We start from the raw sequence: 72,089 nt of genomic DNA, 5'->3' as shown, positions 1-72,089 counted from the left end.
ATATAAAACGTCAATATGATTCAACTTATGTTTAATGGATCATACTGACATGACACCAATCATATTAACCCTTCTAATTGCAGCAAAAGGCTGATTTAAGTTTAATTTATTTCATTTACTTATTAGACATTGCTTAATATAAAATATGTAAGGGTTTTTTAACCATATAAATGAATAAAATAAATTCGTGTGGTTGGAAAGATATTATCGACCGGCAACGTAATGCTAATGCAAAGAAATTTTGGTTTGGTTGGTTTGATCTAGGGGACCGCATTGAAAAACAGAAAGATACATTCTTGAGTCTAAATTTTATCTTTTTTCAAAAAAAAAAAAAATAATAAAATAAAATAAAATATATATATATATATAACACAGAATAAATAGGTAGATTTAGGAAGAAAATTCCAAAATAGATATTATGTAAAGTCAAGTCACCATCTTGGCATCAGGTATTTAATTAGTCACCATCTTGGCATCAGGTATTTAATTATTTAATTAAATACCTGATGCCAAGATGGTGATTTGACTTTACATAATATCTATTTTGGAATTTTCTTCCTAAATCTACCTATTTATTCTGTGTAAAAATTTAGTTTCCTGTCTTGACTTATATTGAATACAATACAACCGCCTCTATGAATCCCTTTCATATTATATCATAAATCTTTCTCTTAAATTTTATGATAATTTATAAAAGGATGACAACAAGTGTATAATAATTTATAAAAAGAAAAAAAAAAGTGATTTATAAACAACATCAAAGCGAAAAAGAATATTGCTTAGTAAATATCTCTTATTATAAAATTTATTATAATTTTGTCCTTTAAACGGGACAACTAATAGAATGGTGGGGTTAAAAAATCACTTCCCAATTAATTAACTTAAAACAAGAGACTAAAATCTTAGCTTTAAAGCTGGAAATTTTCGACCTCTTATTTTGTGCCTCTCTTCTCTCTTCCCCAACTACAATTTCCAACTTGTTATTTAAGGCTTATTTGGAAAGATATGGCATATATGTTCGGTGCATAGAATAAAGTCAATATTTTTTCCAAACAAGGCACCTCAAATTAATTTTTCACCATAGAAATCACAATATATTTGGAACAATAACTACTGCCTCCTAGCTATTAATTTAATATTTAGAGGAAGATTAATTAAGATATGAAAGGAAAATAGCTGTTGAAATAATGTTAATGAACAGAAGTAAAGTCTATCTTTGGCTCTTACTTATGGAATATTTCACAATGCATGTTACATAATTATTATGTATCTTCAGAAGATTACAAAGTCAGTTTTGATAAAATAAAAATTCAGATTTGCTTCACATTTAAACAACAGAAGGGAGAGGGAGAGAAGAAATGGTGGCGGAGGAGGAGCATAAGGCAGGGGTGGAAGAGGAAATGGTGGTGGGTTCGGTGGAGGTGCAGGTGGTGAGATTTTGGTTGAATCGAACTTGGCCGGGTGTGATTCAGCCAGAATCGCACCGATCGGGTGAGATTTGGCCAGAAGGGAACATGAAGAAAATGAAGATGGGAAGAGAAGGGATGAAGAAGAAGAAGAAGAAGAACATGGGAGGAGAGAGAGAGAGAGAGAGGAAGTAGAGAGAAAGAGAAAGGGAGAAGAAAGGGAGAGAAGAAGAAGAAAGAGAAGAGAGAGGAGGTGGAGTCGTGGAGAAGATGAAGAGATGAGATGGAAAGAAAAACAAAATGAAATAAAAGATAATAAATAAATAGGAGAAAAAAATTAGGGATTTTATAAAACATAAAAAGTCAAAATTGCCCTTTAACGATGAAAGAACATCACTAATATCATTTCTTCAAATGGATTTTACTAACAGATTCTGACAGAAAGTGGGTAATTGTTGTTTTTAAACTTTTTGGGTAGTAAATTGTCATTAGGGCAAAGTTCAAGTGGGAGGATGTTATTCGGCCTAAATAAAATGATATTGTATTGAACAAGAAGGTGAATAATGTTTTATTAGAGGAAATTATTTTATTTTTAAAGAAGGAAAATGATAGTATATTAACAAGGAATGGACATTTATTTCCCTTGGTGACAATTCATCTAAGATTGATTTATTTATATTTCATTAAAAACTTAATAACAATTTCATCAATAGCAAAGAAACAATAATATAATCATATTTATATGCCCTAAAATGCATAAACATAAATCCCAAAATCAAACTAATGAATTTTCACTATTTAAAAAAAGAGTAATACATACATGAATCCATGAGTAATCTCTTTATGGAATTGTGAAAGAAGGTATTGTATCTCTTCCTTTATTCCCTTATTATCAATTTCTTCTTTTGATGGATAATAAAAAATATACGTTATGAATAATTAGGAATAAAGAGAGAAGACCCCTTTTATATAGCAGTTTTAATAACTACCAAACTGCAGTTATTTTATTAATTGTTGTAACCTCTCCATCAAAGGTAAATGACCATCATGCGTCTTAGCCAATTTAATTATTTCAAAAACAACCTTAATACATGGACCAACTTATTTAAAATATAAAATATTGCTAACATTCTCCCACGTGGTCCATGTAATACTAAATAACTTTATATTTAAGAAATTGTACACAATATATCTTAAAATGGTCAAGCGTATAAACATTATTGAGCAAGAACTCATAAGGATCATGGCAGTTGTATGTCATTGAATCAACATAGTCTCTTTCCATGTATCATGTTACAAATTCTATACTCAAAACAGTCTATAATGATTCTTAATGGTCCAAAAATAATGTCCAAATTCCGTCATCTTTATCATTCATGTATACCAAACAACATAACATAAAGAAACATACAACAGAATAATTTATATGAATAAAAAAACAACACATCAAGAGCTCAGAGTGTTTAAAACATGAGGAGCGTAATGTAAATCAAGAAACATATACAACACATCATAAATCAGTCATGACAGGCAATAATACCCATCCTCTCAACGTGCTCACTATAGGTCTTAGGTGACAACCCTTTAGTCAGCAGATTCGCTATCATAAAATTTGTGCTGATATGCTCAATAGTCACTCACTTTCTAAACTTCTTTTTTAACGACAAAATATTTCAATTCCATATGTTTAGCACTTTTTGAATATTTGTCATTCTTAGAGAAGAAAACTGTTGCGGCATTATTACAATAAATTTTCAGTGGCCTAGCAATACTATCGACAATCCCAAGCCCTAAAATAAAATTCCGCAACCATAATCCCTGAACTATGGCCTCAAAACATGCCACAAACTCAACCTCCATAGTGGAAGCAACAATGACAAACTACTTCACACTTTTCCATGAAACTGTTCCTCCAACTAACAAAAATACAAACCTAAATGTGGATTTCCTAGTGTCTACACAACCAGCAAAATTTGAATCTAAATATCTAATTACCTCAAGATAATAAGATCTCCTATAGGTAAGCATATGATCCTTTGTCCCTTGTAAATATCTCAACACTTTCTTTATAGCTCGCCAATGATCCATTCCAAGATTACGCTGATATCTACCCAGCAAGCTGACTGCAAAACTAATGTTTAGTCTGGTACATGTATGAGCATACATTAAACTTCCGACAACATATGCATAAGGAATATGCTCCATTTGCTTGCGTTCCAATTCAATATGTGGGCATTGCTTAAGGCTCAACTTATCACCTTTTTGAATTGGAACTAGACTCACAGAGCACTTATCCATGTTGTATATCTCCAGAACTTTGTTAATATAAGCTTTCTAAGACAATCCTAATTATCCTTGTGATCTATCACGAATAATTTCAATTCCAATCACATAGGATGCCTCACCCATATCCTTCATCTCAAAGTTCTTAGAGAGAAACTTCTTGGTTTCATACATCATGTCAAGATTATTAGTAGCAAGCAAGATGCCATCAACATACAGAACTAGAATTACAAATGCGCTCCCACTGACCTTTAGATATATACACTGATCAACAGTGTTTTCCATAAATCTGAAAATGGTAATGGTATTATAAAACCTGAGGTACCACTGCCCAAAAGCTTGTTTCAGTCCATATATTGATCTCTTTAATTTACACATTGTGTTCCTTCCCTTCAAGTGGAAAACCATCAGGTTGTTCCATGTACACTTCTTCTTCTAAATTCCCATTCAAAAAGGTAGTTTTCGCATTCATTTAATGAAGCTTCAGATCATAATGGGCTACCATTGCCATAATAATTCTAAACAAGTTCTTTGAGGAAACTAGCGAAAAAGTCTCATTATAATCAACACCATCTTTATGAGTAAAACCTTTGGCAACTAGTCTAGCTTTATACCGATCAATATTGTCATTAGAGTCGCGCTTGGTCTTAAAGACCCATTTACACCCGACTGTTCTACAACCTTCAGGCAATATTACTAGATCCCGGCCTTCATTGTATTCCACTGATCTTAACTCTTCTTTCATGGCGTCTACCTACTTTGCAGAATTATCACTTTGAAGGGCTTGTGAAAATGAAATTGGATCTTCTTCCATACCCAAGTCAAATTCTGACTCTTAAAGATAAACCACATAATCATTAGTAATGGCAGATCTCCTTTGTCTTTGAGATCTTCTTATTGTCACTTCTTGTTGTTCATTTACTACTTCATGTGGCTCATCTATTACAGGTTCATTGACTGCTACATTATTATGAAGTGTTGACTCAATTATTTGTGTTCTTGATTGTTATCAAAACGTCTAACAACTATAGGAACCACAACCTCAGTGGAAGTCATAGGCACAGGGACCTACACCCTGACTTTTTGAATATCCATTTTACATGGTCTAAAACTCCCACTAGTTTCACCATTCTCAATGAACCTCACATTTCCAATTTCAACTATTCTCGTACTATGGCCTAGGACAGTAAAAATAATACCCTTTAGATTTTTCTGGATAACCAATAAAAAAATCCATTGATTGTTCTTAAATCCAGTTTCTTTTCATGTGGATTATAGATCTTGACTTCTGCCGGGCAACCCCAAACATGCAGGTACCTCAAACTAGGTTTCCTTCTTGTCCACAGTACAAAAGGAGTCTTTGGAACTACCTTACTAGGAACCCTGTTTAATAAATATGCAACAGTCTTTAATGCATATATGCATAATGATGAGGGTAATAAGGAGTTACTCAACATACTCCTAACTATATCCATTAACGTACGGTTACACCTTTCTGCAACACGATTTTATTACAGTGTCCCCAGCATTGTGTATTGAGCACATATGCTTCAACTTTCCAGGAATTTAGCAAATGGACCTAGGCATTGCCCAGATTCATTGTATCTACCACAATATTCACCACCTCTATCTGATCGTACTACTTTCACCTTTCTATCTAATTGTCTCTCAACTTCAGTAATGAATACCTCTAGGATATTAACAGACTGAAATTTCTCACGCAATAAATAGACATATCCATAACATGAAAAGTCATCTATAAAAGTGATGAAATATCTTTCCCCACTAAAAGAAGGTATGTCGAAAGGATCACATATATCCGTGTGTATTAAATCAAAAGAGTCTTGTGCTTCTAGTGTCTGCTTTCTTAACTGTGGATATGGTTTGTTTTCCCTTAATGCAATCCACACAAATGCCAAGATCAGTTTAATCCAAATCAGGTAAAACTTCATTCTTTACTAATATTTGAATTCTTTCTTTTGCTATATGGCCTAAACGTTTATGCCATAAATAAGCAAATTTCTCATCCACAAAAGCATGTTTTGTTCCTATACTATGATACAGGGTCAACAATGTCTTAGCAAATAAACTATCAAGATGTAATTTATACAATCCATCACAAAGCACACCAGAACCAATTAAACAATTATTTTTAATTAAAATGAAACATCCATTCCTGAATTTAAAAGAATATCCTTCGAAATCAAGTTTAGATAAAGATATTAAATTACAAGATAACTTAGATACATAAAGAGTATTAAACAAATCTAAATAATGTCCAGTACTTAAAATTAAACAGTAGGTTCCAATAGCTTCAACTCGTGCTTTGACCTGATTTCCCATGTATACAAATCTTTCATTATCGTTTATGGTTTGGGTCATAAGGAATCCCTCCATAGTATTAGAAATATGAGTGGTACATCCAGAATCAATCCACCAAGTATTATAAGGAACTTCTGATAAATATGATTCGAAACATACAAAAACACTAGGCTTGCCTTTCTTTTCAAACCATGCCTTACATTTCATGTAGTCCCTCATATAGTGTCCAACTTTCTTACAAAAATGACAATTTTCTTTAGTCTTATCTTTCTTATGGATTTGGGCAGAAGACTCATTAATCTTCTGTGGCCTTTTGCCCTTTCCATACTTCTTGTTGGATTTCTTCTTAACTCCAGACGAGCCCACGAGATTAACTAAATAAACTCCTTGTTTCTTCAATCTTTCCTCCTCTTGTAGTAACTTAGTTTGAAGCTCAATCATATTCCATTTATCTTTACTTGTATTATAATTAATTTGAAATAGACTAAATTGAGAAGGTAAAGAGTTAATAACGAACTGAACTAGGAAATTTTTGTCCACAGACATTCACATGTTTCTAATTCTTGCTGCTATATTTGACATCTCAGTCACATGCTCATACATCCTCTGAGAACCATCATATTTCATGGTGGTCAGCCGACTCATTAATGCCCCAGTACGAGACTTGTCAGCGGCCTCAGACTGAGAAGTCTCTTTGGCTAATCTCATAAATGCCTTAGCATTTTCTGTGGTAGGAAATGAAGTCTTAATTTCACTCACCATTATCATCCGTAAAAACTTCAGGCTCAATCTATTCGATCTCTCCCATGCTTTATGGGAAGACCTCTCCTCATCAATACTGTTCTCAGTGAGATCAGTTGGATTCTCTATCATGAGTGCTAGGTCGAGATTTTGAACACCCAAGTAATACTCAACCTGCCACTCCACTCATTGTAATTAATCCCATTAAACTTAACAATAGATGAGGCATGAAGAGCAGATGTTGCAAAAACAAAATTATGCTTACACATTAATGCTTTGAGTTTTATACCTAATACATAATTTTAGATTCAGATATTACAATTTATTATATTAAACATAAATGTATATTGAAAATCTCATTTGGGAGATATAACAATATACAATAATTAACTTAATTGTGCAATTTTCTTAATTGGTAATCAAATGTACTTCATTAGACATGTTCGTTATCTTGGATATACTAAACACACCTAATCAAGTACATTAATTAACTACAATTATATTCACAATTATAGGATTAACTAATCTACCTTTGGGCGATCCTTACTATCATATCATTTATATGACTTCTCAATTACTCATGTCAATACATCATGTCATCTATTTAAAGCATCTAACGATCATGAGTGATTGAATCAACTTAGTTTGATATCTATGGAATAACCATTCTAATTTGGCCACTTTGGTGACTAACAAATTATATCATAATATAGTATCAACTTAAATAATAACTATAATATATCAAAGGTCAAAATTGGGTCAATTCGACCCTTGACCGTTAACTTTGACGGTCTACTGTTAATTTTGACGGTGACAATTAACCATTAACTTTGATGGTTTACAATATTTTAACGGTTGACGTTAACTTGTCTATTGATCGGTTTGCCACCGGTCTGAACCATGACCATCCAATCGCTGATGGACTGGTTCACTATATCGGATCCTAACCAGGTTTGTTGACCTATTGACCAATTGATTGACCCTTTTTTTTTCTAAATGGGTTGGGCTTTTATGGGTTATTCTAATGGGTTTGGGTTTGAATTACGCTCACTTATAAATAGGCTTGGGCTTCTTTTTTGGGTTTTAAACTAAACAAATAGGCTTTAAAGGGTTGGGTCAACTAAAAGAAATCATTATATGGGTCAATATTTGACCTAAATTTTAGAAATTTTAGGATTTTTTTATTAAAAAACGCTTCTAGAATCTGGAAATTTGTGTTCTAGCATAAGAAAAATTCGACCACAACCTTCCTATTTGTTATTTCTAAACCCAATCCAATTTCTTGAATCTATTTTAACCAAAGTCTTCATTTTTCTCAATTTCCAAATCCAATTCAATTTCTCTATCCCATAAGACTCTAATATTAAAAAACAGCTTAATGGAAATACACGGTTTCTAAACCTTGCTCTGATAACCAATGTAAAAACTTATAGCAATTTCATCAATGGCAAAGAAACAATAATTAATCATATTTATATGCCTTAAATGCCTAAACATAAATCCCAATCTGACAACTAGAAAAAAGTAATACATACATGAATCCATGAGTAATCGCTTTATGAAATTGTGAAAGAAGGTATTGTATCTCTCCATTTTCCCTTACTGTCATTTCTTCTTTGATGGATAAGAAAAACATACTAATGATAATTAGAAATAGAGAGAAGACCCTTTTATACAATAGTTTAATAACTCCCAAACTAATGTTATTTTATTAACTCAATAACCTCTCTATCAAAGTAAATGACCATCATGCCCTTAGCCAATTTAATTATTTCAAAAACAACCTTAATACATGGACCAACTTATTTAAAATATAAAATATTGCTAACAATTCACCTTAGATTTATCGAACAATAATGCTATATATTCCAACTTTATACTTTATAATAGTGAATAACTTGCTTGTAATCAAGGTGGTGTGCCCATAAGTTTCCATATAATTTAGGAATAATTAGGATCCCAATTTGTACAGCGTTACTGTTAAAAGGTTGTTTTGTACAGCCCATAAGTTCTCATGTATGTAGGTTAGCCACTGCTTGTTTATGACAATATTTCTTTTCATCTTGGTTTGTTTGTTTTATGGTTTTTTTTCATTAGTGTTCTAAATTATAAGTATTTAGAAAGATAGGATTTAAAAAGATTAGGAAATTCAAGAATTTAAAAAATATAGGAAAGTGAAGAAGTTAAAAAGGATAGGAAAAGTGTAATTTTAGGATAAATTAAAATGTATTTATAATGTATTTTTTTTTTTTTTATTTGGGGCATTTGAAAGAATTTGGATGGGGATTAAAATAAAATAACTCTTAGATTGGAAGAGAACATGATTTTTAGCCCCACCAATTAATCTTCAGCCTCTCTACACTCTTAATTTATTTTTGTTTTTGACACATTTGACCTTAATTTAAATTACTAGAAAACATTATAATTTCCATACACTCATACTCAATTTTATTTTTTTTTACTTTTAACATTAATCTTACTAAATCCTAACCCTTAATTTCATAACCTAATCTAAATTTTCATATTATTGAAACTTTTTGTTTTATTTTTAATATATGTTTATTGATGAAAATATAATACTTAAATATAGAACTACACTTACACTTTTTTACTTTTTTATACAACCCTAACGTGGCAGTTCGCTTTTGGGCAGACATGACCTATTGTGAATTGACCAATCATGAGCTGTTACATTAGGGTGTTGTATGAAATAGTTGTAATGTAGTACTGCTCATACTAAAACTATGGAAAATATAACGGATGAATTTGAATATGAAGATCAGAAATAAGTTGAAATTAGGAAATCAAAGAAAATGTGTAAAGAAAAACCTAACTAAGTTTGATATGGAATAAGGGTGAACAAAAAAAACCTAATTAAGTTTGAAATTGAGGAAACTAACCTAGTTAAGCTTAGAGGTTATTTTCGGTATAAAAGAGGTTTAGAAAAGATTTTTTTTTTAATTATAGAAGAGATATATTTAATCATAGGATAAAGATCAATTAGATGAGAGTTAAAAATCACTTCAATTAGAATACGATTGAGCCAATCTCAACCCAAATCTAATTGGGTTGGGTATAAGGTAAAAGCCGCAAAACCCAATCCATACTGTACATAGCCATCCCTATATTTCATGGACAACCCATTTTTCAATCTCCCCCAACATCCTATACTTCAACATATCACAATTCTCAACTTGAATTCCATGAACACTATCTTTTTTTATATAACATCTAGAATCAACTTATACAGTTTTATGGTTTTGGATAGATATATTATCTATCTATCTATCTATCTATCTATATAATCTTTAGACACTATATTTATTGACATATACTTTAAAGCCTTAGAATTACTTCATTTTGACATGTTAGATGATTCGTCGACATATGGCTGCATGTGATTGATAATGATGGGAGATATGTACTTTGGTTGCATGTGATTGGTAATGATGTAGATATGTGAGATAGGATTTTTGATTACATGTGACTTAGTGTATTTGTGTTTGATATTTATAGTATTAATGACACATATTAATAACAATATTGATTGATGTTTGGTAGATGTGTTTAATCACATATATACAAACCTTCACATACACATTAAATATTTATATATATATAGAGAAGTAAGTGTTGTAGTATTAAGTATTGATGTTTTTGTGGAATTAATGTGAGGGGTTTAGAAAACTCTAAGGGCATTCAACTCACTTCACCGCCCAATAAACATAATTTAGTCTAATCAGTCACAGTCTTCACCAATCAGGTATGCGATCATCATCTGTTATGCACACCTTCTTGACCCAATCAACTCCTCCTCCCAGTCTTCAACAGAACCAATAATCACCTATTCAGCAATCTGACTTAACCCAAGTAACTTTCTAAGACTTCATTAGGCTCGGTACTTCTATGTGCTATCAACAGGCAATATTTTACTCAGTCAACACTTAAATGTCAACCTCGATTTCCCACTCGTCTTACTCATTCCCATTCGGCCTTAACTTAACTCACCTTTAACTTACTCCATGTGGTTTATTCTTTCTCCATTCGGTTATCACTTAAACACATGCACCCCATAGCATTTTACTTTTCATTTAGCTTATTCTGCATTTGGTCCATAACACATGCACACCATGGATATCACTTCTCCATTGGCTTATTCAACTTGTTGACACACGCATCCATGCATAACACCGTGTGATCTTTGGTTTGTTCTAGATAGTACACATGGGATTATCTTAAGCTGGATGACAGTGATCATTCTAATAGGACTGCATCTACTCCCTTGAGGAAATAGAAGGATAAACTAGATGTCCCTATGGTTGAGAATAAGTCTACGACTGATGAAACAATTAAAATGGAGAAGTCTCCAGCTCTTCTGAAGATGAGACCCCAAATTCTTTTGAACAGAACGTCTGATATCAGAACTATGATGAACCTGGAGTGGCTATTTACCTTCCCAACTCGACCAGCTCCACCAGTGGCCTTACTAAAAATGTCTTGGTTCCAGTTGGCAAGCCTTAAGACTCCCACATCTGCTTCAACGTTCAATTCATCATCTCCTTCAACTGGGTTTCAGTTTGAAAGACCAGCTTCGTTTGCTGCTACTAGCAGCGCTTCTTTGTTTGGGTCACCTACGAAGATTACTTCAAGTTCTGTTTTCCGTTCTTCAGCTGCGGCAACCACCTCACACAACCTACCTTGGTAGTACGATGTTCTATGTTAAGCAAATTATGTCTCGACCTTACAGCCACTCACTCGGCTCACTCCACAAAAAAGTCAAGTCGATTCAATCCTTGGTAAACAAGTTCACTCGCGCCTCAGCTGCTTGGTTCAACCCTTATTCAATAATAACAAACTCTCCACCTAAATACACTCAGCTCCACTCAGCATCATTAGACACCACAACATACCATGACCTCTCGTCTATAGTTGGTACTTTTGTTATCACTTTCTTGAATGTTAAGAAGTCACATACTCCACTTGGCCAGCAAACACGGGTGGGCAGCACATAAAGGGTAAGATATGTCTCATTTCAACTCAATATGTGCTAGGCGCCATAGCATGACATGTTCCAAACACTCATTATTCGACAAGTGTCCACTTCGAAACTAGGAGATAAATCATGAACATTCCCACTTGGTGCACTTCTCCGCTTCAACGTAAGAGCTAGCCGAGTGGGCCTCGAGCTATCTCTTATGTCATATCGCAGTTAAGGCAAATGTCTCTAAACATGACACCATAATTGACTAAGCATTCTATCCAGTAAGAAGACTCGAGCTAAGTGGACTTGTACGCTTTCGACATAAAAGAAGTTTGTTCTCAACCCCATCCCACTCAGCCAACATTCGTCACTTGGGACAAATGGAGCAAAATGGCCCATACACTCTTGCAAAGAGCTTGATGTAGTTCAACTTCTAGCTTCATTCGACTCGGCTAAGTTAAGAGTATTTGTAGTATGGAATCGGCTCATTTCTCTATCAAGGCAGCTCCATCAAAGGCCTCATCAAATTCTAGGAAGATCGGCTCTACCGACAAGTAAGATGAACACCTTCATGGTAAACTTCCAAGAAGGTCATATATCACATACTTGAAGTGACTCTATAAAACTTCATCCAAATCACACATGAAGGGACTAAGTCGAACCGACTCGACTCGTCTAGGCAATGATTCACACAATTCACACTACGAAAAGCGAATACTCCAGATACTCGCTCACCTCCTAAACTCAGGTTGGTCAAACAACTCCTCCCAACTCAGGTTGGCGAGCGAACCTTCACATTTTCTTCCCAAATCCTGTTGTCGAGTATTCACCTCAAGTTGGTCGACAAACTCCTCCAACTCAGGTTAGGCACAAACTTTCACATTCCTCCCAACGTAGTCTGATTGAGTGAAATTTTAGTCAACTTTCGACTCCGGTTGGTCGAGCACGCTCCCATACTTCCCCCACTCCGGTGCCAGTAGCTTCATCCCCACTAAGTTTCTTGCATACCAAGTCGACCCTACACCTCAAATGACTAGATGAACTGCTAACGTTTCAAAACAATGATTCATCCACCTAACGAGTACTAAGACTGACCCACCTCATCCCACACTTCATTCCGACTAAATCTATCCTAATGTAAATACCATTTAACTTAGAGAGTGGGGGCTTAACTAATGGGCCAAATTCAGTTTGGGCCTAACGAGGGCTAATAACAAGTAAACATGCTACGGCCTAAGGCCTTTTAGCTCGATTCTAGTTGGCTTACACTTAAATTCACCTTATGAACTGCCCACCGATATGATTGGGTCATCCACAAGTTAAACTCAACTAAGTCCACCACATTAGCCCATAGCAGTCCTAAATAGGAATCAGAATCCTTTTTTCCGTTTCCCCTTCGGTCAAGATCCAAGTCTTATCAAAGTGGTAAGCTTTATCCGATAGAGCAAGAGATCATATTTCTTCCCTAATTATGAGTATCTCCCAAGTAGACTCAAGTCCTACTAGGATTTCACCCCCTTGGGTTCACTATATAGCTAGACAAACTCTCTTAATAAAGGGGAATCCAAGACCCTACTTGCTCTCAAAGTTCTTGCTCCTAAGACCGTCGTCACCTTCATTGTAGTTCTAGTCTCCAACTAACTTCTGGTATTCCTTCTTCCCTTACCCTCACTAAATCCTCTTTCCAAAACCTTACTGACTTGAGCATGGAGTGCCTGGCAAACACCACCCTAGTGTTCCCGTAGCTTCACGCTTTCTTCTTGGAGTGTGTCACGCCAGCTATTGTCCAATGGCATCAAAACCACAAGATCCATCCTTTTCATAACCGTAGCTTTTTAGCATGTACATCTTCAAATTAATGGAAATTAATGTGAATGATAGATATTTTATATGAATGACTGTGACAGGACTGCTATATAATATTTTTAACATAAGATCATATACCTAAATTTCTTAAATATTTGTAATCATTCCAAAGTAGCTGTTGTTGTTACCAACGCATTCTTGCAACAACATTCTCTAGATGAAAATTTGAGGCAAAAATTTCAATGAAAATGCCATTCCCTAGACCTTGAAATTGTGACATCTTCTTGAAAGCATATAGATTTAAATGTATATTTTAATTTTTTTTAATTGTCCAATGAACGGTATGCCCACGGATTGCTTTATGTTACTGGTCAAAAGTCGAATACTCTTAAGGATTGATCCATATTGTTAAAGAGAATAACAGACATGCAAAAGAGAAATTTGGGGAATTAGTATTTTCATTTAGGTAGTCAAAATGCATTTTTACACTACTTTTATACTACAGCAATAACTCAAAGCAACTAACTCTAGTTAACAACTAACGCAGCTTTAACCCAAACAGTAAAATAACTCTAACTAATCATATGTAACTCCAACTAATCTTACATTATATACATTCATTTACATAACATAGCTACTATTATAACACCCCTCTCAAGTTGAGGGTGATAGAGGTCAAGGAACCCCCACTTACGTAACAGCTTGGATGAAGTGGACTAAGAAGTACTTTAGTCAGTAAATCATGGCTATTCTAAAGATGGAACATAAGTAGCTTGATAGGCCCGGCTTGAGTTGTTCCCTTCCAATATGATAGTCAATGTCAATGTTTTAGTCATTTCATGAAAGATGGGATTAGATGCACCATGTGATTTGCAGCCGTTGTCACATGACGAGGTACAAGAAGTAGATCAAGCCAAGTTCTAAAAAGCTTAATTAGCCAAAGAATTTCCACTAATGGGGCCATGGCCCTATATTCTACCATAAAGAGATTGAAATAGGGCTTGACTCTTAGATTTCCATGATATTAGAGACTTACCAAGAAAGATACAATATCCGTAAGCCATTTCTTTGTCATGGACAGGATGCCCAATTATAGTCACAAAAAGGCTAATAACCCATATGATTATCTGAAAACAAGAGCTAATCCTGGAGGACTTAATTATTTAACCACCTAGCGCATTCATGTGTATTGTGTTGGCCATGCCATGACTAACTTAAGAGACTGATCAAAAAATTAAGTCTAGTCTGTTCATGCATAAGTAAACAGCTTTCCCACCAATCTCTAAATAATGCTTGGATCAGCAAGAAGGGACTGGCCAATAAGGAAAAGTTCATCACAAGCATGGATGTAAGTTTTAAAGTAGAAACCATAGGATACATAAAGTTTAGAACTGACAACCCAATTCAGATTTAAGCTCCAAAGCATATTTCTTTAACATAAGTGAGACCTTGAAGATCTAGCCACCTTAAACCCAAAAAATATTTCAACACCCTATCCTTCAACTTAAAATTAGAATGCAGAAGTTGCTTAGTGTGATTGATCATGATCAATGTTGTCCCCTAAATCCCCCTATAGAAAAGCCTTATCTACATCCATTTGGTAAAGGGCCATCATGCATAGAAACTAGAGACAAAATGGTCCTGATGTGACCATTTTGACAACAATCAGAAAATGTTTCTGCTAATCTATGCTACCTTTGAGTGTACCCTTTGCCACTAAACTAGCCTTATACCTTTCCAAGGAACCATCATTCTTAACTTGAGCTTATAGACCCACTTACAACCTATTGGGGTCTTACCAGGGTACTAGGGGTAACAGGGACTAGGACCAGGTTTTACTTTGGTTCTAAAGGTTTTTGTACTCTCTTTTTGCATTGCAACACCCACTTTGAATCTTGAGAAGCTAAATGAAAAGAAGAAGGTTCTACTAATTGAGAGGGATAAGTACTCCTTGCGAGTGGTGAAATAGGATCACATGAAGAACCAAATTAAGATAGAATATGGAATGCAATTGGTTGAAGTAGAGTGGTGATAGACAACAAACAAAATCTGATGTCCAATATGTGGTCTTTTTTTTAAGTCTACTAGATTTCCTAATAGGTGTCTATGTGCTGTAGGAGAGAGGATTACTAGAGCTACAGAAGGTGAATCATTCAAGGAAGCAGGAAAAGTATTGTAGGTTCTGAATTTTGGACATCAGGCATATTCACAAAAAAGAGTATATTAGAAGAAGAAGTCAACTCATATCAGGAAAATTTGTATCAATGGGAAAAGGTGGCTAGGAGATTGAGGACCAAGTAAAGGAATACTGTTTCATGATAAAAATACATTTATAGTACCCCGAACACTATGAGATGAAAGGTTAGTAAGGCAAATAACCTTTCTGAGTTTAAAGAGTACCCAAAAAACACACAAGAGCAGATCTCGTGACACTTGTCCTTAGGGGTGAGAATGGTACATAAGCCAACAAAAACCAAAACCTTTATGTGATCCAATGATGAGATAGACCAAAAAAAATTTCAAAAGGAGATAAACCCTTGATTACAGAAGAAGAAACCTATTTAATAAGGTGACACTGCTTGCAACAATACAAAATTGACTTGGCATGTAGACTGAAACTTTAAAGCTCGTCGCTACTTCGGCAAGAATATGTCTATGCTTTCTCTCAAATAACCCTATCTGTTGAGGGAAATAAGCACATGAACTCTATACAATAAGCTTTGCTAAGGAACAAGTCATTGACATTCTTTATTAAAAAATTCAAGACCATTATCACTCCTAATCATTTTGGGGGTAATGGTATGAGTTTGCAAACCATTTGAAGAAATTTTTAATAGTAAGAAAACCTCATATTTATCTACCTAAGAAAACCAGAAAGTCACCCTCGAATGTTCATCAACTAAGGTAAAAAATACCTGCATTGCAATGTGTTGGTGTCCTAATGGACCTCAAACATCCAATGTAGTAGGTCAATGTCACACTAGAAACTGAATTACTGTGATGAAAGTACCCTGGTTTGTTTAGCTAATGGCAAACAGTATGTTGAGGGGTTATAGACACATTAATTTTTTATCATGTGTTGCAAAACTGTATAAGGAACACTGCCCACTAACCTTTTGTGCCACAATTCAATATCAGTAGGAAAACTGGCAGCCCAAAAGTACTAGGAGAATCATAATTTTTATTCAACTGAAAATTAAAAGGGACATTATTGCTTGAACAGAACTTTTGAAAATATTGCCCAACCACCTTATTTGAAATATTACTTTTGACAATAATTGGTTTGGGTGATTGGATAAAGGAAAAATAGGCCTTGGTTATGGCTTACCAATCCCCTTCAATTGGCCACTGTAAAGATTCTGATTAGAAAAATCAGGGTAAAAATTGGTAGCACAGTTTTAGAAATTGTAATTTTGAGAACTAAAAGTAACTTGTGTTTAAGGCTGGTATATGTAAAACTTTTGAAGATGTATGCTATTGTCCAAAACTACAGAACCTACAATGTGTAATGTGAGTTTTAAATGCCATCATTTAAACCTACAGTAGACTTTGAAGAAGGCTTATGGCAATGGGGGATTGCAAGATAGAGTATCATAGGTATGTGGTTAGAGCCCCCTGTATTTATGATCCAAGCTTTCTTATCTAAAAAAGAAAATGAAGCATTATGGCTACTTTAAAAATACCGCAAGGTTGCAATGAAGATTTGCGAGGGTAACATTTTCCTTTCCAGTAGCTGCAGAATTTGGTTATATTGCTCTGATGTAAAACGGACCATTGGGACATTATTATCTTTCCATCTGAACCTTCTGTGACTATATCCAGATCTTTGCCTTAATGACAAGAAATTTAGTTTTTGGAGTTTGTCTTCCCTTTTTAAATGATAATCAGCTGGATGCCATTAAATTTGTAACAATTTCGCATCTATGACCAGGCAAGTGACAATAGTCCCATTCATTATAAAGTTTCTTTCCCTTTCTTATACCTCTGCCCTTGACTTTGATCTTACTACTATTTTGTTGGGCAATAAAGTGCAGTAGAACTTCTAAATTAGTGTTCAGACCGCTAAATCTTCTGGATTTCAGCTTTGATTCACTCTTGAATAGTCCTATTTACACTTGGCAAAGGATTCATCAACAAACATATGCTCCTGACCATAGAGTATGAGTCCGATTTAAAGCCACCTGAAATCTATAGCAACTTTTGTTGATTATAATGCCTCGATATCTTTGCAGAAGTGCTATCTAGAGCAAGAAGTCTTAACCAAAGAATCCAAACTCATCCCACCAGCGTGACTTTAAGTTTTTTCAAATAATTGCCCACTGGTATTTAGACTATTAGGTCCCGTGTGTGTGCAGGTTTCGACAACTCTCGGTGAATCCAACAAACCCCTAGTTCCATGTGACTTCTATGATACCTGCTCCTATCAAGTCTTGCCACCTTGGGAGGCATTGGTCTGAATATACAATGCCATGAATATCTCCTCGAAAGAATTAAAATCCAAGGCTAGAACTAAAGAGTTACACCTTTCCCATTGTGACTAAACAAAGAGCACAAACGAGCTTCGTACAACCCCATTAACAAAACCTAAACTTGTTCTTTGGCACAGTAAAAAAAGATCTTGCTCTGCTTATGCCACAATTTAGTTGTTTTGGTTCCTACGAGCTGGTTCATCAAAAACGACCCTAGCATGTCGGATGAATGAACATAAGGAGGGGCGAATTTGAGTCTATCGAAGGACCAACCTGCATTCTTCTACCATAATCGCTAAAGCCTGAGCTTCCAAGATTTGAGCTCAAAATAGAATAATGAATCTTGAACTTCTTTTGCGCTAAACCAAACGAATGAGGGTTCAAAACTGATCCATTTAGAATCCATTCGCAAAAATCTCCAGCCTTATACTTATGGGCTTAAGAGAATAAAAAATTGCTAGAAAGTATTCGAAATGTTATATCTCATTCATAGTCAAATGCGAGTTTTTTACCTACTGACTTTATACTTCAGCAATTACAACAAAACCTACTCTAGTTAACAACTTAACGCAGCAGTAACTAACTCTAACTATCAGTAAACTAACTCCAAACTATCTTTACCTTATAACCACATTCTTACTGTTAACACTATAATTCAAATTGACCAAGGCTCGGAACTATCTATAAGAACTTAGCAGACTGTTTCATGTATAATTACAAATGCAAACAACAAACTGTAGAAAGTGAAGACTTGAAATCAACAACCTCTATTTCAAGATTCTCAATAAATCTGTGTTCAGTTTCACTTTAACCACCATGATAATATACAAGCTTCTCTAAAGACGAAGGAGGTTCTTCTACAAAAGCCTTTGAACCTCTCGTCATCCGTCCAAAGAATGGGCCCATCAGCTAACAAACCCCAGACGGTTCTCGTTTGTCTGTTTCAGAGCAAGAACGGATTCGTAATCGCGTTGCGCGGGTCCGGCGCGGCTCTGCAATCCAACTCCCCGACCTTGATTACTTAAAACTGCAAACTCAACTGCCGTAGCGCTTCTGCCTGTATTAATCTTGCAAACTGCATGATAAACCTTCTAAACTGTCTACGTTTTGGTGAAGAATGCCTCTTTTTCAAATGGTTGCTGAAGACACGGAAAGCCCTAATCTGTCCCCTCCACGTGCAAGAGTCTTAGTACACTTTCAATCTTGCCCTTTTCTCCCATTTTCTTTAAAAACTGAAATCTATTATGGGGAATCATTTTCCTTCCATTTCGAGTCTTTAATGGTTTCTTGATCAGGAAACACGGCGCTATAGATGTTTCCCACATGAAATTGAGCGAAGTTTACGAGGAGCATGCAGATATAGATGGAGAATTGGGGCAGTTTGAATATGAATGGTTATTTGGTATACATTCAGGCAGGTTCAGACTCATTTTATTTCGAAGCTGATCGCCCGTGAGTAAAAGGTCCCATTTTAAATAATCAGCGTGGTACTTTTGATGAAACTTCTTTTTTCACTGTTCACTTACTAATCGAATCATCTCCTTCTCACTTTTGTAGCTTGTCAGCGAAAGAGGTGGTGAGGTTTAATTGGATCGGGCCTGATGGTTTTTTTTTTTCCTGATAAAAGAGGTTAAATGTAATTACATGTATATGGTGTAAAAGATCAGATTGGAACATTATGGGTTAATTGATTTAGTGTTTTTGTTATGAATGGCGCATGTAGTTTGGTGAATGTATCGTGGAGGAGTTTGAAAGAAGTGATTCAGATGAGTTTCCGTCTGGTTTGAAGTAATTTCATACCAGGAAGCAGTCGGGCTCTTTTTCAAGCTTTGTGTGATTCTCCCTCCAAAGCATTGGACCTCCGGTGCTGAATGTCCCAGTTGCAGTGCAATTGGTAACTCAGTTCTATTTCCATGGATCCTTAAAAAGCAATTTTCAATATGTAAAAATTAATACTCATTTCGGCGCTCTGCCAATCTGAATTTTACATATGGAGGTCATTGGGATTTCTTGAAGTTGTATATATTGATGCAGAGTGATTATGACAATATTGGCCTTCCTGAGAAGCAAAAAACAGTGAAAAGAAACAGGGTTTTATGGGTAATGAACAGAAGTTTAAAAGTACGGATCGTATTCTGTGAGGTTAATTTCAGGGTCTAATTTGAGTTGTAAATCTTACAATAATTGATTGTTCTTCCATAAAAAGTAACACGTTGTAGAACACTCTAAAAAACTCTTTATAATGATCAAACTCTTTATTATAAACGAGTTAATTCTATAAAATCTAGGAATTTAAAACACAGACTCTTTATTCTTTAAATATCAATTAAAGAATGAGTTTAACTTCTAACACTCCAATGAGTCAAATTTTAACTATTTATCTTAATTTTTAATTATAAATTACAAAGTTTTTATATCTTTTATTTATTAATTCTCTCCTCCATATTAATCTTTTTCTTGAAATTTTAAAAATGTTCTTAGATTTGAATAAACTTTTATTCTTTATATTTAAAAATTATGAAGATGTTCTTCTCATTTAAGAGTCCATATCGTTTAAAAAACACTTAAAGCTAAAAAAACTTACTCCTAAAATACGGTAACTTTCAAACAGCATTAAAAAATGATGACTTTCTTAGAGACCCGATACGTTAAACCCTCATTTTAACGGGATACTTTTAATGAGCTTTTTAAAAATTGTCCATGAATCCAATATTATTTACATAACACCGTCAAAAATTTTAAACACAGGTGTTTTTACCAATTCTAAAGCTTTCATCTAACTTCCTTATAATTTTTGTTTTTTTAGTTTATTTACAGCATCCCAACTTTTATAAAAATTCTTTCTTATAGATTTTATAATTTTCCTTTATTAATTCTTTCCTATATTATTGATTTAATATACGAAGTTCTTCTTTAAACGATTTTCCCTATAGAACCATATTCAGATAAGCTTATACCAAATGCAGCTGAACTGAAACCGCTTCGAAATTAAGATATTATAGGAAAGCCTATAATGGCATCAGAATTTAACACGTGTGTGAAAGGACGTTTGACAGAAACAGTCCACAGTTTCAAATCAAATCTTCTTTATTATCACTTATTTGGAACGTTTAGTTGGCGGTAATGTTTGAAACGTTTGGTTGACAGTAATGTGAGATAACGGGGTTTATATCATCTTATATTACTTGATTATCACGTTTGATTGTCAAGTAATATAAGATTCTAGTAATCTTCAAATACCAATAGTAGTTACTATTAGTAATATTGGAAGTAATCTGATTACCTCCATTTTTTTTAGGTATTCTAAAATTATCAGGGTTATCTTTCTTTGTTATAATTTTATCTCTTATTAATAAAAGTTTTAGACAATAATGCCCTCATTTTAAAATAAATTTACATTAATATCCTATTTCAATTTTTCCCTTGTTTAATTAAAATTTTGGACAATAATATCCTTATATTTAAAACAATTTATAGACCACCACTGCCACCCAGCCACCACTGCCGACAGTGGGCCAACCACCACGGATTGCTGTCGAAAAGTCGCCAGAGTCCCTAAAAAAGAACGAGATTCGGTGGAAGGCTCCGGGAGGCTTCGATATGGCCGAAAATGGTCAGATCTGGGCAAGATCTAGCCGTTAACGACCACGAATATAGTCGTTAACAACCATATCTATTTTGGCCGGAATAGATCTGGCTGTTGAAGGCCAGGTCCATGGCCGTTAACGGCCAAATCTCGCCCAGATCTGGCCGTTTTCGGCCATCAATATGGCCAGAAACGGCCATATCAAAGCCTCTTGGTCACGGCGAGCGACTAACGGGGACTTTCGGAGACTTTTGACGGTGGTTTGCGGTGGCGGCAGCGACGGTAGGAGGTGGGGGTGATTTCATAACAAATTAAAGTTTTATATAAGCGGGGGTGTTTTAACTAAATCTGAAATATTGGAGGTTAAAAGAATTATTCAAAAATTAATAATAAAAATAATATTATATTAATATTTGAAAAGGGGACAATTTAATAATTTAAATAACAAACTCACAAATTTATTCCCCACAACCAAACATATTAATATAACATACCCACCAACTAACCAAACACATTTTCCTAAAGATTCTCAATAATCTTTCAAGGTAATCTATTTTTCTAATAATCCAACATTCCCAGTAATCTAACATTTCTGAACCAAAACGCCCCTTTTATGTTTTCCGTGGACTCAAACCCAAAACACTTCACAACTTCACTGTGTTCGTGCCCAAAAAATGGCGGACGGTATTAGAAATTGTAAATTTTGGAACTAAAAGTAGATTGTGTTTAAAGGCTGGTATATGTAAAACTTTTGAAAGATGTATGCTTTGTCAAAACTACAAACCTACATGTGTATGTGAGTTTTATGCCATCAGGTAAACCTACATAGACTTTGAAGAAGGCTTTATGGCAATGGGGGATTGCAAGATAGAGTCATAGTCATGTGGTTAGTAGCCCCTGTATCTATTATCCAAGCTTTCTTATCTAAAAAAGAAAATGAAGCATTATGGTACTATTAAAATACCTGAAGGTTTGCAACTGATGATTTGCGAGGGTAACATTTTCCTTCCCAGACTGCGAATTTGGTTATATGCTCTGATGTAAAAACAGGACCAATGGGACATTATTAGTCTTTACTCTGAAACTTCTGGACTATATCCATGCTTGCACTTAATTAGCAGAAATTTATTTTTGAGTTTGTCTTCCCTTTTGTAAATTGTAAATCAGCTGATAGCCATTAATTGTAACAATTATCGCTCTATGACCAGGCAAGTGACAATAGTCCCATTCAATATAAAGTTTCTTTCCCTTATACCTCGCCCTTGACTTTGATTTTACTACTATTTTGGGCATAAAGGGCAGTAGTAACTTCTAAATTAGTGTTCAGACCAGCAAAATCTTCTGGATTTCAGCTTGATCACTCTTGAATATGCCTATTTAACACTTGGCAAAGGATTCATCAAAAAATATGGCTCTTGCCATAGAGTATGAGTCATTTAAACCCATCAAAATTATAGCAACTTTTGTGATTAGATGTGCGAGATATGTCTTTGCAGAAGTGCATCTAGAGCAGGAAGTCTTACCAAAGAATCCAACTCATCCCACGGTGACTTGAGTTTTTAAAGTAAATTGCCACTGTATTAGACTAGTTCCCTGTGTAAGGTTCACAATCTCTCGGTGATACCAAAAACCCTAGTTCCATTGACTTTATGATACTGCTCTTCAGTCTTGCCACACTTGGGAGGCATGGTCGAATATACAATGCCATTGAAATCTCCTTCGAAACTAATAAAAATCCAGGCTAGAACTAAAGAGTTACACCTTTCCCATTGGGAACTAAACAAAGATGCAAACGACTTCTACAAGCACCATTAACAAAACCTAACTTGTTCTTGGCACATAAAAAAAAAAGTCATTGCTCTGCTCCAAATTTCATAGTTGTTTTTCCTACGAGCTGTTCAGATACAAAAACTGACCCTAGCATTCGGTGGATGAACATAGAGGGAATTGAGTCTATCGAAGGACCAACTGATTCTTCTCCATAATCACTAAGCTGAGCTTCCAGAGATTTGAGCTCAAAATGAAGAAATTAATGAATCTTGAACTTCTTTGACTAAACCAAAAGAAATTGAGGGTTCAATGATCCAATTTTAGATCAATTCGCAAAAAATCTCCAGCTTATACATGTTGAGGAGAATAAAAGACAATGCAGAAGAGAAATTGGGAAATTTTTTATTCTCATTCAGTAGTCAATGCGATTTTACACTGCTTTATACTTACAGCAATTAACTCAAAAACACTAACTCTAGTTAACAACTAACGAAGCAGTAAAATAACTCTAACTAATCAGTAAACTAACTCCAACTAATCTTTACATTTAAACACATTCATACTGTTAACACATATAATTCAAGATTGACCAACCTCGGAACTTATATAGAACTTAGCAGACTGTTTCATGTATAATTAGCAAATGCAACAACAAACTGTAGAAATTGAAGACTTGAAATCAAAACCTCTTAGTTCAAGAATTCTCAATAATCTTGTTCAGTTCACTTTACACCATGATAATAATACAGCTCTCTAAAGACGAAGGAGTTTTTCTACGAAAAGCCTTGAAGCCTCTCGTCATCGTCGAAAGAATGGGCACCATCAGCTACACCCAGACGGTTTCTCGTTGATCGTTTCAGAGCAAGACGGATTCGTAATCGCGGCGCTGCAAATCAAATCCTCGCCATTGAGTACTTCAACTGCAACTGGCCGAGCGCTTCTGCCGGTATTAATCTTGCAAACTTGTGATAAACTTCTACGTTTTGGTGAGAATGCCTCTTTCAATGGTTCTGAAGACGAAGCCATAATCTGTCTCCAGTGCAAGAGTCGTAGTACGTTCAATCTTGCCCATTTTCTTAAAAACTGAATCTTAATGGAATCTTTTCTTCATTTCGAGTCTTTAATGGTTTCTTGATCAGGAACTGGCGCTATTATATATTCAAAATGAAATGAGCGAAGTTACGGAGGAGCATGCGATATAGATGGGAGATTGCAGTTTGAATATGAAGCGGTTATTGGGATACATTCAGCAGAGTTCAGACGCATTTTATCGAAGCTGATCCCACCGTGATAAAAAAGGTACCATTTTTAAATAATTTGCGTGGTAATTTTTGATGAAAACTTCTTTTTTCACTGTTCAATTACTAATCGAATCATCTCATTCTCAGCTTTTGTACTTGTAACGAAAGAGGTGGTGATGGTTTATGGATCGGCTGATGGTTTTTTCCTGAGAAAAGAGGTAAATGTAATGTAATGTATATGTGTAAAAGATCAAGAATTGGAACATTTTGGGTTAATTGATTTAGGGTTTTTTGTTATGAATGCGCATGTAGTTTGGTGAATGTATCGTTGGAGGAGTTGGAGAAGAAGATTTCAGATGAGTTTCAGTCTGGTTGAAGTAATTTCATACCAGGAAGATCACGGCTCTTTCAAGCTTTGTGTGGATTCTCCACTCCAAAGATGGACCTCCGGTGCTGAATTGTCCAGTTGGTGCAATTGGTAACCTCGTTCTATTTCATGATCCCTTAAAAAGCAATTCCAATATGTAAAAATTACTCATCATTCGGCTCTGCCAATCTGAATTTTACATATGTAGTCATGGGAATTTCTTGAGTTTATATGATTGAGCAGACGTAGATTAGATGCAAAATTGGCTCCTGAGAAGCAAAAACAGTGAAAAGAAAAAGGGTTTATGGGTAATGAACAGAAGTTTAAAAGACTGATAGATTCTGTGAGGTTAATTTCAGGGTCTAATTGAGTTTGTAAATCTTACAAATAATTGATGATTCTCCAATAAAAGTAAACGTGTAGAACTCTCTAAAAGACTCTTTTATGATCAAACTCTTTATATTAAATGTTAATATAAAAAAAAATTTAACGACTCTTTATTCTTTAAATATAAATTAAAGAATGGTTTAACTCTACATCCAAGGAGTCAAATTTACTATCTCTATCTTAATTAATAATAAATTAAATTTTATATATTTTATTTATTATTTCTCTCTCTATTAAATCTTTTCTTGAAATTTAAAAATATTAGATTTGAATAAAAATTTTATTTATATTTTAAAATTAATGAATTTCTTTATCATTAAGAGTCATATCTTAACACTTGCTAACACTACTCCTAAAACGGTAAATTTCAAAAGCATAAAAAAATGTGACTTCTTAAAGACCGATAATTAACTCATTTAAAGGGTATACCTTTTTTAAAAATGATGAATCCTAAGATTATTTAAATAAAAACATTAAAAATTTTACAGGTGTTTACAACATTCTAAAAGCTTAAATTCTAAACTCCTTATAAGTTTTGTTTTTAGTTATTTAAAGATCAAACTTTTAAAAATATTCTTATATATTATAAATTTTACTTTATTCTTTCCTATATTTATTGATTTAATACTACGAATTTCTTTACGATTCCTTAGGAAAACCCGCATAAGTATAACAGCTTTCCCACCAATCTCTAATAAATGCTTGGATCAGCAAGAAGTGGATCATGGCCAATAAGGAAAAGTTCATCACAAGCAATGGATGTAAGTTTAAAAGTAGAATCCATAGGAACTGCAGAAAGTTTAGAATCGACAAACCAAATTCAGATTTAAGCTCCAAAGCATATTTTCTTTAACATAAGTGATCCCTTTAGAAGATCTAGCCACCTCAAAACCCCAAAAATATTTCAACATCCCTAATCCTTCAACTTAAAATTAGAATGCAGAAGTTGCTTAGTGTGATTGATCATATCAATGTTGTCCCCTGTGATGACAATGTCATCAACATATATTAACACTAGCACAATGTGGGGATCAACTTTCTTAATGAATAAAGAATAGTTAGCTTAGATTGACTAAATCCTCCAGCAACTAAAGCTTGTGTTAGCTTATAATTCCAAGCTCTAGAATCCTGTATAAGACCATAAAGTGATTTCTTCATCTTCTTCACCACATTCTGCGCCCCATCCCCAACACCACCCCCCCCCCCCCCCCCCCCCCCCCCCCTTTCTTTTTTTTCCCCCAACTTTGCACAACCTTGAGCCAAAGTCATATAAATCTCCTCTTGTAAATCCCCCTATAGAAAAGCATTATCTACATCTATTTGGTAAATGGACCAATCATGCATAGAAGCTAGAGACAAAATGGTCTTGATGGTGACCATTTTGACAATAGGAGAAAATGTTTCTGCATAATCTATGCCAGCCTTTTGAGTGTAGCCCTTTGCCACTAAACTAGCCTTATACCTTTCCAAGGAACCATCAGCTTTATACTTGAGCTTATAGACCCACTTACAACCTATTGGGGTCTTACCAGGGTACTAGGGGGTAAAGGGACTAAGGACCAGGTTTTATTTGGTTCTAAGGTTTGTATCTCTTTTTGCATTGCAACCACCCAATTTGAATCTTTAGAAGCTAAATGAAAAGAAGAAGGTTCTACTAAATTGAGATGGGATAAGTAAGCCTTGTGAGTGGGAGAAATATGATCATAAGAAATAAAATTAGAGATAGAATATGGAATGCAATTGGTTGAAGTAGAAGTGGTGATAGACAGACAAACAAAATCTGATGTCCAAATAGGTGGTCTTTTAAGTCTACTAGATTTCCTAATAGGTGTCATGTGCTGGTGAGGAGAGGGATTAACTAGAGCTACAGGAGGTGAATCATTCAAGGAAACAGGAAAAGGTATTGTAGGTTCTTAATTTTGGACATCAGGCAATATATCATCAAAAAGAGGTATATTAGAAGAAGAAGTCAACTTAATATCAAGAAAATTTGTATCAATGGGAAAAGGTGGCTAGGAGATTGAGACCAAGTAAAAGGGAATACTGTTTCATGAAAAATAACATTTATAGTAACCAGAACACTATGAGATGAAAGGTTATAAAGCAAATAACCTTTCTGAGTTAAAGAGTAGCCCAAAAACACACAAGGAGCAGATCTAGGTGACAACTTGTCCTTAGGGGTGAGAATGGTAGCATAAGCCAAACAACCAAAAACCTTTATGTGATCCAATGAGGGAGATAGACCAAAAAAAATTTCAAAAGGAGATAAACCCTTGATTACAGAAGAAGGAAACCTATTAATAAGGTAGACAACTGCTTGCAAACAATATCCCAAAATTGACTTGGCATGTTAGACTGAAACTTTAAAGCTTTCGCTACTGCAAGAATATGTCTATGCTTTCTCTCAATAACCCTATTCTGTTGAGGGGAATAAGCACATGAACTCTAATGGACAATAGCTTTGCTAAGGAACAAGTCATGACATTCTTTATTAAAAAATTCAAGACCATTATCACTCCTAATGCATTTTGGGGTGAAATGGTATTGAGTTTGCACCATTTGAAGAAAATTTTTAATAGTAATGAAAACCTCATATTTATACTACATAAGAAACAACCAGGTCACCCTCGAATGGTCATCAACTAAGGTAAGAAAATACCTAGCATTGCCATGTGTTGGTGTCCTATATGGACCTCAAACATCCACATGTAGTAGGTCAAATGTACAACTAGAAACTGAATTACTGTGATGGAAAGGTACCCTGGTTTGTTTAGCTAATGGGCAAACAGTATAGTGAGGAGGATTAGACACATTAAATTTTTTATTCATGTGTTGCAAAACTGTATAAGGAACATGCCCTAACCTTTTGTGCCACAATTCAATATCAGTAGGAAAACTGGCAGCCAGAAAAGTACTAGGAGAATCATAATTTTTATTCAACTGAAAATTAAAAGGTACATTATTGCTTGAACAAGAACTTTTTGAAATATTGCAAACAACCTTATTTGAAATATGTACTTTTGACAATATGGAATTTTGTGAAATTGGATAAAGGAAAAATAGGCCTTGGTTATGCTTACCAATCCCCTTCAATTTGCCACTGTAAAGATTCTGGATTAGAAAAAAATCAGGGTAAAAATTGGTAGCACAGTTATTAGAAATTGTAAATTTTGAGAACTAAAAGTAGATTGTGTTTAAAGGCTGGTATATGTAAAACTTTTGAAAGATGTATGCTATTGTCCAAAACTACAGAACCTACATGTGTAATGTGAGTTTTAATGCCATCAGGTAAACCTACAGTAGACTTTGAAGAAGGCTTTATGGCAATGGGGGATTGCAAGATAGAGTAGTCATAGGTCATGTGGTTAGTAGCCCCTGTATTTATGATCCAAGCTTTCTTATCTAAAAAAGAAAATGAAGCATTATGGCTACTATTAAAAATACTTGCAAGGTTTGCAACTGAATGATTTGCGAGGGTAACATTTTCCTTTCCCAGTAGCTGCAGAATTTGGTTATATTGCTCTGATGTAAAAACAGGACCAATTGGGACATTATTAGTCTTTACATCTGAAACTTCTGTGACTATATCCTATGCTTGCACTTAATTAGCAGAAAATTTAGTTTTTGAGTTTGTCTTCCCTTTTGTAAATTGATAATCAGCTAGATAGCCATTAAATTTGTAACAATTATCACATCTATGACCAGGCAAGTGACAATAGTCCCATTCAATATAAAGTTTCTTTCCCTTATACCTCTGCCCTTGACTTTGATTCTTACTACTATTTTGGGCATAAAGGGCAGTAGTAACTTCTAAATTAGTGTTCAGACAAGCTAAAATCTTCTGGATTTCAGCTTGAATCACTCTTGAATATGCCTATTTAACACTTGGCAAAGGATTCATCAACAAAATATGGCTCCTGACCATAGAGTATGAGTCATTTAAACCCATCAGAAATTATAGCAACTTTTGTTGATTAAGATGCTCGAGATATGTCTTTGCAGAAGTGCTATCTAGAGCAGGAAGTCTTACCAAAGAATCCAACTCATCCCACGGTGACTTGAGTTTTTAAAAGTAAATTGCCACTGTATTAGACTATTAGTTCCCTGTGTAAGGTTCACAATCTCTCGGTGAATACCAAAAACCCTAGTTCCATTGACTTTATGATAATGCTCTTCAAGTCTTGCCACACTTGGGAGGCATTGGTCGAATATACAATGCCATTGAAGATCTCCTTCGAAACTAAATTAAAAATCCAGGCTAGAACTAAAGAGTTACACCTTTCCCATTGTGGAACTAAACAAAGATGCACAAACGACTTCGTACAAGCACCATTAACAAAACCTAACTTGTTCTTGGCACATAAAAAAAAAGTCATTGCTCTGCTCCAAATTTCATAGTTGTTTGTTCCTACGAGCTGTTCAGATACAAAAACTGACCCTAGCATGTCGGATGGATGAACATAGAGGGGCGAATTTGAGTCTATCGAAGGACCAACTGATTCTTCTGCCATAATCAACTAAGCTGAGCTTCCAGAGATTTGAGCTCAAAATGAAGAAATTAATGAATCTTGAACTTCTTTGAACTAAACCAAAAGAAATTGAGGGTTCAACTGATCCAATTTTAGATCAATTCGCAAAAAATCTCCAGCTCTTATACATGTTGAGGAGAATAAAAGACAATGCAGAAGAGAAATTTTGGGAAATTTTTTATTCTCATTCAGTAGTCAAATGCGATTTTTACACTGCTTTTATACTTACAGCAATTAACTCAAAAACACTAACTCTAGTTAACAACTAACGCAAGCTTTAACCCAAGAAGTAAACTAACTCTAACTAATCAGTAAACTAACTCCAACTAATCTTTACATTATAAACACATTCATTACTGTTAACACATATAATTCAAGATTGACCAAACCTCGGAACTTATATGAGAACTTAAGCAGACTGTTTCATGTATAATTAGCAAATGCAAACAACAAACTGTAGAAATTGAAGACTTGAAATCAAAACCTCTTTAGTTCAAGAATTCTCAAATAATCTTTGTTCAGTTCACTTTACACCATGATAATAATACAGCTCTCTAAAGACGAAGGAGTTCTTCTACGAAAAGCCTTGAAGCCTCTCGTCATCGTCGAAAGAATGGGCACCATCAGCTACACCCCAGACGGTTTCTCGTTGATCGTTTCAGAGCAAGACGGATTCGTAATCGCGGCGCTGCAAATCAAATCCTCCGACATTGAGTACTTCAACTGCAACTGGCCGAGCGCTTCTGCCGGTATTAATCTTGCAAACTTGCATGATAAACTTCTACGTTTTGGTGAAGAATGCCTCTTTTCAATGGTTGCTGAAGACGAAGCCATAATCTGTCTCCAGTGCAAGAGTCGTAGTACGTTCAATCTTGCCCATTTTCCTTAAAAACTGAATCTTTAATGGAATCTTTTCTTCCATTTCGAGTCTTTAATGGTTTCTTGATCAGGAACTGGCGCTATTATATATTCAACAATGAAATTGAGCGAAGTTACGGAGGAGCATGCTGATATAGATGGGAGATTGCAGTTTGAATATGAAGCGGTTATTGGGATACATTCAGCAGAGTTCAGACGCATTTTATCGAAGCTGATCCACCGTGATAAAAAAGGTACCATTTTTAAATAATTGTGCGTGGTAATTTTTGATGAAAACTTCTTTTTTCACTGTTCAATTACTAATCGAATCATCTCATTCTCAGCTTTTGTACTTGTAACGAAAGAGGTGGTGATGGTTTATGGATCGGCTGATGGTTTTTTCCTGAGAAAAGAGGTAAATGTAATGTAATGTATATGTGTAAAAGATCAAGAATTGGAACATTATTGGGTTAATTGATTTAGGGTTTTTTGTTATGAATGCGCATGTAGTTTGGTGAATGTATCGTTGGAGGAGTTGGAGAAGAAGTGATTCAGATGAGTTTCAGTCTGGTTGAAGTAATTTCATACCAGGAAGCATCGGCTCTTTCAAGCTTTGTGTGGATTCTCCACTCCAAAGATGGACCTCCGGTGCTGAATTGTCCAGTTGGTGCAATTGGTAACCTCATGTTCTATTTCATGATCCCTTAAAAAGCAATTTCCAATATGTAAAAATTAATACTCCATTTCGGCTCTGCCAATCTGAATTTTACATATGTAGTCATTGGGAATTTCTTGAAGTTTATATGATTGATGCAGACGTAGATTAGATGCAAAATATTGGCTCCTGAGAAGCAAAAAACAGTGAAAAGAAAAAGGGTTTATGGGTAATGAACAGAAGTTTAAAAGACTGATAGATTCTGTGAGGTTAATTTCAGGGTCTAATTGAGTTTGTAAATCTTACAAATAATTGATTGATTCTCCAATAAGAGTAACCAGTGCTAGAACATTTCCAAAAGACTCTTTATATGACCCAAACTCTTTATTATAAATAGTTAATATATAAAAACAAAAGTTTAATCGACTCTTTATTCTTTAAATATAAATTAAAGAATGAGTTTAACTCTCCACATCCAAGGAGTCAAATTTCACTCTCTATCTTAATTAATTAATAAATTATAAATTTATATATATTTTATTTATTATTTCTCTCTCTTATTAAATCTATTTCTTGCAAATTTAAAAAATTTATTAGATTTGAATAAAAATTTTATTCTTTATATTTAAAAGTGAATGAAAATACTCTTTATCATTTAAGAGTCAATATCTTAACTGACTCCTAAAACATGGTAAATTTCAAAAGCATTAAAAAAATGGTCACTTCTTAAAGACCGATAACTTAACTCATTTAAAGGGTATACCTTTTTTAAAAAGTGTTATGAATCCTAAGATTATTTAAATAAAAAACATTAAAAAATTTTACAGGTGTTTACAACATTCTAAAAGCTTAAATTCTAAACTCCCTTATAAGTTTTGTTTTTAGTTTATTTAAAGTATCAAACTTTTAAAAATATTCTTATATATTTTATAAATTTTACTTTATTCTTTCCTATATTTATTGATTTAATACTACGAATTTCTTTACGATTTCCTATACGAACCATATGAAAATTATATTTCAGATAAGCTTATACCAAATGCAGCTGAACTGAAACCGCCTCGAAATTAAGATATTATAGGAAAGCCTATAATGGCATCAGCATTTAACACGTGTGTGAAAGGACCTTTGACAGAAACAGTCCACACTTTCAAATCAAATCTTCTATATTATCACTTCTTTGTGTTTTCCGTCGACTCAAACCCAAAACACTTCACAACTTCACTGTGTTCGTGCCCAAAAAATGGCGGACGAGTTGATTCTGTTGGACTTCTGGGCAAACCCATTTGGGATGAGGTGCCGGATTGCTCTGTCCGAGAGAGGAGTCAAGTACGAGTACAGAGAAGAGGACTTGATCCACAACAAGAGCGCTTTGTTCTTACAGATGAACCCGGTTATGAAAAGGTCCCAGTTCTCATTCACAACGGAAAACCCATCTGTGAATCATCCATCATAGTTCAGTACATTGATGAGGTGTGGAAGGATAAGGCTCCTCTGCTTCCCTCTGATCCTTACCAAAGAGCCCAAGCTAGGTTCTGGGGCAATTCTGTTGACAAAAAGGTAACAAATTTCTATTTGCTTTGTTTGAAAGAATGAAAAAAAAAAAAAAAAAAAAAAAAAAAGATTCAAACCTTGGGAAGTTTTTAGGTTTTGGCCGAGGCGATTTGTGATGAATTTGAAGAAAAGTTGGGAAATTTTTTACTAATTTTAGGAGAGAGGTTTATGACTATCAGACTATGACTCTATGACGAGTGATTTATGAAGGTTTTCTTTGAGTTTTAGAGCCAGTGTATCTTTATATTCTTTTTCCGGGGAGATTTTTTGAAATGTATTTTGTTTTGAAGGTTTTTTACCATCGTTTATCCTATTGTGTATCGGATATGTCCTTTAAAAAAAAATTAATAAATTTTTCTAAAAATTAATATCATCTCCAAGATTAATTTACGAATTTTCTGATATTATTGGCTTTAAATTATGGTATTATATAATCAAAATTATTCACAAAATTATGAATCTACATCATTTCCTCTCAACCATTCATATAATTTTCAAGATCAATGTCAATATCTATATCTCTACTTCTGTTATTATTATCATGCAAAATAAGCAACACATTTTCCTCTTCACTTTCTCCATACACAATGGGTAAATTTGGGCGGGTTTTAGTGAGCCGGGTTAGGTGTCCCAGATTCGAACAGAAAAAATTTTAGGCCTTTGGCCCAAATTAATAAAGTCGTATCGATTTATATCGATATTTTTAAGGATACGAACCGTTACATATTGTATCGTAATACATATTGTATCATATGATACGTATCAACGTATCAAAAGGTTTATGATACACGCTTTGATACGTATCGTAGGCGATCAGTATCGAATCATATCGTAGATACTAATAACCATGTTTTTGACTAATTTCAAAGAGGGTTATAAATGGTTAAATCAAGATTATTTTATTTTATTTGTCAAGGAGATTTCTAACAAATTTTAAGAGACTGAGGGTTTTTGAGTAGTTTTACAGAGTTTTGTTTTATTTAAAACTAGTGGTATCTTGTAACTCAAAAACAGATAGATTCTATTGATTTATTATTCATCAGGATTATTACCAAAAATTTTTGATGTTAAAGAAGTTTTCAGTAGAAGTTTGTGATGAAGAAGTTTTGGTTGAATTTTATAACAAAATACTGAATTTCACTGACTTTGGTTCTTGAATTTTATCAAAGAAATCAATTTAATTTCACTTCGAAGATAGAAGTTCAATCATGAAGCTTCTAGCTTTATTTGGTGCTGTGTTTTCTGATCATCTTGTTTTTCATCAACATTGCTTTTCAAATTATTAATTATCTGGTAGTGTTTGATGATCCCATAACAGTCATCTTCGTTGCTTTGGGCGAGATTGACCGAGGTACTGGAGCTTCGATTAGATTCTTCTTCTTCTTCTTCATCTTTAACCCAATCAATCCAAAATACAGAGATTAAAAACATAACTGAAAATTCTGATGGAAGTGCTTAGATTAGGTTTAGTAGGCCTCCAAGAATAAGTTTTGATGACTCACACTTATCCTCATTCAGATTAAATCCCGAAGAACCTCTTGATAACAAAGAAGATTTTCTTGTTCAATAAGAGACCCCCCTAGACCTAGCCAGGTTAAAACAAATATTCAAGGAATAAATAATTCCTCAATAATACCACAACTCTATTATTCAGTTCAAACACCTTCCCAATAAGATGGGGAAGAGACATCACAGAGAATATCTCCAACCTATTCCCAAATGACAGATTTGCTAGAAGTAAACATGATTGAAAAAATTGAAATAGATAAAACCTTCTTAAAAAATGATTTTTATTCAACATAAAATCAAGAATTAAGAGAAACGTTCTTTAAAAACTTTAATAAAAAAGAAAGAGATATAACTCAACAAAATTATTACAACTTTATGAAAATACACTAAATTCTTATACCTTTCTTTCAATGGTTTGATAGTGAAAAAACAATCAATGTCCAAACAAAAGCAAAACGGTGGAAAATCACAAGAGGAAAAGATATTGAAGAAATAAAGTCAATTCATCCACCTTTAGCAGAAGTAACGATTCCCTATAAAGGAGTATAAATTAAAGCTTAACCTTTTAAAGTCAAAGAAAATTAAAGTGAAATATCAGAAAATGATATAAAAAATATTTACCAACAAAATAATTATGCAAGCCAATGCTTGAATACTATTGGCAAACAACTAAATAGCATTGAAGACATTGTAGGAAAACCTATCCTAAAACCCATTGACACAAGGTCAAAACCAATAAAAATTGTAGATAATAAACATTTATTCATTCCACAGGAGTTCCCTCCAAAACACACTAAAACTTTAACCAATAAAGAAGAATTTATGCAAGAAATAAATAAAAAACTCAACCAAATAAAAGAAGAATTCTCTAGCGTTGTCGCACCAGAAACCCCACAAACTTCTAAACATATAAATTTTATTGGCAAAATAGATTCATCGGAATCATCAGAAACTAATGATCAAAATACATCCTCAAATGATAATTCTATTCAAATCAATAACATGATTTTGAAAAAAAACCCCAAAAATGTATTATCCAAGAGCTTCAGCCCCAGATTTAGTTTTGGAAGAACCCTCTCAAATACAACGTCAATTCTATCTATGAATGGAACATAGATGGAATGTCTGATTATAATATTATTATGGTCTTACAACAAATGACCATGGTTAGTAATGCCTATAAGACTAAAAATAATTCAACAAACCAAGTCATGGCCCACTTGTTAGTAGCTGGTTTCACTGGCTCTCTCAAATTCTGGTGGGATAGCCACCTACAAGATCAAAACAAAAGTGAAATTCTTAACGCAATCAAGATTGATGATAATGGAATACCAATTTTGGATGAAGATGGTAATGAAATTCAGGATGCTGTTAATACCTCAATTTTTGCAATAACTCTTCACTTTGTAAGAGACCCTGCAAACGTAAAAGACAAAAGTCAAGCTGCATTAATGAACTTAAAATGCAAAACCCTTCATAATTATAGGTGGTATAAAGAGACATTCTTTATTAGGGTTATGCAAATGTCTGATAGTAACAAAGCTTATTGGAAGGTTAAATTTTTGGCAGGATTACCCAACATCTTAGCTAAAAAGGTTAGAGAAAAAGTTAGGAAACAATATGATGGTATTATACCATATGACAATTTAACTTATGGACAATTACATAGTTTTGTCTAGAAAGTTAGAATGAAAATTTGCAAAGATGAAAAAATCGCCTACCAAAGGAAAAAAAAAAAAGAAAATAGTTAGGAAAAGAATCAGGAAATTTTTGTCAACAATTTGGCAATCATCTTCTTTTAGAGGAAAGAAAACCAAGAAAATAATAACCTGCAAAGGTCAATGTGATAAAACCATGAATAATCATAAGAACCGTACAAAATCCATATTTAGGGGAAAAAAAAAAAAAAAACCTTTTCAACAAAGCAAATTTTCTAAAACAGACAAACCCACAAAACAATTCACATGCTTTAGATGCGGTAAACAGGGTTATATCGCTAAGTATTACAAAATTAGTAAAGGAATTAGAGAATTAAGCCTTGATGAAGAAATCATACATAAAATAGAAATGTTAATGATACAATCCTCTGATTCATATTCAAGTGAAAAAGAAATGTCAGATGACAACCAAATTGATGAAATCAAAACCTCAAGTGAAAATGAAATAAATGTCTTAACCAAAAACCAAGAATTTCTCTTAGAAGCTGTTAATAAAATAGATGATCATCTTTTGAGAAAAGAGTATCTAGAAAGACTAAAAAATACCTTTGAAAAAACTGATAGGAAAATAGAAAACCATAAAGCCTATAGTTTTCAGAATATTATTGACAAATTCGAAAAACAAGAAAAAAAGAAATTAACACTTGAAGATTTAACAAAAGAAATCCAACAAATAAAAATTGAAGTTAATGAATTAAAAGAACAACAAAAACAACATTCGAAATTACTTATTGCTAAAGAAAAAGATAAATATGAAGATGATGAAGATCATGATGAAGATTTTATAAATTCGCTAACCCAAATAACTTATCAAAATTAGGGGTGGGATAAATAATCCGGAAACCAAACCGAACCGGAAACTGATCCAAAACAGAACCGAAAATTAGGTTTTTTTGCAAACCGGTTCTATTTTCTGTTTGCAAAATTTAAAAAAACCAAAAAACCAGTTCGGTTTAACCCCAAGTATAAAAGCAAAAAAAAAAAAAAAAATTCGCCTCGCACTCTCACAGGCTCACATCTCTACTTCTCTATTTCTCTTCTCCAGTTCTCTGCCTCCACACTTCCACAGTGCACACATCAGTCACCAGTTTCCACTCCAATCCATCTTCATTCTTCATTTCTTCACACGTTCAGCAGCACCCAGCAGTCTCCATTCTCCAGTCACTCCACTGTCCACACCGTGAGCAAACTCCACTCTCCAAGCTCCGATCTTCACAGTCCAAACTCCACACCAACTGAGCAGGGCCACGCCGCCGGCAGTCTCCACAACAACCACCCAGCACCCACTCACCCAGCAGTCTCCATCGTCACCGTTGTCGCATTTCTTGAACCATTCTTGTCCAAGGTATGGAAGAATTTTTATTCTATGCTAAGAATATATATGTTAGATAACTTGAATCTTAAAAAGTTCTAGTTATTGAAAAGTGGGAGAAAAAAGCCAAGACTAGGTTTTTTAGTTTATTGGTACCTATGATCATTACAGAGAGTTGAGTTGTGGCTCTCACTTTGATAGACCATGTTGGCAGCCATTGGCTGTTTTGTCGAACTCAACTCACTGGGTATCGGGTTTCTTGCCTCGAGTTCTTGGGGAGTTAGAGAGTGAAAATGGTTGAGGAAACGAGAGTTTATTTGGGTTTGACTCATTCAGGGTAGAAAGGACACATCATGAGTACTTTTTCCCTTAAAATAAAATAGTTGGCTACTTTCACTCAAATGTCAACTTTATAGACTGGTTATGCGAATTTTTCAAAGCTCATCTGGGTGTGTCAAACAACCATGAGTGAATCGAAGATGAAGAAGAAGAAACATAGTGGTTCAAACAGAGGAGAACTCCATATTCTTTTAGCCCTGTTTTTCTTTGTAAGTTTACGGCTTTCTTGGAGTATTTGATTCAATAACACTATGTAAATAAAATAATCAAACTAATAAGTAATAATATATTGATTTCTTTAATGCATTTGATGGAAACTGGAAGTTTTATAAATCAAAATACAGGACCCCATAGTTTAAATTTTAGAATTCAAGGTCAAATATATATTGTTAAATTTGGGGAAAAAGAATTGAAGAGTGAAGGATGAGAGAAGAGAAAAACTCGTGAAGGTGTATTCTGGAAAATGAATATCAAATTCAACTTAACTTTTCTGTTCTATTACAAAGCTATATATACATTCTGTTATAAACTAACTGCTTAACTAACTTTTATAAAACAACTAACAAACTAACTAACTAACTAAAACAAACTTTGCCACCTCATATTGCTAGCTTGATTCTCAACACTCCCCCTCAAGCTGGCGCCTTATGTATGTTCTTTAGACAGAGCCCAGACGTGAATTTTTCATGTTGCAATCTGCCTAAACCTTTGGTCATGATGTCTGCCAATTGTTCTCTAGTAGGTACGTATTTTGTGGTTATCATTCCACTCTGAATCTTCTCCCTTATGAAATGGCAATCAATGTCAATATGTTTCTTTCTCTCATGAAACATAGGATTTGCTGCAATCTGTAAAGCAGCCTTGTTATCACAATGTAGTGATGCTGGAGTTATAACTTTCACATTCAGTTCTTCGAGCAACCCAATTAAACCAAGTTAACTCTGCCACTGCTGTAGCCATACTCCTGTATTCAGCTTCTGCAGAAGACCTGGCTATCGTGTTTTGCTTCTTGGTCTTCCAAGACAAAAGAGAGTCTCCCAGTTTAACACAATACCCTGAAACTGATTTTCTACTAACAGCACAAGAGGCCCAATCTGAGTCACAAAATGCCACCAACTTCATTGAACTTTTTGAGGACATAAACAACCCAAGAGCTGGCTCCTTCTTTACATATCTGATCACTCTTAAAGCTGCTTCCAAATGTGACTCCTTAGGAGATTGCATATGCTGGCTTAGTGTCTGAACAGCAAATGCAATATCTGGCCTGGTCATAGTTAAATATAGTAACCTGCCAATCATTCTTCTGAAAATGCTAGGGTCTTCTAATAACGCATCTTTAACTTCTAGATTAAATTTCTGATCAAACTCATATGATGTGAGTTTTAAATTCTGCTCAAGGGGAGTATCTGCAGGCTTTGCACCAGACAACCCAGCCTCTGAAATGAGTTCAAAAGCATACTTTCTCTGATTTAATGTAATGCCTTCAGAAGATCTGGCCACTTCTATGCCAAGAAAATATCTCAGGTGACCAAGGTCTTTTATTTTGAAATTGTTTTGAAGAATTCCCTTTAACTGATCAACCATTTTCAAGCTACTGCCGGTGATCAAAATGTCATCTACGTAGACAAGTAAGATAACAATGTTGCTGCCTTCTCGTTTGGTGAATAAGGAGTAGTCATGTTTACTCTGTGAATAACCACTTTTGATCAAGGCATCAGTGAGTTTGAGGTTCCATTGTCTACTGGCCTGCTTTAATCCATATAAGGATTTGAGCAATCGGCAAACCATGTGATTCTCCCCCTGATTGCCAAATCCTGGAGGCATAGACATGTAGACTTCCTCATATAAATCACCCTGTAAAAAGGTATTAAACACATCCATTTGAAAGAGAGGCCAATCATGAATGGAGGCCAAAGCTAAAACTGATCTTACAGTGACCATTTTAGCAACTGGGGAAAAAGTCTTTGTGTAATCAATGCCGGCTTGCTGGTTATAACCTTTAGCCACAAGCCTGGCTTTGTACTTCTCTAGACTGCCATCTGAGTTATACTTGACTTTGTAAACCCATTTGCAATCTATAGGGTGTTTCCCAAGTGGAAGGGATACTAGAGTCCAAGTTTGGTTGGCCTCCAAAGCTTCTATTTCTGTTTTCATAGCAGCAACCCAATTGGGGTCTTGAGAAGCTTCATGAAAGGATGTGGGCTCTGGAATTTGAGACATGGAAGACAAGAAACATTGATATGGAGGTGAAAGATGGGAATAGCAAACATACTTGGAGATGGAATAATGTGCAGAAGGAGTGATATAATCTTGAAGCCAAATAGGAGGCTTATGATGCCTTTGAGATCTTCTGACATCAATAGAAACAGGAACTGAAAGAGGAGCAGGTGAGTTTGAAGGAGATGTATGGTTATTAGATGAAGGTGGATGTAAAGTGTCTGATGATGCGGGAGTTGATGGAAAGGATTGAGGCAGAGTATCAAGGGAAGTAGTAAGGAATGGATCAGCTGGAAAGACAGGAACATGTGAAGCATTCTTGTGTTGAAAAGGAAAAAAATCCTCAATGAACTGAACATCACGATTGACAAAGAAATTAAAGGTTTCCAGATTGAGTAACTTGTATCCCTTGTGAACAGAAGAGTACCCTATGAAAACTGCAGGCATAGTTTTGAATCCAAATTTATCTCTAGAAGCCACATTAGAAGCATAGGCAAGATAGCCAAATACTTTGAAATGTCCAATAGATGGAGGGGAACCATACAAGATCTCATAAGGTGATCTACCATGAAGAATATCGGTAGGAAATCTATTGATCAGATAGCAAGCAGTAAGAATGCAATCCCCCCAATATTGAATGGGAATGAAGGCCTGAACTCTTAAAGCTCTAGCGACTGTGAGAAGATGCCTGTGCTTCCTTTCTACTACTCTATTCTGTTGTGGAGTGTGGATACAGGTTCTTTGATGTACAATGCCAAGAGAGGTGAATAAAGCTGCACACTGGGAGTTGAGGAACTCAAGGCCATTATCAGTTCGAATGTGCTTAATACAAGCTGAGAACTGATTTCTGATAAGAGTAAGAAAATTCTTAATATGTATAATGACCTCATGTTTGTGTTTCATGAGATAAACCCAAGTGATGCGAGAATGATCATCCACTATGGTAAGGAAGAACTTATGCTGATCATGTGTGGGGGTGTGATAAGGGCCCCAAACATCCATGTGTAAGAGATGAAAACAAGCAGATGATCTGCTAGTGCTGAGAGGAAGGGGGTGTCTAACATGTTTTGCAAATGGACAAATATCACAGTGTATATTATCACCAGAAACAACAGAATTTATTCCAGGAAAATATTTCAGTTTGACATGAGGTACATGTCCAAAGCGCTTATGCCAAAGATTTACAGAAACTGAACAAGAAGTACCCAATGATTTATTCAAAACAGAATGATGAGCTGCTGGAACATGACAAGGCATGAAGAAGTAAAGTCCTTCAGCTTCTTTACCAATCCCCAGTACTTTGCCATTGGAGAGGTCCTGAAATATGCAGAAATCAGGATAAAATGAAACAAAACATTTTAGGTCTCTGGTCAGCTTTGCTATAGAGATTAGGTTGAATTCGAAATCAGGCACAAATAAGACATTATTTAGTCTTTGATTAGGACCAATCACATAAGAACCAATATGAGAAACCATTGAGTGATGTCCATTAGGTAGCCTGACTGAAGAAGGAGAGGTAGACACCATCAAATCTGTTAGCTTGTTCAAAGATGCTATCATATGGTGACTAGCACCTGTATCAAGGATCCAATAATTTCCATGATGTAGTGATGAAAAGTAAGAGTGGATACCTGCCATGTTGACATTGGCATCATTGATGGTGTCATGGAAGGTTCTTTATGAAGTAACTTCAGTATCTCAGCATACTGCTCTTTGGATAAAACTGGAGTAGTTTGATTTTCAATAGAAGAGGAAATAGGATCTGGCTGTAAAACAGAAGTGACATTGCTGGCAAAAGATTGATTAAAATTCTTCTTCTTTGTAAATTTAAAATCTGTAGGATAACCAATTAGTCTGTAGCAATTGTCTTTCTTATGACCTCTCACATTGCAATTTAACAAATTATGTTCCAATTTTTCTTTGACTTTGATGACTGTTGACTGGAATTCGAAGATGAGTAAAGCACAGTTGGCTCAAGTGAAGATGATTTAGTTGGGATAGCACTTATAAGGCTCCTTTGGCTTTCTTCAATAACAAGCATGGAGTAAGCTTGATTCACAGATGGCAGAGGATTCTTCATCAATATTTGACTTCTAGCATGTAAATAGGTTTCATTCAATCCCATTAAAAACTGAAGAAGTTTCTGATTCTGCATGTGATCAACATATGTTTTTGACATGGAACATTCACATGGAAGTTGAATTATGGACGAATACTAATCCCATAGCAATTTTAGTTTGGAGAAATATGTGGAAATCGAATAAGTCCCTTGCACTAGAGTGACTATCTCCCTACATAATTGAAAAATTCTGGAGCCATTTACTTTATCAAATCTTTCTTGTAAATCCTTCCATACTAGATGTGCACTTGACGCATAGACAATTCCATTTAAGAGTTCTTTTGTTACTGAATTCATGAGCCAGGAGAGGACTATGGCATTACATCTATCCCATTGATTATGCAAACTAGCAGAAACTGTGTTCTTTGTGCAAGTGCCATCAATAAATCCAATCTTATTGTTTGCTAACAAAGCAATTTTCATAGACCTACTCCATGAAGAATAATTGTCAATTCCACTTAATTGAAAAGAAACGAGTACTGCACCTGGTGTATCCGAAGGATGCAGGTAGAGAGGATGGTTAAAATCAATAGTTAGAGAGGATTCAGGTTGCTGAGTTGCAGAAGATGCATTGTTGCCAGTAGCTACCATCTTCAATTAAGCTAGGTACGAAATTCTGATTCTTCGATTGAATTTAAGAATGAGCAGAAAGCTATCTCTTGAGAGATTAAAAGAAAAGAGCTGAGGAATAATCTTCAGAAATGATAGAAGAAGAAGTGCCAAAGGATGAGAGCACTGAGTGATTCGAATTTTCCAGCTATTTTCTCAGAGAAATTCTAGCCCCAATTTTGCTCTGATACCATGTTAAATTTGGGGAAAAAGAATTGAAGATGAAGGATGAGAGAAGAGAAAAACTCGTGAAGGTGTATTCTGGAAAATGAATATCAAATTCAACTTAACTTTTATGTTCTATTACAAAGCTATATATACATTCTGTTATAAACTAACTGCTTAACTAACTTTTATAAAACAACTAACTTACTAACTAACTAAAACAAACTTTGCCACCTCATATTGCCAACTTGATTCACAACATATATTATATATAAACTAAATATTTAATAAAATCCTATTCCATGCGGTGCCTTGTGCTTGGCCTTGCACACATCTTAGGATCCAATACTTCAATTTTAAATTTGATGGACTTAGCTTTCATGTATGTTGGATGTATGCTTAATTTAATCTCCAGTGTTCCCCAGATGTTTGATGAAATGTGTTAAATACCTTCAACCATCTAACAGGTAAATAGAGGAGGTTGCAGCAGATATAGTATTATCTACCTAAATAACCTGAGATTGGTGTTGTGAGTCAGAAAACAGAATTGTATTTTCTCCTGTTTTTCTGTTTAAACGTTATTGTATTTTCTGCGGGTTTTCACATTGATTTGCATGCAGACCTTGATATCCACATGCATGAATTTACATCTCAAGTTCTGTGGTGTTGCAATTTGTTGGAATTTTTTTTTTTTTTTTGCCAATTCAACTCAATTGTTATCATGACAAATCCATGTATAGGGACTTCCTTCCTTGCATACATTTCACATCTATTCCTTACATACCCTAAATTTTCTCTTTTATTTTTAGTTATTGTCAATAAATAAAAGAATATGATTTATATGGATGTCTTATTTACTTAATGCATATTTTTATTTGATGGAATTGTAGATGTCATCGGCTGCGGACAATACTCGTGAGACACCGACAAGTATGACTCCAACTCCAATTCCAAATTCCATGGCACCACCAGCACCTTTAGCTCCCAAACGTGCAAGGGAAACAAGTTCTAGGAAGAATAGTTCTCAAGTGTGGGATCACTTTGTTAAGAGTGATTGTGAGCATAAGGATGATTTGACTGCGACATGTAGTTACTGTGGGAGTGTTCTAGCATGTCCAAGTAAGAGTGGTACAGGCTGTCTACGTAACCACTTAAATAGATGCAAAAAGTATCCTCCAAATGTGACAGACAAAAGACAGAAGACCCTAATTTTTCAACAAGGATTACGTGATCTCTCAGGCGGCATTGCTCTCTCCGCACAATCTTCATTAGTGTTATGGAAATATGATCCAGATCTGATTAGAAAGGCTATAGCAAAAATGATCATTATTGATGAGGTACCTTTTAGTTTTGTGGAGCGTGAAGGGTTCCGCAACGTGATGAATGTGACACAACCTAGGTTTCAAGTACCTTGCCAGAGAACCGTGACTAAAGATTGCTTCAAAATATATATTGGAGAGTGCGAAAAATTGAAGAAGTTTTTCAATAAGTTTTCGCACAGAGTTTTTCTGACGACTGATACACGGACAAGCATTCAAAACCTTAATTATATGTGCCTTACTGCGCATTTCATTGATGATCATTGGCAGCTATAGAAAAGAATTTTAAATTTTTGTCCAATCACTAGTCATAAAGGTATAATGATTGGCAAGATAGTTGAGAGGTGTTTGCGTGATTGGGGTATTTATAAGGTATTCACAACCACAATAGACAATGCTAGTTCTAATGATGTTGGTGTAAGCTATTTGAAGACTAGACTAGCAAGTTGGAAGGGGTGATTTTCTACACATGAGATGTTGTGCACATATTTTGAGTTTAATTGTGAAAGAGGGGTTAAAGGAAATGGATGACTCCATATTTAGAATCCATACAGCAGTGAGGTATGTAAGGTCTTCTCCAGCAAGGTTACAGAGATTTAAGGTGTGTGTGGAGAAAGAAAAAATTGCAAGTAAAAGTCATTTGGTTCTTGATGTAGAAACCCGATGGAACTCTACATACTTGATGTTGGAAGCGACATTAAAATTTCAAAAAGATTTTGAGTTGTTGGCATTGGAAGATAGTAAGTATGCAGATGAGCTTACTAGTGGTGATAGGTCACGAGGTTTGCCTATGAGTACTGATTAGGAGTATGCTCACTATTTGTTACCTTTCTTGAAAGTATTTTACGATGCTACTCTATGTGTCTTCGGGTCTCTTTATGTTACTAGCAAATGTATGAGATTTTCGGCATTGGGTTGAAGATTTCAACATAGTGTAAAAGTCCTGATCTTGGCTTACATAATATGGCTACACGGATGAAAGTGAAATTTGATAAGTATTGGTCAAATGTTGATAATATCAACATTATGTTATTCATTGCAGAGGTAATGGATCCTAAGCAAAAATTGGAATATGTGGACTAGGTAGTTAATAAGGCCTATGATGTTGTTGTAGCTGACAAGTTGATGAGAAAAGTGAAGAAAGCTTTGTTGTCTTTATTTGAGCAATATAGTTTGCTTATGGTGGATGACAATAAGCAGTCAAGTGAGAAATCTCAAGTTTCAATTGACATTGATGTGCATGATGCAAATGTTGATAATGAGAACTTCATGAGGGTTATGTATAATTAGAAAAAGGCTACAAAGAAAGCTGTTCAGCATAAAACGGAATTGGATAAGTATTTAGCGGACGATTGTGAGGATTACAACGACAAAACTTTTGATATCTTGAATTGGTGGAAGACTAATTCAACAAAATATGTTGTTCTCTCTATGATAGCACGAGATGTGTGGGCTATGCCTATTTCAACGGTTGCATCTGAATCGGCTTTTAGTACAGGGGGTAGTGTATTAGATCCATTTTGTAGCTCCCTTACTACTAAGATGGTAGAGGCTCTTATATGTACACAGGATTGGATTAGGAATACGCGTGGACCATTGAACATTGAGGAAAGCTTGGAGGAATTATCTAAAATTGAGTCAGGTGACATTTTTTGTTAACTTTCAATTATAATTATATATTTTTCATCATTATTTATGATTTTAGCTAACTTTTTTGTCCAACTTTGTGTAGAGGTTTTCTCTTCGGGAGTGGAAAGTAGTCTGACTCATCTTGATGATTGAAGAATATTCCAAATTTCCAATATATGAGGTATATTATCATTAAAGTTATCACAGCATATGTTGTTTTTATTTATTTTAAATTTTTGGAGAGTTGCTAACTATAAGTTTATTAATGAGTATTGACTATTGAGTAGTGTGTATTGAATTATACATTAAAGTTATCACAACATATGCTTAATTTATTTCACCTCTCTATTATTAGATGCCTCAATTGTTAATACACTCTCCTTGCTTTGTTGGCCTGTGCTCTATTTTAATCATTGCTTCATCTTATAGAGTTTTTTCAATTCATTGTCATTAGATTTATTTAGGCAGTATTTGCTATTCAATTGCTTGCATCAAAGGTTTCTTGGTTGCTCTATTGGAACTCTTCGTGAATGAGACTTGGACTATCATTCATTTAGAAAATATCTCTACTTTCTAGTGAGACTAATGGCTATCCTATGAGATACTGATGAATGAATAAAGATTTAACAATTAAGAGATAGCCTTCTTTGTTACAGTATTTCCTTAATATGTCACTAGTCACTACGGCAATGATAGCAAGCTCCCAATGATGATGCATATATACTCCGTATGAATTGCATTATGAATATGGGATAAGAATATGGGAATTGCTTGGAGAAAACTACATTCTTTAACAGCAGTGATAATAATATTTCATATGTTTTATTATTTTCATTTATTAATATTTATAGTTGTTAATTGCAGATGATAATCTTTTTCTTGTGCCATTAACTAATCTGGGGAGTGCGGAATCAAGAGACTCCACTAACACCAACATTGTGGGATGAAGATGATTTATGTTATGTTAAGTTTTTTTAATTTGTAATTTTATGTGATGTTCAGTTTAACATTGCCAAATTAAATTTATGTTATGTATTTGAGTTTATTAATGAATATTGACTATTGAGTAATGTGTAATTGAATTCTTTATGTTTTTATTTCATATTTTGGATTCAATATCTGTAAATAAGTAATTTAATGTATTTTTCATACAAAGAATACAACAATAATACCAAAATAAAAGAGAAAAATAGCATGGAATTATACATAAAATAATAAATATTTGAATTTAGGGACTTAAATTAAACATTGAAGAATTTTAGGGGTTAATTTGAAAATCGGTTAACCGAACTGGATATTCGGTTCGGTTTACAACCGGTTTATAACCGAAATTGGTCCGGTTTTTTGTTTGCATTTTCTCTAAACCGAATAACCGGTTTGGTTTTCGGTTTTCCTAATCCGGTTCGGTTAACCGGATTATCCCACCACTAATCAAAATGGCATATTCAGATAAAACTCTTAATCAATGATGAATTTATCCTAAAAACAATTGCTCTATTTGATACTGGGGCAGGCTTCAATTGTATCCAAGAAGGATTAGTTCCTACAAAATACTATGAAAAAACACTAGAATCTGCTAAGTCAGCCAATGGCTCAACCCTTTTTATCAATTACAAATTATTAGATGTTAAAGTTTGTAATCAAAACATTTGTTTAAAACCTCCTTTTTATTAGTAAAAAATTTGAGAAGAAGTATAATATTAGGAACACCCTTCATTAATTTAATACAACAATTTAGTGTTGATGACTCAGGGATATCCACAAAAATAATGGGTGAAGTTCTTGTCACCAAACTCCAAAAAAACCTTAATATTCTCCAAGAATACTCAACGTCAAAGAAAGAAATTAATCACCTCATCCTAAACAAAAAAAAACATATACACTTCCTCCAAGAAGAAGTTAAAACTAAAAGAATCAAATCTCAACTTCAACAAAATAATATCCACTCAAAGATAAAACAAATACAAAAAACTATTGAAACTCAAATCTGCTCTGACCTACCTAATGCTTTTTGGGAAAGGAAAAAACATATGGTCAGTCTGCCTTATGAAAAAAATTTTGATGAAAAAGAAATACCTACAAAAGCCAGACGAATACAAATGTATAAAGAATTTGAAGAACATTGTAAAAAAGAAATCAATGATCTTCTACAAAAAAAAAAAAAAAAATTAATTAGGAAAAGCAATTCTCCTTGGAGTTACACGGCCTTCTATGTTCAGAAAAATGCTGAACTTTAAAGAGGAGTTCCAAGACTTGTCATAAATTATAAACCTCTTAATACAGCCTTAAGATGGATAAGATGCCCAATCCCAAACAAAAAAGATTTATTAAAAAACTATCCAATTCAAAAATCTTTTCCAAATTTGACATGAAATCTGGATTTTGGCAAATCCAAATTAAACCAGAAGATAGGTATAAAACCGCGTTTACTGTACCATTTGGTTAATATGAATGGAATGTAATGCCCTTTAGGTTAAAAAATGCCCCATCAAAATTCCAAAGAATAATGAATGAAATATTCAATTCTTACTCTCAATTTCTTATTGTCTATATAGATGATGTTTTTATATTTTCATCTGGTATAGATCAACACTTTAAACATTTAAAAACATTTATTCACATTGTCAAAACAAATGGTTTAGTTGTATCAAAAACAAAAATAAACCGTTTCCAAACAAGGATCCGATTTTTAGGTCAAATAATCTACAATGGTACAATCATACCTATTCAAGGATCCATTGAATTTGGCAAAAAAATTTCTGATGTCATCACTGATAAAACTCAGTTACAAAGATTCTTAGGAAGTCTTAATTATGTAATGGATTTTTATCCTAAACTTAGTCAAATTTGCAAACCTTTACATGAAAGGTTAAAGAAGAATCCAAAACCATGGACAAGTCAACACAACAATATAATCCACCAGATTAAAGCCCAAATTACCCATTTGCCATGTTTACATTTAGCAGACCCATTAGCCTTCGAAATTGTAGAAACAGATGTCTAAGATTTGGGATATGGAGGTATTCTCAAACAAGAAAAAGATAACAAATAACAAGTTGTCCAATATACTTCCAAATTTTGGAATGAAACTCAACAAAAATACTCCACTATCAAAAAAGAAATTTTATCCATTGTCTTATGCATTTCTAAATTTCAAAGTGATTTACTCAATCAAAAATTTCTACTTCGCATTGATTGCCAAACTGCTAAACATGTTTTACAAAAGGATGTTCAAAATATTGCATCAAAACAAATTTTTTCAAGATAGCAAGCAATTTTATATGTATTTGATTTTGACATTGAATATATCAAAAGAGAAGCTAATTCCCTGCTTGACTTCCTCACCAGGGGGAGGTAACCATCATGCCACCCAAAAAGACCAACCCTCTGATAACTCAAAAACAATCAAAGGCTTTTTATACCCAAAAGCCCACAAACACCAAATCATGGTATGAACTAGCTTGTGAAGAAGAAGCCCAAGAAAAGGCCCAACAATCAAAAGGAAAAGGCGTAGCCTCAACAAGCTCTTCTCAGAGCCCAACAAATACAGAGCAAATCCATAATTGGATCAACTCTTTTCAGCAAAGTCCAGAAACAGCCTTAACCATGATTGGGCTGACACCAAATTTACCAAAAAATGAAATTTTGAAATTTCAAGATCCTCAAACTCTTCCAAAAAGCTCCCAAGAGTTTTCCCAATGTGAAAAAATTTCATTAAGTAAACTACAAAAGGCAACTCAAATTGCTCTTTCAAAAAACAAAGAACTTGTTCCTGCAGCTACACCATTAAAAGTAGTGATGGCAATGGGCCAGGCCGGGACTGGGTACCCCTTAGCCCAGGCCCAAGCCTAGCCCGAGCCCACCACGGGTATGATAGGCAAAGGCCAGGCCCGGCCTGACGGGCTTTTTATACCCACAGGCCCGGCCCAAGCCCGCTTTTTTTTATAATGTCAATTTTTAAAATGTTAATAAATTTCAAATTATTTTTATATTTTAAATTTTACAAATAGTTTTTAAATATTAATTTATTTTTGAATACTTACCAAATATATAAATAACATTCAACAAAGTGCATTCATCCATTTTTAGAGTATAACATAATCATAAGAGCAACAACCAAATTGAGACAGTAAAATCTGAACAAATACAAAACATTAAACTCTATCACAAATTTCTAAGTTGTTGTCTCCTTAAGTTTTGCAAGCTCCAGTCGGGTAAGTCCACATTTCTGCAATTATAAAATACATAAGAAGCATTAACACATGAAATACTAAATATCTAACCAATTCCATACCTATTCTTTGTCATCATAATTCCTGTTCTTCCTCATCAGTGTCATCAAAAAATGTCAAGCATGATTGTTGACCTAATAAGAACGCAAAATATACATTAAAGATAATAAGACAAATAAGTTAAAGAAATAAAAAATATATATTAAAGACAATTAGACAAATATGTTAAAGAAATCAAATTTCGATATAATCACATTTTATGTCCGCCCATAACCAATTTTGAGCACACATCAATGCTTCTAATGTATCTGAATTAAGTTTGTTGCGATGTGGGCTTACTACCTTCCCACCCGTGCTAAATATAGACTCAGAAGCGACTGTGGAGACAGGAATAGCAAGGATGTCTCGAGCAATAGAAGAGAGGATTGGATATTTAGGCCCAGTTGCCTTCCACCAAACTAATATGTCAAAGTTAGGAGTGCCAGGCAAAAGTTTCTCCTCTAAATAAAAATCCAGTTCTGACTTTCCTTCAACAACATTTGATTCTTGGGCAATGTACATGTCAAAGTCACTAACGGACCCATCGTCCTCACTACAAGGAATATTAGCCTGAAAAGAAGGTGTTGCATTGGGAGGAGGTTGACTACTTCCTTGCTTAGATTGGTACTGATTAAATAAATCTGATAATAATCCTTGAATTCTCATAATATGATATTTACCATCAACTCCATAGATCCGAGGAAAAAAATAATCTAATGATTTCATTTTGTATCTAGGATCTAAAAGACTCGCTACCCCCAAGATACCGTGAATCACATCCCAATACTTGTTAAATTTTTCAAGCATTTTTGTTGCCATATTCCTTATCAAATCATTCCCACATCTAAGCCAGTTAGACAATGCAATTCTAATTTCACAAATTTTTGGGAAATAATTATTAGATGTCAGATATTTTGTTCCAGAGAACAAGTTTGTGGCAACATAAAATATTTTCAACTTTGAACAAACTTGTTCGGCCAACTCCCATTCCTCCTCAGTTGGCAAACATCTATATTGTGGCTCACGAAGCTTTAAACGAAAAAACACATCTTTGTAAATGAAAGCAGTTTCAAGCATTAAATAAGTTGAGTTCCAGCGAGTCTCACAGTCAAGAGCCAACTTCTTTGTACTTTCAATGCCTTCTTGACGTGCTGCTTCAACAAATTTTTGCTCTCTTTTAGGAGAGCCTGAACAATAAGCAACACTCTCACGGATTCTTGCAATTGCTTGTCCAATCACCGATAATCCATCTTGAACAATCAGATCAGAATATGCGCACAACAATGATATGAAACAATGAACCACATAGCATAAGTGAGGCACTTGGAAGTTCGTTCAAGATATCTTCAACAACTGCATCATTGGTGGAGCAGTTATCAGCGTCAATGTCGACAACTTTCTATAAATATCCACTTAAAAGCAGTCCACAAGCCGCAGCAAGCACATCTCTAGTATGTGGGCAGTACGTATAAAATCTACAACATTAATTATACATAAAAAATATTATTAATATAGCTACAAAAATTGTATTAAAAAATAAGAATGATAAAACCTTAAAAGATAATACTTATGAGTCGACTTGTAAGACCCAGTTGTTGTCGATAAAGTACGCTGTGATTGTCATATATTTGTTTTGATTGCTGGCAGTCCACAAATCCGAAGTGATAGCAATCCTACTCTGGTTTTTGTTTACAATTTCATAGTCTTCTCTTTTTCTCACTACATCTTGAATATGTCTTTCTTAATAGTGTTTTACTCACAAACTAAACAACGATTGTATGTTGTTACAAAATTTCTAAACCCGTAATGATCAACCATGCTCAAAGGATATTCATGTAGAACAATCATCATTGCTAGGTCCTTCCTCACGACTCTTGGTCAAGTGATGCGAAGAAGTTAAGGTCATTTGTGACTTTGAACTGAATCCTCTCTCGGGGTCATCACAGAATTTCTGTGATACATCTCACATTCGCCCTTGGACAAATTTTAATATGTGCATGCAAGTGCCTTGTCCCGTTTTTGGAACCACCAGCAAGTTGTTTACGACAATGGTTACACTCTGCTTATCCTTGCCATCAACTTTAACTTTCTTGAAATGATGCCATACAACTGATTTTGTCCTTACAGTATTGCTGCAACTGTCAACATCATTAAGGGGGGCATTTTCTATGTGTTTCTTCCTCCGTATAGCAATTGGGGATTGACTTGATTACTTCCAATCAGATCTGGAGTTGACAATTTTTTCGATGAGTCAGAAGGTAGATTCATTCCTCCTCTAAGCTTTTCGTTTACCAAGTAAAGAAGCTTGAATTGACATGTTGAAACCTAAAAAAAATGAACAAAAAGTATGAATATCAATAACATTACAAAATAAAATTAAAGAGATGATATGTCATATTAATTTGTTAAAAAATAAATTTATCAGTAAGGTGGTTAGCTTTAGACTTTATGAATTGCATGGCCTACAATGTCCCAATTGCAATATTTAAAGTATGGACAATTTTAATAATCAATAACATGGAATTTATAAAGTCAAATAATATGTTTAGCCAACAGCACATATGAAATTGCACCAAGAAGCAACAAATTCTTCATCTAAGATTGAACTGCTGAAAAGAATAAAAAGAAAACCAAGGAATTCAAATTCAAACACAAAACAGAATCCGATTTATTTCGTTAATAATTGTAAGCGACGAAATTCACGACAAGATAAAATTAAAGACTGAAATTATTAATCTGAGAATCAAAGTAATTCAGCAAAAGAATCAACAAAAGTTAAAGGAGGTCTTACACGCTGAAACCATGGGAGAAACTGAAGAAAGAAAGGATGATTTGTGAAAAACATCAATCAAAGATGAAATTGGCGAGTCTGTTAATTAGATGTTTGTTCATATTATTGACCACCAACTAAAGAGTCTAACATTCAACAAGAAATTCAAGTGAAAATTTGGGGAAATATAACTTCAAGTTAACAAAAGAGCTAAAACTTGAGAAATATAAAGAAATTGAGTAACTTTAAGCTCATTTAATGCAAAGTACAAAGTGTACAAGATATCAAACAAAATATCAGCAATGATAAATATTTGAAGCGTATTTTAATTCCTTGTAAACCTCAGAAGAGCAAAATGGAACGACTTCTTAGTTACTCAGAGTTACACAGAATTTGCTTCTTCTTTATTATTCACATCAGATGCACACAATAGTAAACATAATGTAATCAAAACCGTCCATTCTTTGAGCTTAAAATAGCAAAATACACAACAGATTCATTACAAAATGCAGCCACACTGGGATACTACCTTGAAAAAAGTACTTTCTCTTCCACCAATTTATATATAAATAAAAGCAGTCAAACTCTACAGAAGCCACATCTGATGGCTCCTGGGTCCCAAATTAATATATTATTTTTTATTTTAATGCTCATCCAAAAGTTTAGAGGAACAATGATTAAAAAAAAAAAAGAAAGAGTCAAGAGTCTTACCTATCTAAGCAGGTGGCGGCGACAGCGACAGAGATGCAGTTGCAGAACAGCAAACGGAGAGAGAGATATGTTAGCTGTTAGGAAGGGCAGCAGGTGGAGAGAGTTTAGGGAATGGGATGAGAAAATTGAGAATTGAGGTTAGGGTTTGGGAAAAATAGTTATATATACTTAGGATAATACTATAATTAAATATATAGTATAAGGGTATATTAGTAAAATTAATACTAAAACTTGCGGGCCGGGCTGGGCCGGGACTGAAGATATACCCATGCCCGGCCCGTACCTGTGGTCGGGCCTTAAAATCAAGCCCAGGCCCTAGCCCAGGCCCAAGCCCACGGGTAAAGCCCACCCTTTTCGGGCCGGGTACCCAAAAATCTCGGGCCCATTGCCATCTCTAATTAAAAGCCCTAGCTTAAACTAGGACAAAAATATATTCAAAAAGGAATTTCTTCAAATCATTTGGTTTTTGAATAAGGATATGATTTTGAAAACCCTAAACAATTAGTTCAACAAATTTTTCCAAAAGGTTTTCATTTTTTTCCTGAAGATTTAAGGAAAACTCAAAAATTTTATGAATTTATTCTTGTTGATTCTGACTCCTGTGAGTTTAAACACTATGAAGACAAAAACCAACCAGGATTTATCACTCATTCAACCCTTCATATCATGAGAATCCTTAGTCCTTCTGATTGGGGATCCAACCCAAACCAATTCAAAAAAATTTCCTAAAATTTTGACCCGCCTGGATATAATTACTGGGACTATCAAAGGGCCTGGAACAAATCACTCTTTCTCCAAAATAGTCATCACAGGCACTCGTGGATGATTTATTTCAAAAGAAACATTTTATTCAAATTTCCCAATTGGTTTTCCCAACGGTGGGATCATTTTGGATTAATTCCTGAAATCCTACCCGCAACTGTCCATGAAGGATTCAATGAGTCCAAGCTCAAATTCAAAGTTTCCAAAGCAGATTCAAATTTCCCTCCATCACTTCATTTCTCAGCAAAATTCCACCTCTCGTGGATTTTACAATGGGAATATGAAATTGTCCAAAATATTAGCAATCTCCCTACTTTGATCCGGAAATTTAAAGTCAAGTTGTGGAATAAATATGATGCATCCCATGTGTCCAAAGAAAAAATTCAACTTTGTCTCTCAAATTTACCTCATCCAACTCAGGCAATTACCCTTGAAATCACCAATTTTTTTACAGAAAAGGATTGTGGCATCAGTATCCTTAGCAGGAGCCAAAATAAAACAAGAACTTAAAGACCACCTCAAGACTATTCTTTCACAGCTCCAAGATGAAGATGAAGATGAAGATGAAGATGAAGAAGAAGAAGAAGAATCTAACCGAAGCTCCAATGCCTCAGTGAATCTCGCCCAAAGCAATGAAGATGACTGTTATGGGATCATCTAAGTTATTCCAAACTGTTCAAAATTACCTCTTCTCTCAAAAAAGAAGAATGGCCAAAGAACCGACATCCAAATTAGAGAATATTTGGCATAAAAATGAAGAGTCAGAGATTCCCTACAGAAAGAGACATTTGATGCTCTAAAAAAAGTATTAAAAAATATTCTCTTAATAGTATTCATGTGATGCTATAGTAAGATAAGATTTCTATAAATTGGAGGACTCGTTCATTGTAAATCAAGCTTTTAGAAAGCCAATTCTCAAACTTTCTCCTCCCTCACTCTCTTTTCATGTAACCTCTCAAAGCTCTCCAAAAAGAAAGCTTTTATTGTAAGTTCAAATTCCTTAAATCTTTCAATAATCTTTTAATGTTTAATCTTTCCGTTCTTTAATTATTCTCTACAATCATTTATCATTCATCATGTTTGATTTTAATGTTTATTCAAGTTTTTATTTGTGTTCTTTGTTTCTTTAAATTTTTGTTCATCACTTAATCTGGTTCCAGTGTGGCACTATCACTGTTACCTAGTTAAGAATTAATCTCACTTAATACGATTTCAATGCAGCTCTGCCGCCGTTATCTTATTAAGTTGTAAGATTATATAAGTTAATGTTTATTTAAGTTTTTGTTTAATCTTTGCATATCTCCTCTTTGTGTGCAACGATCCTATGATCCCTCTTGGTATCAAAGCCAGGGAGGAGACAGGGATTTAGGATTGTTAAAATTTTGTTTATTAATTATTTTGAGTACCGAGTCTTTTTGGGTTGTGTAGGGCTATAGGATGTAACCGTTGTAAGTCCCTTAGATCAACCACTGTATGGAAAGAAATAGGTGATAAACAAAATGGAAAACTTTTCTAGATCAATGTCTACTTCCAGTTCAAATACTAGAGATGAACAGATTGTTCATCAAGAAGAGATTTGTATAAATCAAAATGACAAGATAATTGAAACAAGTCACGCTTGTACACAAAATGAAAAATAGGTCATAAGACCTTAAAATTTAAAAAAACATTTTGATAACTGGAACATTCCCAAAATTTCTGTAACAGATGTTTACAAAGAAGGAAAACTATCAAGTCTCAATAGAGTAAACCTTTTAAACAAATCAAAATACATAATTAAAACAGAAGAAAAGACTCTTAAGGTAAACAATTCAACTCAAATAACTCAATTATTATCTAAGGAAATGGTTGAAAAATACAAAAAGAGTTATAACTATCTTCATATAGGATTAGTCCAAATAGGAATCAAAACTCTAAGCATTGAAGGCATGTACACTGCCATCTTTGCCTGTTTAAGAGATTGTAGATGGCTAAGATATAGAGATTCTCTATTAGGAACAATAGAATCCAACCTATCCAATGGACCAATTTATTTCAATTGTTATCTTGATTTCACAGTCTGCTTAGATTACCAAAATATACCAGATGTTTTAACTTTAAATATTAAAACGTTTAATTATGACTTAAAACCAGGAACCATCCCTATAGCAGCCGTTTATAGGATCCAATACAAAGTAATGCAATCTACCTTTGAAACTAGAGCCATTAATCATGACCAAAAAGGCCACACAGTGTTATTTCAAACTAATTTAATAAGATCAAACATAACAGTTCCTAAACAATAAATTAGGACCAAATAAGTTTACCGGAGGATTGGGGATTAGCTAATGCAATCATACCTTTAAAAATGAGAATTCCTAAACCTTTAACCCAACCAATCCAAAATACAGAGATTGAAAACATAACTATAACTACATGTGTGTGTGTGTGTGTGTGTGTGTGTGTGTGTGTTGATGCAAAATTACACCAATTAGAGCGATCTGATCGACCTTGATAGGATCAAAACTGATGTGTGTATGATTACAGGTAACCAACAATGAATAAACAAAAAATGCAGTAAAGAGAATGACAAGAAAGTTTTTAAAGTGGTTTGGCGAGTTATACTCTTGAGCCTATGTCCACTGTTTTTGTATTTGCTATGAGAGGTTACAATAACAATCCTAGAATAATTTTCTAACCCCTTTCCCATCGTTGGAGGGGGTTTATATACAGATTTTATACAAAGGAAAGAGGAAAAATAAAGGGATTACAATTAAGTTTGAAATGCAACTCCGATATTCTTGCAATTGAGCATTGTGATTGCACAAAGATTGTTGTCGATTTGATCCTTTCCGAGATACCCAAGATCTAAAGTTATCTATGAATTGGCTGAACAAGTGTAAGGATTGATCGTGACTAGCTTGTGCTAGGTCAAGCTACAACTCGATGAGCTTATAGTGGGTCGAACAATCGGTTGAGTCAAGCTAGTTCTGGATTGAGCTATAACCTCGCAATTCCCTGAGCTTGAAGGAAAAATCACACACACAATATATATATAGTGGTAGCACTATCCCATTTCAGCCAAGTACATGTACACATTGACGTGGCACAACATGTGGCATACCACATAACTGCCATGTGGCATGTGAGCCAAATTACTTAAATAATACACTAAAAATAAAAATAAAAATTTCAAAACCAAAATTTCCAATTTTGGCCAACAGACGACCACCAAAAACCGCACCTTCCAAACAACAACCACCACTAGATGTGCCTTCCAAACAATGACCACCAGCAACCGTGCCTTCCAACAGATGACCACCACCAGCCATGCCTTCCAACCAACGGTCGCACCACCTTTTTTCCTTCATTAGAAAATTTCTCATAGTTTTCCCAGGAACCAAACAACGATAATTATTGCATCTCCTACACTAGAAAAACATTCAAGACCTTTCTTTCTCCTCCTCTAACACACACGAGCACACATAGGTATACTTATACATACCCATACATATTATGTGTGTGTGTGTGTGTGTGTGTGTGTGTGAACCAAAAAGAAGGGGCTTATTGACTTAATTGAGAAGGAGACAGAAAGGGATCACCTGACCTTATCTTGAGTGACAGAGGCAACAGCCAGGGAAAGGGCAAAGGGTTCACCCAGAAAGGCGCTTCAGCTTGTGCCATTGTCAAAATGTAAGTCTATCACCCCGATAGAAGATACCCAAGTTTTCTGATACTTACTAACCCTTAACTCACTATTTTTATTCCTCTTGTTCCCTATGGTTCTTTCATGAGTTGTTATTGCTTTAGCTGTGATAACTATAACTTAAGTTATCTTCTAGTGATTATAATGTCTAGTTATTGCTTTAGCTGTGATAAATATAAATTTATAATGTCTTGTGATCCATATAATTTTAATTAATTAGTGATTAGCCACAACATCTTTAGTTAAATAAAATTATATATTATGATTATTTAGGATCACCTAAAGAATTATAGATATTAATTGCAATTAATTATACCTAATATAATAAATTTTATCCCGCGGGATTTTTTGTTATATTTATATAATTAATTAGGGTAGAATATCAAATTATATTTCTTAATTTACCCATAGGAATTAGGAGAAGGAACATAATTTGATAGTTTTATCATAAAGATTAGGATAGAATAGACCTGGGCCTAGTTAGTAAATTCGCGTTTTATACGCGAATTATACGGCTAGCCGTATAATTCCCGTATAAAATACGAATTCACGTATTTTATTAGGACTGCCGTATAATTCGCGAATTATATACCATATCCGTATAATTCGCGAATTATACCCGAATTATTGCCGAATTTTTGCCGAATTTTTGCAGACAAAAAAATAATTATATGATAAGGCAAAACGACGTCGTTTTGGTGGGGTTTGACTAAAATTAAAAAAAATCTCCTTCTCCTCTTTCTCGGTTCTCTCTTCCACAGTCTTCATCTCTTCTTCAAATCTTCAACAATTCAACTCTTTTTTCTTCATCTCTTGACTCTGAGTCTTGATCTCTTCTTCTCTTCTCTTTTTAAATTTTAACTCTCTTCTCCAAGCTTTAAGTCCAAGACTTCAACTCTTCAAGCCTCAAGCTACACACTTCTTCTCTTCTCTTTTTAACTCTCTTTGAATCTTGTATGTTGGTGATTTGTTTGTGTTTGTGTTGGTGTGTGAGTAGTAGTAATAGGGGCTGGTGGATTGATGGATTTGTTATGTTGGTGGATTGATAGATTTGTTTGAAACATGTTTGATGAAATGCTTGTGAGAGTTATATTTGGTATCTGTTTTAACATAATATTTCATTTAGTTCTGTTGTTTTGTGTTGTATGGGTCAAAATGAAAAGACTAAAGATCATCTATGAAAGCAAAAGGTAAAGGCAAAACTGCAAAAGAAAAGCATGAATTCATAAAAATAATATTGTCGGGCTTGGATTTGGAATTGGCAGATACTTAAAGAAGAAGAAAAAAGCAACAAACCATCAGTTTACAACCAACGCCAACTGCAAATTGTAAACCCATGTGCACTTTGTCATGTTTTTAGATTTCATAACACTATTATTATTTGACCTTTGAATGTACTGTCCAATTAAATTCAGAAAATAAAACAACTATACTAATTGGAATCCAAACTTTGTATGCGTAGCTATAAAATTAAGGATAAAAATACTAGTCTTAGTTATTGTTCAAATATACTTTAAATTAAAAGGAAAATAAATTGTAGGGTCGACCACAATGGATTATTTAAATGGGGATGTTTTGAAAAGTGCTAAAACCAAGATTGCTATTGCCGTATTTTTCAAAACGTATTATTGACAATGTGTCGTATTAAACCCGTATATATCCGAATCGTATTTTTTCCATATCCGAATTTTATGACCGAATTTTTACAAACGTATTTTTCACCATTTGCCGTATCATACCCGTAAAATTCCCGTACCGTTTTTTTGCCGTACCCGTATTTACTAACTAGGGACCTGGGCAGGGACCGGTCCCAACCGGACCTGAGTATAGGCCCGATTGGGACCAATCATATATGGTCTTGGGATCGGTCCCAGGCATTTTTCAAGCCCGGATCGGTCCCTATGATTGGTCCTAGGCCCATAGGACCAGTCGTATGGGCCTAGAAAATCCCCCAACAACCCCCCCCCCCCCCCCCCAAACGTTTTTTATATTTAAGGGGCCAAATAAAATTATGTAGGGGGTTTATGTAATTTTTAGGAGGAGATTAGTAAATTTTTAATTAATTTTAAAAATTAATTAATTAATTAATGGTTAATTATAATTAATAATTATTTATAAATATATGGTATTTTAAATTTAAACTTTAAAGAGATAATATTAATTAATTTTAACATATATATAATATTCACACAATCACACTTCAATAATAAACAATTAAATAAATTTATTTTTATTAAATGATTCATTTACATCGTCAACAATATTTACATCGTTCAAATCTGTGTTCCTGAAGAGTTCGAGCAGTTCGAGATCTTCAGGGTGTTGCTGTAGTCTTTTCTCTACATAAGTCCAATCCCATAAACACGTTATCACTTCAATCATCTCATTGGTTAAAGAGCATCTTCTGTCTTCAACAATCCGGTCACTCTTGAGAATGCTAACTCGGATGCAATTGTCGAAACCAGCACAAATAAAATGTCACGTGTCATTTGGGCTACAATTGGGAATTGACTTTGATGTTGGTTCCACCATTGAAGCACATTCATCTCACGTTTCTCCTTCTTTGTCATGTAGGACATGTCCATTTGTAAATAGCGATTCAACTCATTTGGTCCACATGCTTGATCCTTGATAGATGTCTTTATCAGGGTCCTACTGGTCGTCTCTACTCGACATTCCACTTCCATTGTACCTGCTCTGATATAAAGGAAAAAGGATTCCCAATTTTTGCCTAAAGTTAATCAAATAAGACGTATAATCATGTCCTAAATGCTGGCCTATCTCAGTAATTATACAATTAACTACGTGTAATTTAAACCTAGGATCTACAACAAGGCCTAATCCATATAAGAATGGAATGTCTAACCAATATTTCTAGTAATTTTTTCCATGTTTGAAACAATTTCCATTAAGACATCATTATATCTATATTTAGCAAAAGTTTTAGAAATTTGAAGTAAAATATCTAACACTAAATTAGTAGTAGGATAATAAATACCACTTAATGTATTAGTGGAATCATAAAAAACTTTAATAAATGAACAAAAAGTTTGCAAACCGTCCAATCATCATAGCTAACAACTTCCTCCGAATAATTCTCCGATTGACGAAATTTGTAATTTATCTTGCGGTTGGCAAAGTTTTTTCCAATATCAAGTAGGTGGAGTTCCAAAGGATAGGCATGTCCATACATAACTTCAAAGGTCGAACCAGTAGGTCCTCTTGCTTACAATATTTAATGTATTCCTGCCATCTTTTGTTGCTACCACCGACAATGAATCTGATAGCCACGCGCACCCTCTCAACCTTTGAAATTATAGCTTCTAGACCTGCTTTAATAATCAAATTGATGATGTGGCAAGCACATCTCTAGTGAAAAAATTTGTCTTCACCACACGGATCTAATCTCTTTTCAAATAAAGAGATAGTCGCGGTGTTAGCAGCTGCATTATCTAGCGTTAGTGCTACAACTCTATCAGTTAATACATAATCTTGCAAAACTTCAATAATTGTAAAATAAATAGTGTCAGCATTATGTGCAGTATATAATGGTTTAAAACCTATCAATTTTTATTGTAAACCCCAACTATGATCTAAGTAATGTATTGTGACAATTAAAAAATTTGTTTTTGATCCACAATCTCATATGTCTGAAGTAAGTGCAACAGATATATTCCTAAAATTTTGAAATTTGTTTTTAAGTTTAACATTTATTTTGTTATAAAGTTTTAGTATGTCCCTTCTACTTGTACCTCTACTAACAGGGGTATATGCTGGACAAAATATATTTTTAATCATGTGAATAAAATAAGGATTTTTAGATAAAGAAATGGGAGAGTTCGTAGCAACTATGTATCTTGCTATTTCCTCTCGTGCTTGGAGTGCATTGCATTGCCATGTTGACAGAGTTGAGGATTGTGGATTAAAATTAATTTGAGTTTGAATTTGCTTATCGAGTCCGGTTAAAGATGAACCGAACAACTGCATTAATTTGGGGTGCTTCTTCTCCAAGTTTTGCCACATCGTCGAAGTCTCGTTCTCAATGCCAATAATGGTTGTACAGAAATTACATACCCCACATGTTTCTTCCCCCTCCCCATTTGGCTTTGCCCGTTTTGATTTGGTGAAGTATTGTCATACCCCGAACACGACCCTCTTTGACGGTCATGGTCGAGCCGTGGAGTCACAGCTTGCTTGTGTTTGGTTGCACCCAATCCCAATCGATTGTGGTTGTTGAATTGTAGTTGCTGCCTCTAGAAATAGTGAAAATGGATCGAACTCTTCCATATCTTTGGTGGATGGAACATAAAACTCATTTGAGGATGATCCTCCGAATGCATAATTTTGGGAATCCATTATGAATTCATGATAAAATAATAAATAATTAAAATGAAAAAAAATTGAATAACAATATGAATAAGAGATGAAATTGAATAATATAAATATAAATTGAATCGAATTGAAGAGAATATGAATATGAATGAGAATTGGTGTACAAACAAGAGAGATTGAGAGTTGGTGAAAAAAAATGGAGGTTTGGGATTAATTTATAGTGTAGGTTTTTTTTTTTTTTGGGGGGGGGAGGGGGGGTGTGGAATGAAAAAAAAAAACCTTCCCCCCACCACGACCGTTGGCTACCAACGGTCATGTGTAATCATTTTAATTTTTTTAATTTAAAATATCAATTTAACCCTCAATTTTTTTGTCAATTTCAAAATTTATAAGGGGTTTTGGGATATTATCTAAGGGGCTTTTGGAAAAAAGGAAAAGGGGTTTAGGCCCTAGCCTGGGACCGATCCCAGGTCTGAGCCTTGGAGGAGGGACCAAATCAAGGCCCGAGCCCTCCTCCATGGGCATGGTCCAAGTTTGGGAACAGGCCTCCTAGGACCGGTTTTTTGGGCCCAGTCCCAAATTCACCTCTAGGATAAAATATCAAATTACTCTCATAATATACCTATTAATTATGAATTAAGAACATAATTTGATGATTCTATCATAAGCTATACATGAATCTACTTAAATTAAAATTTAAGCCCACAGGTAAATTTTATGTCATTGGATTCAATTCTTACATGTTTTGCATTGGTAAAACATGAAATTTATTTAATTAGACCTCAAATTTTTGACATAAGTAATTTTAATTAATGCAGCTTCACAATCTACTAATTTCTCTGATATTCGTTGCAATATCCCTAAACTGAAAGGTGATAACTATAAGGTATGGAAGGAGAGAATTCTCCTCCATTTAGGATGGATGGATATTGACTATGCTATTAGGAAAGACAAACCACCAACTATCACTAATACCAGCACTCCAGTGGACATCATGCTTTATGAACAATGGGAGCGATCTAATCACCTCAACGTGATGTTCACTAAGACTAAAATTTATGCTGGTATACATGGTTCTATCGATCAGCATGAAAAAATCTGGGATTTGCTGAAAGCCATTGATGATCAATTCATCACTTCAGATAAGGCATTAGCAAGCACCCTAGTCATGAAGTTTTCATCCAGTAGACTCACCAACATGAAAAATGTGCATGAGCCCATCATGAATATGAGGGACATTGCGACTCAACTTAAGAAACTCAAGGTTGAGATGTCTGAATTCTTCCTGGTGCACTATATCCTGAACACCCTCCCACAATAGTACGAGCCATTCAAAATCTCATACAACACACATAAGGACAAATGGTCAATCAATGAATTAATTGTTAGAGTAGGTGCCCTAGAGCCAATCAATTATTGTAGAATTGACTCTTTGTAATAATGTTCGTTGATCAATAAAAGGCAATTTATTCTAAATCGTGTAAATCATATCTATATGTATTGATATATGTCCTTAGAATGGTAGAACCGTGAGGAGGGTATCAAGTGTTTCAAATCTTGATAGTGAGAACCCTATGAGCACATATGGTGGCCATTCTAGAAATGTCCGTAGCCCTAATATTATTCTGACCAAGGGCATAGATAATACGGTAGGTCTATCATAGTGTTGAATGACCCTGTCGAAAGACAGTGACAGATCTCACTTGTCAAGGTTATTGGCTGACGTCCTGGTGTAACATATGGGTGCTTGCTGTAGGCAAGTTCACTACACTAACCCACCAAAGGATTCCATATAGATGGTAACCCCTGTGTCTATAGAATAAATCCTCTAACGAATGGTGGTGCATGTGATCCTTAGACTTGAGATCACCAGAGTGCCTTATGCATCGATTGGTGTAGTTTGACACTAGCCCAACATAGTTCTATTCAGAGCTGTCAATACGGTAGTGATTGGCTACATCGAGGAGTGTATCAAGACTATGGTGGATCAACAGATCACTCTTGGGTACGAAAGAAGTTATCTCATGACACAATTCAGTGAATGGCAATGACACTAAAACTGTGGCCACAATGGGATTGAGTTATTGCTCAATCTAATTTATTATTCCGGTCATTGGTCCAGTAACTGAATATATATATATATATATATATATTATATATATATAGAGAGAGAGAGAGAGAGAGAGCAACTGAGGTTGACACTATTTCTATACCTCAGTCTCGACGAGATAACAGATGATGAAAGCATTTGATTGCATGGTAACCATATCATTGACAGGTAGTTGCTTCGCTGAATCCAAATCTATTGAGTGGCCATGATGCCTTGCTAGGGGCTAATCTTGGTCTGTCTATAGTGAGACGATTAATTGGTGTTAATCGCGATACTACACACTGCCGGTATGATGAAGAGCCTATGGGTCACACACATAAAAGATAATTTAAGAATCAGTTTATGCAAGGGATGTTTTCATCTTTTAGGGTAAAAGGGTATTTTGGTAATCTCACAGTGCAATTAAATTTGCTGAGGTTGTTGCCTAAATTTAATTTGATATTAAAATTAAATAAGTGAGATTATATTTAAATATATGTACACATATATTTAAATGGATTATTATTATTATTAAATGTTAATATATTTCTATAAATATATTAATTGAGTTTAATTGGAAATAATAATAATAAAAATAAAATATCATGATTGGCAGTGTTTGGATATAAGGGCTGTTTGGGTTGGAGCCCAAGCCTATTCCTTATTGGAATAAGGTTTCATGTGCACTATATAAGTGCAAGATTTTTGTGATTTTCATAAGAAAAGAGAAGAGAGAAATACAACAAGTATTCAATCATTCTTCATTGAAAGAAAATCACAGCCCTCTCCCAAGTATCATGCCACCCTTGCTTTATGAATCAAAGTTTCTTTGATTCTTGATTTGGTTCTTGAAGCTAAGGAGGATCTAGCAAATCAGTAGCAAAAAGATTCAGAGAAAATTTTGAAGGAGCCTCCAAACGTGCATATGAAATCTAAACTTTACTCTGATCGTTTATATTATTGCAGATTTTTATTTAACATATAAACTGTATAATCTGTGCCCTGATCTTGGTTTAATGGAAACGATCTATTCTTTAAAAGTTTTGTTTCTGCTACCATAAGTTAGACCGTTTTCTAACATTAATGACCATGTGTGTTCAGGAAGAAGGGAGGCTTGTGATGGAGCTTGGTGAAAGTGCAATGCTAGCAACAACGCACAGGAAAGGCAAACCTCAAACAAATCAGAAAGGGAAAGGTAAAACACCGCCCAAGCTGATATCAAGAAAGAGGCCAAATGTTTCTTCTATAAACAGAAGGGACACATGAAGAAAGATTACCCAAATTTCAGAAATGTCTTCAAGATAAAGGTAATCCAACTTCATTTGTTTATTATGAATCTAATGTGGTTAATGTTAATACCAACACCTAGTGGATTGATTTTAGATCTACAATCTATATTGCAAACTCCTTGCAGGATATGCAAAATCTAAGGAAACCAATGGAAGTGAGCAAAGCATCTTATCCAAAAACAAGATGGGCTCACATGTGGAGGCCATAGGAACATGTGTTTTAACTTTAAGTAACGGTTTTGTATTAGAATTAGATAGAACCTTCTATGTTCCAAGATTTTCAAAAAAACTTCATTTCAATTTCTAGACTTGTACTTTTGGGATATTTCTTTAATTTTTCAAACACATCATTTAGTTTATTTTATAATTCTGATTGTGTTAGGAATTGTATTTTGTCTGGTGGTCTTTATCATATTAGTTTACAAGACACTATCACTTATAATTCAATGCATGTTCACACTAGGTCTAAGCGGTGTACTATTAACGAGGACTCCTCTATATTATGGCATCTGAGATTAGGACATATCTCCGTAGATAGAATTAAAAGATTAGTGAATGATGGAGTACTTAATACTCTAGATTTCATTGATTTTGAAACATGTGTGGACTGCATTAGGGAAAGCAAACCAACAAATCTAAGAAAGGTGCCAATAGGAGTTTGGACATATTAGAAATCATACATACTGATATATATAGTCCAAACATGGTCTCACATGGTCGGAGATACTCCGTTACCTTTGTTGATGATTACTCACGATATATGTATCTCTACTTACTTCATAACAAGAACGAATCATTAGATGCATTTAAAACCTTTAAGGCTAAAGTAGAGAAACAATGTGAGAAGCAAATAAAGATCGTGAGATTAGAAAGAGGTGGAGAGTACTATGGTAGATGCACTGAGGATGAACAAGCACCTGGTTCGTTCGCTAAGTTTCTTCAAGAACATGGAATAGTTGCCGAATACCATGCCTAGTTCACTAAACCAAAATGGTGTGGCAGAAAGAAGAAACCGAACATTGTTGGACATGGTAAGGATTATACTTAGCAACTCTAATCTTCATAAATCCTTGTGGACTAAAGTACTAAAGACGGTTGTATATATATTGAACCAAGTTCCAACCAAGGTTGTCCCAAGGACACCATTTGAGTTATTGAAAGGTTGGAAACTAAGTTTGTGACATATGCATGTTTAGGGATGGCTGTCTGAAGTGAGAATCTATAATCCACAAGAGAATAAGCTAGACCTAATGACCATTAGTGGGTATTTCGTTGGATATGCTAAAAGGTCTAAGGGGTACAGATTTTATTGTCCATCTCACAACACTAGGTTTGTGGAATCAAGAAACACCCAGTTTCTTGAGAATGACTTGATTAGTGGGAGCAATCAAATCGGGTTCAATGTTCCTGAACATAATCATTCAGATTCTCGACCTTCCACATCAAGTGATCGACTGGTCATAGTTTACAACACTCCTCAATTACAAACCGGTGTAGAACAACCAATCATTGAAGTTCCACAAGCTACTGACAATGTTCCAGTGGATCAAGTAGTTCAGGAATTGCTAGAACTGCCTGAACAACCAGTTGAACCGCAAGCTTCACATGAAGATGATGGTACAATATTAAGGAGATCCACTAGAACTAAGATGTCAACTATTCCTAGTGATTATGTAGTGTACCTACAAGAATCTAACTACAGTATTGGAGTCAAGAGTGATCTCGAGTCTTTTTCACAGGCCATGAGTTGCAAAGAGTCGAAATTATAGTACAATGTCATAAGGAAGAGATGAGTTCCATGAAGAGTAACGAAATTTGGGATCTTGTTAAGTTGCTCGATGATGCAAAAGCCATTAGATGTAAATGGGTCTTTAAGACAAAGAAATACTCATTAGGCAACATAGAGAGATACAAGGTGAGACTCGTTACCAAGGGATTCACTCAAAAGAAAGGAATGGATTACACAAAGACCTTTTCTCATGTATCTAAGAAAGATTACCTACGCATCATTTTAGCATTAGTGGCTCATTTTGACCTTGAGTTGTAAAAAATGGATGTGAAAATAGTGTTTCTTAATGGAGACTTAGAGGAGGAGGTTTATATGAAACAACCTGAAGGATTTCCCTCTAGTGATGGTGAGCACTTGGTCTGTAAGCTCAAGAAATCCAGGTACGGTCTAAAACAAGAGTCCCATCAATGGTATTTTAAATTTTATGGAGTAATTTCTTTATTCGGATTTGTTGAAAACCCCCATGGATCAATGTATATACCAGAAAGTTAGTGGGAGTACGATATGTTTTCTTCTTTAGTACGTGGATGACATTTTTCTTGCAACCAATGATAATGGTTTGCTACATGAGGTAAAACAATTCCTCTCTAAAAAATTCAGTATGAAGGATATGGGTGAGGCATTTTATGTCATTAGCATCAAGATCCATAGAGATAGATTACGAGGTATCTTGGGTTTGTCTCAAGAAACTTATATCAATAAGGTTTTAGAGAGATTTCATATGAAAGATTGTTTACCAAGTGTGGCTCCCGTTGTGAAGGGTGATAAGTTCAATTTGAACCAATGCTCGAAGAATGATTTTGAAAAGGAACAAATGAAGATCATTCCATATGCTCCTGTTGTCAGAAGCCTGATGTATGCTCAAGTTTGTACAAGGTCTGACATTGCATTTGTTGTTGGAATGTTAGGACGATATCAAAGTAATCCAAGTATAGACCATTAGAGAGCTACAAAGAAAGTGATGAGGTACCTTCAAGGAACCCAAAACTACATGCTTATGTCTAGATGAACGGACAGCCTGGAAGTAATCAGTTATTCAGATTCAGACTTTGTTAGTTGTGTTGATTCACACAAATCAACATCAAGATATGTTTTCATAATGGTTGGTGGAGTTGTATGTTAGAAAAGTGTCAAGTAGTCCTTGACTGCTACTTCCACTATGGAAACTGAGTTCATTTCCTATTTTGAGGCTACTTCACATGGTGTATGGTTAAAGAGTTTCACATTCGGGCTTAAAGTTATGGATTCCATTTCTAGACCATTGAGAATATATGGCGATAATCCAGTTGCTGTCTTTATGGCTAAGAACAACAAAAGTCGAAGTCGAAGTCGAAGTAAACACATTGACATTAAGTACTTAGCCATAAGAGAACTTATTAAGTAAAAGAAAGTGGTCATTGAGCACATAAAAACTGAATTGATGGTCGCTAATCCTTTGACTAAGGGCATGCCACCATTGAAGTCCAAGGATCATGTAGAAAAAATGGGACTTGATTACACTATGTAGTTGTATATACAATGTTTGAATGAAACTCTTATTTATTGTGATGTTTTCTCATATTCATGTGCACCTTGATTTTATTTGAGAAAATTCAACTATAGGACCAAGAATAAACATAAGGTTTATTCATTAATTGAAGTTGTCATATATATAGTGAACTTGAGAAATTAACTGCATTGTAATACATGGAAGATAATAGTCATTTTTAGAGGACTTGTCGCCATGATTCATGTATTTGTTTCTTAAGAAAATAATGGTTTAAACATGTGGACCAAGTGGGAGAATGTAAGATTCACGTGTGTTACGTAACTAATTTGTATTAAATCAATATTATGGTCCACGTTTTGCTTCAGTTTTAGATGTTTTCTTTCAGTTTTTGTAACCATTATAACCAGAGTTATGGCAGCCGTTAAGTTTCGCCATTAAAGCTTGATGGGAGCTTGGCTATAAATTGAGATTTCGGTCCTTAGGCTCACTCACTCAACTCAAGCAAAATACACCATCATATTGAGTGTTTTGAGAGCTTAGAATAGCCAAAACGAGAGAGAGAACAATGAGTGTGTGATTGAGAGAATCAATGGCTGGGGGTAAGTTTCTTGTTTCTCCTCTAGATATTTTTATCCCTTTAGTTTGTCAATTCCGCATATAGGATCAAAGATTATCCAACATTCCATGGATCCAACATCATCAAGATTTGAATTAATCAAGTTTGTCAATTCCACATATAGGATCAAAGATTATCCAACATTCCATGGATCCTACATCATCAAGATTTGAATTAATCAATCATTGTCAAACCATTTATCATCCACGCATACACTAATCAATTAACGACATAGGACTTGAAATCTACAATTATAAAACCATGCAAACAGTCATTAATCGCGGGGGTTCGAATCAAATCTTGGCCATCCAATAATGACATTGTTTACAACAATAGGCTGGTATTGATTTTAGAAGCTCATATACTGAGTTGCTACGTTTTGGTGTCCCCTATTGCGTGACTATGACTGTAATTGACCATGTTAGTTTCAAGTTTGAGAAAAGGGTATATCATAAACCTTAAGGATTTGACCTGGTGGTCAAGGAGGTTTGTTCCCTATACAGCTTGATAATACTATAATTGTAGGTGTTAGGAAGAAGATGAGTATCAAACAAGTTTCAACCTAAATGACATCAATATATTGCTTTGGGTAGTCGCTCTATCAAGTAGAGTGTATGCTTCAATCTTTTGTAAGGTTGAAGTAGATCATAAAATTCTTAGAGATGTCAAATGGTTTGACTTTGTAACCTACAATGATATTAATAGAAATATTAAATCATACCGTACATATTGTATGTATATGCCATATTAATATTACGGTATTATAAAAAAAATATTATTTAATACATCTCATATTAAGTTATATAATTTTTAATCATGTTAATTAATTTGACATATTGAAAAATCCTATTGAGATTTTTCAATAATGAACTGTATATAATACTTTGCATTTGTTATTAATTTTTCAATATAATTGTATATAGTCATTGCGTTTAATATGAATTCGTTATAAACTTAAGACTATCCTAATAAGGCAACACGTAATTTCTTTCACATGTTTATGTTTAGGAACATGTAATTTCCCAAGATGATCAAGACTGCAACTTTACACAGACAAATTGTTTACGTATTTAATTTTTTTTTTTTTTTTTTTTTTTTAGTATATTCTTTTTGTCTAATACTTTCTTAAAATCATAGGTTAGTTCTGAATTTTGAATTCTACAAAATAACACACGTAGGTTGTGCCGCGAGTGCCCCCGCTAAATTCCTTTTTCTTTAACATTTTCTCTATATTGACTATTGAGTTGGTCCAAGATTACAAAATAAAAATGATTTTAAATAGATAATGTTACATATAAAAATTATGTTATTTTTATTATTATTATATAATCTATTGTCATTTATTGAATTTTTTTTTTTTTAGTTAATTTGTTATAAACATTCTTTCATTGGTTTAATTTTTATTTAATTTATGCCAAGTTAATTTAAAATTTGTATAACTAATACTATTATTTCAAATATACAGAAGCATGATAATTTTTTTTTTTTTTTTAACCGTGGTGTTTGGACCAGTTTACACGTATCTCACTTAATCTAAGAGGTCCATTGAACACCTATCGCAATGTGATAGGTGGCTTCAATATTTGAATCTAGAAACTCAATGAAAAGAACAAACCTCCTTGACTATCAAGCTAACCCCTTGAGGTTCAAACATGATAATTTTAGTAGCCTATTAAACATAAATGTAATTATGTAAGTCTTAAAAAGGACAAAATGAACACATCATCTATGAATACTTCTAATTAAATCCTAAACACATGTATTAATTTTGAAAACCACTTAGAATCCTCTCCCAATAGAAGCTTTATTTTAGCTTTATATAATGAAATTAACATGTGGCGACTAAAAAATGTGTAACCAAGATTTATTATTTTTATTTTCTAATTTACTCACAACTAAGTCAAGAGTAGTTGTTTAAACAGAAAAAATAAATCATTAATGGTATGAATTAAGACTTTTTTCTTTTTTTTATTAATATTACGTTGATAATGAGTTTAGTTTTGTTTTGATGATACAAATGGCCAAAGATGATGATAGTTTAATAGATTAAAATTGTAATACTGTTGATGTGGTATTAGACTCGGCAAAACGGGTCCAGACCCCCAGGTCAGCCCGTACCCAAGTAAAAAATATGGGGTACGGGTCTAATAAATAGGACCCCTTTTTTAAAACCTGTACCCGTATTATTGAGGGGTTATATGGGTGAACCCGTAGGCACCTGCGGGTACCCGTTTTTGCAAATCCCTAACCCTAAGTCCCTAACTTATTCTCTCCCGCCTCTCAATCTCTCAGACTCTCATCACTCAACACTCATCAATCATCACTCATCAGTCATCACTCATCAGTATACCTCACGACCTCACCTGATTCATTCATTCTCTAAACTCTCAATCTC

General features: G+C 34.4%; 1 protein-coding gene and 1 pseudogene across 1 annotated transcript; one reads left to right on the top strand and one right to left on the bottom strand.

Moving 5' to 3' along the window:
* The first annotated feature begins 32,618 nt into the window (after nucleotides 1-32,618).
* Nucleotides 32,619-33,010, top strand: LOC116139852 (annotated as a pseudogene).
* A 17,055-nt stretch (nucleotides 33,011-50,065) lies between these two features.
* Nucleotides 50,066-57,716, bottom strand: LOC116139856 (zinc finger BED domain-containing protein RICESLEEPER 1-like). The gene is made up of 3 exons (XM_031425495.1): nucleotides 57,629-57,716; nucleotides 50,466-51,412; nucleotides 50,066-50,119 (listed from the first exon to the last, which is right to left on the bottom strand). Exons 1-3 carry the CDS (start codon nucleotides 57,714-57,716, stop codon nucleotides 50,066-50,068), a joined length of 1,089 nt encoding a protein of 362 aa, XP_031281355.1.
* Nucleotides 57,717-72,089: the final 14,373 nt, after the last annotated feature.

Source organism: Pistacia vera, unplaced genomic scaffold (assembly GCF_008641045.1).
Source record: "Pistacia vera cultivar Batoury unplaced genomic scaffold, PisVer_v2 Contig36, whole genome shotgun sequence".
Taxonomy (NCBI): Eukaryota; Viridiplantae; Streptophyta; class Magnoliopsida; order Sapindales; family Anacardiaceae; genus Pistacia; species Pistacia vera.
The sequence above is the reverse complement of the archived record's forward strand: the minus strand, read 5'-3'. Positions and strand labels throughout refer to the sequence as shown.

Coding starts and splice junctions, on each gene's coding strand:
- LOC116139856 (XM_031425495.1), bottom strand. CDS start 57,716: ATGGCTGGTGGTGGTCATCTGTTGGAAGGCACGGTTGCTGGTGGTCAT. Junction 51,413..57,628: donor TGGTGGTTGTTGTTTGGAAG/GTGCGGTTTTTG, acceptor TGATTGTTCAAG/ATGGATTATCGGTGATTGGA. Junction 50,120..50,465: donor TATTTAGCACGGGTGGGAAG/GTAGTAAGCCCA, acceptor TTATAATTGCAG/AAATGTGGACTTACCCGACT.